General features: G+C 31.7%; 1 protein-coding gene across 3 annotated transcripts; it reads right to left on the reverse strand.

Moving 5' to 3' along the window:
• Positions 1-18,284: 18,284 nt before the first annotated feature.
• LOC114745670 (protein DETOXIFICATION 43) lies at positions 18,285-30,473 on the reverse strand. Of its 3 annotated transcripts, none has more exons than XM_028933834.1 (15): positions 30,266-30,473; positions 26,613-26,653; positions 23,718-23,921; positions 23,319-23,440; positions 22,856-23,158; positions 22,033-22,229; positions 21,570-21,705; positions 21,067-21,163; positions 20,747-20,847; positions 20,490-20,653; positions 20,288-20,359; positions 20,073-20,189; positions 19,818-19,913; positions 19,564-19,685; positions 18,285-18,604 (listed from the first exon to the last, which is right to left on the reverse strand). In XM_028933834.1, the coding sequence occupies exons 3-15, from the start codon at positions 23,819-23,821 to the stop codon at positions 18,562-18,564; spliced, it is 1,674 nt and encodes a 557-aa protein (XP_028789667.1). In that variant the 5' UTR covers positions 23,822-23,921; positions 26,613-26,653; positions 30,266-30,473; the 3' UTR covers positions 18,285-18,561. The 3 variants fall into 3 exon arrangements, with proteins under 3 accessions (XP_028789667.1, XP_028789668.1, XP_028789669.1); XM_028933835.1 differs by having other exon boundaries at positions 23,718-23,938; XM_028933836.1 differs by lacking the exon at positions 26,613-26,653.
• Positions 30,474-65,580: the final 35,107 nt, after the last annotated feature.

Consider the following 65,580-nt stretch of genomic DNA (forward strand, 5'->3'; position numbering starts at 1 on the left):
TTTGAAAAGATTAAAAAAAACAATTAATTTAGTTATTTTGTTAATAAAATAAACCTTGTTTTTTCCTATAACAACCTTTACTAATAATGTGTATGAGCTAAAACTATTATTTGATAAAATCTTTAATACGTGCAACTAATACAAGAACTACTTGAAAAAAAATAGATAAACATAAAAGATAAATAGATTGAGGTTTTATATTTAAGACTAGCTTTTATATTAAGGACCGGAGGTAGTATAATATTACACGAGAGTATTTTAGAAAAATCAAATCATATTTATTATAATTAACTAATTTGTGTAACTTTCTTAATCTACTCAAATTAATTAGGTGGTTGTTATTAATAATTAATAATTAGTTAAATAAACAAGGGAGAACAATGCATGCATTAATAATTAGTAATTAGTTAAAACTACCCTTAGCTCATAAAAAACGGATATACTCCTCTGATCCATAATGTAAGATCTATTAAACTAATTTAATTAAATTTAAAAAGTTAGATAAGTTACTTAATTTTAAGGATTTTTTTCTAAAATACCATAATCATGTTTTTTAATATCCTCCTTTCCTGTCGTACTTGATTATAGTTGACGAAATATCAATAAGGATAATTTAAAAAATAGATAAATATAAAAATATGTATTATATTTAGGACCAAAATTAACTCAATAATTAAATCATCTGATGAGTACCTTATATCACATATGTCTACAGTGATTTGGATCTTTAATTTATTAATTATTATGATATATATTGGATTCAGTTTATTCTATATGTTAAAATGACTATTGTTGAGGGTGTTAGACAAAATCTTATGTTTCATGTCTTCCCTTCGTTGAATCTGGAATTCAAATATAAATGTATCGAATGCAAAGTTGGAAACTCAACTTTTCATTAACTAAAAATTGATTTGCAAGCTAAACCTTTTAATTTGAAATATACAAATATTGGTTCGATTAGTTGCATACGTATAATCTTTTCATCACAATCAATCACATTCTATTATTTGTCCATCTCAATCAGTTGATCAATCAATCACATTAATTACTTAAACCATTATACACTTTTGATTGATATAAACAACTATACAGAATTATATAGCATGGACCTACACTAAGCACACTTCCGTGAAACAATAATATTTATATATGAACCTTCATAGATCTACTCACACACTTCTTCTTATGTATTATCTTGATTCGATTAAATTAATTTAACATCTAATGAAAACTATAAGCATTTACTAGCTTTGAATTTACTAATTATCCTTAAAAAAAGAATTTACTAGTTAAATTAATTACATTTTCAATTAAATTTTATTTTGCTAATTAAAAGCATATTTCGCTAATTATTAATTATTATTTATTACATAAACACTAATTAACACTAATTATCACCGGTAATTATTTTGTCTGTATTTCCCAGTAGCATATCCATGATGTGATGTCATGCAGACCTAAGAATACTTAGTATCCAACTATTCATATTGTCTACAGCCTTTTTTTTTTTTTGTGGGTGTGTGCATATTTTGGCTAAATATTGCCCATAACTTCGTTATTTTTTTAGATAAAAAAATTTACTTGAGTTCAGTTCTGAGAGACTCACCAAGATCAAAACATTTTTAGATTAAGAGAGTATTTACAAAAATACTTACAACTCATGATGAGAAATGATGATGTATTTGAAATGTTCTTGAATAAATTACATAATTTTCTTAAAACTTATTAAAATTGTTTATGATTCTTTATTCTTAAAATCATATATGAACTGTCAAATTTATGCATCTTGTTTAATAAAGATGAACTTCCCAATAACAACGATCGGGCGCAAAACTTGAAATAAAAAATAAATAAATTTTAACTCGTCGTTTTCTAGCGTAATTTTTTGGGTGTACAATTTCCTAGTCAAATGCTCCCTTCAGATCTTTTTTTCTCTTCCCAACGATGCTCCCTCGTATCTACTTGTAAGTTCTCCTTTTAGATTTCTCGTGTCTCTAATTATAAAATCTTAAAAGATTAATACTTTAGACCAAAAAAATATGTTATGTAATGACCTGTGCAAAAAATTCTTATAATAAAGATTTTAAGTCTGTTTTTCCCCGCCTCACATGCATAAGTTGATGCATGATGTTGAGGAAGATTCAATTTTGTGTTTGTGAAACAATATATGGATTATGCATCGTGACGTTATACAATATTTACCATAATTGAAAATTCTTTGGATTTTAAATATTGTATAAATATTGAACCATCAATAATAATGATGATGATGATAATAATATTCCTGTGATTCCATTGCTCAATGGTTGACGTTATTGCAGACCCAATATGTAACCATCAAGGAATGAGGAATTAGAAACAAATCGGAGAATCAAACTGCACACTAGCAAAAGAAAAAACATTTAATTAGTGATAGAAAAATATTCAGCTAATTTCGGACGAATTAGTAATGAAAAATTTATCGCCAATATTATCAATGGATTAGCAATGACAGAATTTAACGACCAAAAACTTTTATCACCAATTTTATCTAAAATGAAATAAATTTTTACTTTACTCACACTTAAATAAAAAAAAATTTAGATTTGTATCACATTCGTTTTTTGGCCAAGATATTTGTATCATATTCTCTCATAGTTAATGACTTCAAGTGTGAGAAACATTGTAAAACTTTACTTCTTTAATCATATTTATAAGGTAGAGAAATAATTAATGTTTTTTTTATCTTATTTATCAGTGACTTTATTAAATTTTTAGTATGAATGTACTACTAGTTTTTGAAAGGTGAATATATTAAATAAGGATAAAGTTAAAAATTTATTATATTTTTAAAGAGAGTTAGTATAATTTGATATCTTCTTTATATATGTGAAATATATTGAAAATGCTCTAAAAATAAGATCGGAAAAATATCTCATCAAGCGATTTATAATAAAGAGCATCTGTATCTTCTGAAATAGTGGGCCTGATGTTGGCAAAAAAGAAAAATAATGTGCCTAATAATAAGGGCGTGGAAGCTTGAAAATGACCATTAACAGTTTTTTGAACCTAAAAGCATGAGAAAGGAACGTTAAATTGAGGCGATGGTGCTCATATCTCGCAGGCTTTGCTTGATCCTTTACCAGTGATCCCTACGTGCTGAATATTAATTGGTGAATTTCCTAATTCTATTCAATTATTAAATTAAAGGAAAAAATTATTCTTATAATTAATTAATTAAAATCTCCTACATCAACATCATCAACGTGGACATTGACTAGAGGAAGCGGTTAATTATAAAACCTTCTCAATTAAGTTGTTATTATTCACAAAACATAAAAACGCGATTAACTTAATAAAGGTCATTTCCATGCATCTAAGCATGCATGCTAATCAATTTTGTCATAAACTTAAAATACTATACTATGAAAGGAGGAAATAATATATATTTCTAAACCTTTGTAGGTCATAATCAATCATAAAGGGACTAACTTAAGGTCATTTTCTTGCAAGCAATTAATTAAGCATGCTGAGCAATTTGGTTAAGCAACTTCATATTAAAATTGAAGGGAAAACAAAAAAAAAAAGAATAAAAAAAGAATTTATCAATTATCTTTCTAGTTTCTTTTTATGGTTTAATTTAAAGGTTTTAAAAAATATTTCAGCGCAAAGTTGAGATTGAAAATGTCTCATGTCCCGTCAGCCACCTAGACGGAGCATTTATTTATTCATTTTTCCAACAAAAACTTCTCAATTTCTTGGAGAAGGAGATGTTGATGATGATGATACAGAGAGTATCAAATAATAATAATAATAATAATACAGAAATTTGTAGTTTAGGGGTGTTGATTTCCAAGAATATACTTCCAGATTCAGAAGTTGACGCATCTCCAGTAGAAGATTCAGTTTTGTCCTTGTGAAACATCGTTTTCTGCAGTATTACTCATGTCTTTATGGATTAAACAGCAGTTTTGCTTTGAAGTTTTAAAATGGAGCCATGAGTATTCAAAAGTTTTTTTTATGTAATTTTGTTCTAAAAATAGTAAAATTATAGCAATTTGATCCTGTCCTAATAGACCCAAATAGTCAACTAATGCTAACTGAGTTAAAAAATATTTTTGCCCCAAAAGTTTTTAAAAACAGAGCTGTGGATATCCAAATTCTTTTTTTTCCTTATTGTGATTTTGTTCCTGAAATAGTAAAAATGTAGCAGTTTCACCCAGGCCAAAATTGTCACTTGAGTCTTATATAATATATCAATTTATAGGTTAGGTAAATTAGTTTGAGAGAAAATGATAAATCTGAGAAGTAAAGTAGATTAAAATATTATATTTAAGACCAAATTTAATTGTCAATTAACTCTTATATTAAAGATAAAGAGTATTAATCTATATTTTTATAAACTTTTTATTATAGATATAACGCTTTCAATTTTATTTTTATGTAAAAACTAGACATATGTTTATTTTACATGTTGCATGGAGCTTTTAAAATGATCACTCAAGTAAATAATTTATAAAAAAAGTACTGCTTATAAATTTTTTTTATATTTTATGTTGATATATTATCTTATCATAAGATGCCACATCATTATCACACTAAAAAAAGCAAAAAAAACCTCGCACCCCTTTTAGCATCATTGATGTTCAAGAAAATATGAATAATAAAAAAGTAACCATAAAACCAGATAAACAATTACCGAATATGCAGATAAAAAAATAAATATGAAAAAAATAATGCTTTCCCCTTTCATCATGATTAGCATCCATGAACACTCAACCACAAAAAAAAAAAAATAAACCAAACCAAATCAAAAATATCTTTAACCCTTTGGAAACTAAAGGGTGCAAAAAATCGTACGATAATATATTAACATAAAATATAAGAAAATTTATATGTATTATTTTTTTATAAATTATTGTTTAGTTGAGTGATCATTCCAAAAGTTCAATACAACATGTAAAATAAATATATGTCTAGTTTTTATATAATAAATAAATTAAAAAATGTTATATCAATGATAATAAATAAATAAAAATACAGATTAATACTTCTTATCTTTAATATAATAGTTAGTTAGGAATTCGATCTGGTTATAAATATAAGATTTTAATTCACTTTACTTTTCATATTTATCATTTTCTCTAAAACTAATTTACTTAATCTATAAATTGATATATTACATAAGAGTCAAGTGACAATTTATGATAGGGTGAAATTACTACATCTTACTATTTCTGGGACAAAATTGCATTAAAAAAAATTTCACATATCCACAACTTCTTTTAAAAACTTTTGGGGCAAATTTTTTTTGAACCCAGTCAACGTTAGTTGATAATTTGAGTCTGCTAGGACAAATTAAAATTGCTACCTTTTTACTGTTTATGCGGCAAAATTGCATAAAATTTTTTTTTGGGATACTCACAATTCTTTTTTAAAACTTCTAAGGCAAAAATGCTGTTTAACCTTATCTTTAATATATATGTATATATGAGTCACATAACAAATTTGCAAAGATTAAAAAAATAATTAAATTAGTTATTTGTAACAAATGTATATTGATTTGTTTATAAAATATTCTTTTTAATTATCATTCGTAGCAAAAATTTGAAATTACATTTTAATATATATGGAAATTAAATCATCTTTGTATGATGTGTATTTAAGATAAATAATTTAAAAAAAAGTTATACATTTAGAGATAAATTATATTGAGATTTTATATTTAATATCTAATTAATTTTTATATTAGGATGAACGGAAGTATATATATTGAAAGATTCCTCGGATTTCATTGTTGAAATTAGGGTGAGGTTTATTGTAACACCTCACATAATTATATCAATATACGTCATAAAATATTTAATTTAAAAGTCCATACATATTTTTAATACTGCAATTAAGTCAAAATTTCAAAACATTTTTAACATAACTTAACAACACAAACTATTAGTCTTATAGTCATGGCAAATAAAAATATAACATAGCATGTGCTTGAGGAGCACAAAAGCCTTCACGGCTCACTCCATTGGTGCCTTCCCTTGATTCCTACTAGATCCTTCGCCTGAAAATTGTTAATATAGGGGGTGAGATCAAACGTCTCAGTAACTACTGAAATTCTAACCTATACAAGCAAATCATATATTATAAACCAAAAATCCGTTTATATGTGTGTATATAAATATATTAAAAATCACGGATTTGAGACATCCAATTCAATTTCATTTTTTCCCCAACAATATACCAATATCATTTTTCTAATATATCCAAAAATAATGCAATATGCTGCCTCCCTTATATCACCGTCCACCCTTATACCGCTGACTGGAACCATAGGCTAACACATAGTCCGATAGGAACTAATCCATTTTACTGAATTATTCCAAGCTCACCGATACTAGAGATATATCCGGCCAAAGATATAGAGCTCAAGCTCGAACTATGGCTCCCCTCCTTTGTGAATAGGGAGGTGTCACATGTCCCACAGCTCCAATGAATTCCCGGCCAAAGGAAAACATGGAAGAAGGGGCCCTGACAAGTGCCATCCACTGTGCACCGAGTGATGGCATACCACGTGGTAATTTTATATCCATACAATCTCCTTCTATCCTTAGCCCAACAATGCATGTTAGATGCCAATAATGTTACATCATAAATGCTTCCTCAAATATATTAAAAATAAGATAGCAATAAAACTTATGTATCATTTAATAGCAATTCATGATAATTTCATAGCTATTAATATATTTAAATATTGATCATAATTACTAGCAACAAATCTTAATAAAATCATGTAACATACCAAAACATTTATTTTACAAAAATCATAATATTATATTTCAGGAATATAATAATTAGTAAATCCACAATATAATCATACACAATTCACATGTACAAGAAAGAATTTTCAGAGTTACCTGGTACTCTTTAGCTTACAAAAATTCACACAAAGATTACTCCAAAATCCTCAAGTTTACAAAATTGCACATAAATATTTATTAACATAAACTTAAAACTACTCCAAAGCTACTCTAAAATTCTAAGACTACCCTCTAAACCAAAATTACATAAATATATTAACTCTCCCAAATCTAGGCATTTATAATAGATATTATTTTGAAAAATAATTTACATATAAGGCTATTTAAATTTAACAAAAGTATATATATATATATATATATATGTTTAATTATAAACAAACTGTAGCTTTATTTAATTTCACAAAATTCTCAATTTATAATTTTTTCAAGCCTTCAAAAATTATTTCAAAAATATATATTTAACTTATTCAATATTTAAACCGATTAAAACCTTAATAATATATTAAATAACTCAAATAAATTATTTAACTCAAATTTAATCGGTAAAAACATATTACAAGTCTAAATAACAAACTTTTCAACTAAAATCTTAGTTTAAAATTCTCAAAATAATCATTCAACAAAAATAAACTGATTAAAATTCCTTAATAATGTATCTTTAAATTTCTACGGTCATATATTGTCAAAACTCCATATTTACTCTATACCTAAACAGTCAAATTTTCTCTAAACATGATAATGAAACTAATAATATAAAGATATAAATATATAGGAAATATTCATAAAGAAAATATGATAACAAGAAGTAGTTTTGTGTACCTAAATGATCTCCAAAACCGTCAGGTACTCTGCAATTTAGCTTTCTCTCTTTTCCTCTCCGCTTCTCACTCTCTTCTCTTTTCTTTTGCTCTCTCTCTTTTTCTCCCGCACTCTCTTGCTCTTACTTGAAGGAGATAACTGGGGGATGATGATATATATAATACCTTCACGTTTCAAATTTTTCCACCGCCCCTTACCCAATTTTCTACGTCCATCTGCTACTTCCCCTTTTTTTTTCTTCGGCCATTAACACCTCCCCCCCTTGTTCTTTGTTTCATTAAATGATGCCCAGGCTTTCAGGCTTTCCACCGAATTCGGTGGAAAGCTGGGTATCTTTTTTTTTTAATAAAATAATAATATTATATTATTTTAATTAATTGATATCTTTTTTTTATTTTAAAAACAGTATGTTACATTCATGATATCAAAAATAATTAGGGTGCGGTTATATATCACCAGATGTAGTATTGGAGAATATGAAGAGTCCTATACCATAGCTTAGTTTTAACATTGGGAAAATATAATATTAAATTAGTAAAAGTCGTGGCAGCAGGCTTCATGGTTGAATTTTCTTAGTTATTTTGTGTAGAACAAAATAAACATGTGAAAAGAATTTGACCCCGCTAAATAAAAAAAATTGATCATGAGGTTTTCCAACTACCTGCACATATTTACTCTATATATTATAAATTAAAATTGAACAGCTATTTTTAAAGACTCTTACCATCATTCCAAACAAACATATACTAAGATGATTTTCTGGCAATATTTTTATAATTTTTTGTTTTCCTTTTTTATACTTGGCACCAGTAGGCTATATTTTTTCCGCTGTGTCGGGGGAAAAAAAAAAGGGTATCAATAGGCTGCTGGCTATCACGATTAATTTGGACTGAGATTCTGATTAGTGGTTAGGTGGACCTATTTTCTAAAGTGTTCTCTCCAAAATTCGAGTCCCTAACATTAATTACCTGTGAATAGTCTAGGTTTAGTTTAGTATTATCTCCGGTCCTAATTATAAGACATCATTAGTAGGCTATAAATAAAGTCTTATAATTAGAATTGGATGTAATATATTAAGCCGGCCAATTCCTTTTGATCAGTATCGTTTGTATATTTTTGCTTTGCATGTTACTAGGAAAGATAAAAGAGGTAAAAATATATATGCTTCAAAAAAAGTTTCAGTGGCAACGCTTATTTTACAAAACCATAATACATGACTGCAATTTGGAAACATAACGTCATGGATTAAACAAAAATAAAAATTATAATTTTTTAAATCACAAAATTTGAAATAATTCGATTGTTTATTACTAAAATTAGAAATAATCTACTTTAGATGATTGAAATTATTATTAAAAATAAATATAGAATATTTTATTATTTATAGAATAAATATAAATTTTTTAATAATTAAAAAATTCCTTGAATAATTAATAATTAGCATATTTTAATATATTTTTTTAATATTTGGAGTATTATTGTCTCCAATCAAATACAAATGCCAATTCATTTTCATTACATATCAAATATACTTTTTCTCCCACTAACCTCATTCTCATTCGGATTTCAATTCCCACGCCCATAAAATTACTTCAGGAATCAAAATTGAAAAAGGGGAAACACATTAAGAATAATCAAACTTTGATTAATCATAATTATAATTATAATTATCATGAGAAAGGGACATGAGGGGTACATGCCACAGGGGAGATGGGGTCCACCTCCTAGGTGATGCCATCTTGCCTGGATCCCTCAATATTGGCGAGGTCCGTGATTCCGTACATGCATGTACAATCAAGTGGAGGTTCTTTAATGGGAAAATGACGTTAAGGTCCCATAGAGAAGAAAATACATCAAATAGATCTCCTGAAATCTCATAATTTTTCTGAAATCCTAAAGGGACCTCAGTGCAATTTTCAGAATCTACAAATTACTGTCTTGCCCTGCCCCTGCCATCAAAAACAAAACGGGAGAAGTTCATTTGGGCGAGGAGTTCCTGCGCAATATGCTTGAGAGAGAAGACATAGGGAAAGAGGGAAGGAGCCATTGATGATAAAATATCTTCTCCATTACCATTAGTGAACTCCAAAGAGCTTCCATGTGAATCTCCACAAATGTTCAGGTGTGAAACTTTCTTTCCTCTCCTCTCCTACCTTTCTTGACAGATTGTGCATTTGTTTGGGAATGAAAAATCAGAAAATCATTTTTGTCTTTTTGGGTTGCTTGTGGGTGGTTTTGGAAATGAGATTCATAAGTTAATCAATAGAAAAGCTGTGTTTTGGTTGGTGGGTGTTAGTGATTTAAGTTGGGTGTGTATGATGATCATGAGTGCTCTGTTTTTGGGTTGCTTATGGGTGGTTTTGCTCTGTTTTGATGTTAGTTCAGTGGCAAAGGAAGAAGAAGATGAAGGTTAGTGTGGGTGAAAACCCTTAGGACAAAATGGGATATTGTGTTGTCAATCAGGTCGCGATAGTTGTCAATGTGTATCGTGACATTTGTCAATGTAGCTCCTTAAGTTGGCAATGACAGTTGCGTGCTTCTTGATGCAGGTTTAAGTTACTGATGGCGAGTACTTCTAGAAAACATCTATTTTGCTTTGTTCACATAGGGGGAAGTTTATAAATGATGGAGAAGATGATATGAGATATGTGGGAGGTAGTGTAAGAACAACCAATGTAAAGGAGGGCACAGGTTATAAAGAATTGAAGGAACTTATATCATCAATTGCTGGAGAAGAAAGTAACTCATTTCTTTTGAAATTCTCAGTTTTATATAGCTCAACAACACTCAGCGTAGAAATTAACAACCTGAGTTATCCAAAATAACAATTAATATAATAGGAGTTAATGACAAGTGATATTAACAATTTCATAACAAATAAATGTGTGAATATGAACAATTGATATTCAAAATTTTTACAACTGAACCTGTTATTTATTTATAATGTTAAGTAATATTTGCATTAAAATATAATTATTAAGAAGAAGGTGTTTCTCAAATTTATATTCAATTGATAAGGGACAGTGCCTTCATTAATAAGTAACAGTGCTTCATTGGCAAGTCATAGTGCCGCCATTGACAAGTCATAATGCCACTATTGACAAGTCAGTGTGCCACCATTGACAAGTCATAGTGCCACCATTGACAACTAATAATTCGTCGTGGCGTCTGACCATATCCGTCGCAGTTCCCCCATCTGTCCCAAGTAGCTGTCATTCTGTGTAAGCCGCCGCGGCTTTTGATCATATTCGCCGCGGTACCCAACCATTTTAAGAAGTTATTCGGCGAACAACAAGTCACAGTACTACTATTGACAAGTCAGTGTGCCACTATTGATAAGTCATAGTGCCGTTATTGACAAGTCATAGTACTACCATTCACAGTGCGACCATTGATAAGTCATAGTGTTACCATTGACACTTCATTAATAATAATTATATATGACAATATAACCAAAATATAATATGATAAAGTGATTGAAAATATCATATGCTACTAAAACAGGTTAAGTAACTTGAATTCATATTATTGACAACTTATATCAGCTAATTAATTGACAAGTCACAGTGCTTTATTGATAAGTCATAACAGGTCTAATGACAATACAGGGTGCAGATAATGACAACTAAAATGATAGCAGAATCTAATATACCAATTCATAGCCAATTTTCATTTATACCTTCATATACATAAAACTACACCTATTTCACAATCCATAAAAAAAAAACATAGGGCTTGCATATAATTACAAAACTAACTATTGGTGTGTATCCATTTACAAAAAAATTCCCTTCACACAACTGAGAATTTCAAAAGATATGAGTTGCTTTCTTTTCCAGCAATGGATGATATAATTTCCTTTAATTCTTCATAACTTGTGCCCTCTTTTACATTGATTGTTCTTACACTACTTCCCACATATCTTATATCATCTTCTCCATCATTTATAAACTTCCCCCTATGTGAACAAAGCAAAATAGATGTTTTCCAGACGTACTCGCCATCAGTAACTTAAACCTGTATCAAGAAGCACGCAACTGTCATTGACAACTTAAGGAGCTACATTGACAAGTGTCGCGGCACACATTGACAACTATCGCGGCCTGACTGACAACACAATATCCCATTTCGTCCTAAGGGTTTTCACCAACACTAACCTTCATCTTCTTCTTCCTTTTCCACTGAACTAACATAAAAACATAGCAAAACCACCCATAAGCAACCCAAAAACAGAGCACCCATGATCATCCTACACACCCAACTTAAATCACTAACACACACCAACCAAAAACACAGCTTTTCTATTGATTAACTTGTGAATCCCATTTCCAAAACCACCCACAAGCAACCCAAAAAGACAAAAATGATTTTCTGATTTTTCATTCCCAAACAAATGTACAATCTATCAAGAAAGGAAGAAGAGGAGAGGAAAGAAAGTTCCACACCTGAATATTTGTGGAGATTCACATGGAAGCTCTTTGGAGTTCACTAATGGTAATGGAGAAGATATTTCATCATGAATGGCTTCTTCCCTCTTTCCCTATGTCTTCTCTTCCAAGCATATTGTGTAGGAACTCCTCACCCAAACGAATTTCTCCCGTTTTGTTTCTGATGGCAGGGGTAGGGCAAGACAGTAATTTGTGGATTCTGAAAATTGCATTGAGGTCCTTTTGGGACTTCAAAAAAATTATGAGATTTCAGGGGATCTATTTGATGTATTTTCTTCTCTATGGGACCTTAATGTCATTTTCTCTTCTTTAATTATTACCATTACGTGGATCAGGTAACTAATTTAAATAAATTAAAAAAATTATTAAATTAGTTATTTATAACAATTATGTGTTGTATTTCTTAAAATATTCTTATTAATCATATACTACCTCCAGTCTTTAATATAAGAGTTGTTTAACTTTTATTTTGGTCCTAAATATAAGACCCAAATCTACTTTGTCTTTCATATTTATCTATTTTTTTCAAGATTGTCCTTGTAATAATGTTAGTTTTAGCCAATATACTTGATTAGCAAAGATATTTTAGAAAAATAATACTTATTTATTACAAATTACTAACTTAACTAATTTACGTAATTTACTCAAATTAGTCAACTAGCTCTTCTATTAAGAACATGAGGTAGTATTAGCTAAAATTACCATTTGATTGAACTTTTAAGATGTGCAACTACTACAAAGATTACTTTTTAAAAAATAAATAAATATGATGAACAAAATAAATTGGGATCTTATATTTAGGACCAAATTGAAAATCAAACTAGCTTTTATATTAAAATATTAAAGATCGGTGGTAGTTTTTTTTTTTTTTAAAATCTCCTACATCAATATGATGACTATAGAGGCAATAATAAATTAGGGAGATGAACTGTATTAGATTAATTAGAAATTTTAAATTAAATACATTATAATATCATTATCCTGGAGACTCTCTTATTTAAGGTCATTTCCATGCATACATGTGCAAGCATGCTAATTAATCAATTTGGTTAGAAACTTAAAAGTATTAATAAAAAAATTTGTGAATAAAAGGGAGGAACTTAAAAACATTTTATAATTAAACCTCAGCCCTCTATGCAAATCATAATCAATAAAAAAACTAGCTTAAGGTCATTCCCATGCATGCATGCATATATGCTGATTGCATAATTAATTAATTAAAGCCAATTTGGCCATTAATCTTCCACGTGTCCCCCGAGTGGTACTATATACACACACACACAAAAACAATCTAAAACATCTCTCTCTCTCTCTCTCTATACTGGTGCTGTTGATTTGAAGAGCTATTATTTCTGGTGAAATAATTCCTTCATCTCTTTCAATAGATGAAGAAAACATCGATCCTGTGTATTTAAGGTTGGTATCTTTCTTCCGAAATTCCCCACTTTCACCATCTTAATTTATATTGCTTATAAAATTGAATGCTATTTCTTTTATATAAACTCCCTCCGATCTCATATATATATATATATATATATATATATATATAAGATTCAGAGTAACACCCGAATTTTATAACTTACCATAAATAGAAAAAATTATTAAAATTATTTAATAACCAAATAAAATTAGGAAAAATTATAGAATATTGATTTTCAGCGTTTAGAGATATTCTGGAAAATTTATTTCCCAAAAAATGACTTAAATAATTTTAATAGATAATTTTAAGAGAAAAATGGTTTATTTTCTCAGAAAATTATAAAAAAATACTTAGAGATTTTTATCTAATCTTAAAATTTTAGGATAACTATTTGAGTTGGTAAAAAAGATAATGGAGGCATAAAATCCTTAAAATGATTTGAGGATTAATTTTTGGAATAAATGACTATTTTCTTGGATAATTGAAGAAAAATAGTCAGAATAGGATTTTGATCCAAAGATTTTTATGGGAATTAATTTAAGGGTCGAATAAGCTATTGGATAAGGGAATTTCAAATTACTCTTTATGGATTAAATTGTGGAAGTATTTATTGCTTCAGAAAAATAGGAGACGGATGAGATTGGAAATGAGGAGTCATTTTCACTCCTCACACACAGCTCGCACGCGCGCTTAGGCCTTTAACCATCAGATTACACGCCCACCTCCCTCATTTCATTTCTGCTTCACGCAGAGAATAGAGAGAGAGCGCGAGTGAGAGGGACCAGAGGTGCGTCTCCGGCGAGAGACCATAGGAGATCAAGAACCTGACGTGCGATCACTGTTCTGAGCTTGGGTAAACCTCCTAATTACCCTTCCATACTTATTTCTTTCGATCTGTGTTTAGATTTAGCTGCAATGGTTGAGTAAGAAAGTTGGGTAGTGAGAGAAACTCCTGATTTAAGCTGGAAACTTGATGACGATGAGAGAATGATGTTGGTTGATGATGATAGTGTAAGATTTTTAGGTTGCATGTCCCTTTCTTGGTCTCTGTGTTGCTGTCCGAATCTGGGTTTGATGTAGGGGTTCTTTGTGCTGTCAAGACTTGGAGCTAATGACAGGTAGTAGAGTATCTTGCATGATGCTAGATACCTCTATCTTGGGTTGGCCGAACAGAATGAAATTTCTGGAAGTTTGAGTTTCAAATTCTTTGCTCTGTTTCGTTGCTGGCCGAACAGGGGATAAGTCGCTGCTTTAGGATGATGACGGGTTGTGTTAAGGGAGTAAGTTTTTTGGATCGCATGTTCTTTATTTTTCTTAGTGCCGTATACTGATGCTAGCCAAGTGTAACTGAAGTTGAGAACTGTAATTTTGGCTTTCTGTTGCATTGGTGTTGGGTTAGTTAGTTTTAGAAACAGGATATACGTAAATAAATATATAAGCTTGAATGGTGCTTATTTTGCCTTCTGTTATTAGACAGGCTGGTTCTAAAAATGTATTTTGAATATAGAAAATTTCCATATTTGTCATATATGAGCATTTGGAGTGTTCGGGTTTTATATATGCATAGATATTTATGTACATATTTGTTTGGGTCATGGGACTCGAATTCATGGAGATAAGAGGGAAGGATTGAACTAATATATTATATTGATGTTTTAAAGTTGGGAATAATTTCCAGATTATGAAACATAGAGGAGTTGATTTAAATTTATTGTTGAAATGTGCTTGAGGTTACCAACCAATGGATAGGAATTTTTAATGATTAGAGGATATGTTGGCATAGACTAAAGTTTGTATAAGGAGATTATGAGGCTATGGGAGAATATATGCATATGTAGGAGGTTGAGTGTTAACGGAATTGAAAGTCTGGAAGTTTTAATATGGAAGTAAATCTGAAAGCTATTTTAGAGCCTAAAAGAAGGATAGTTTGAATTGATGTGGAGGATTAAAAGTATGTTTGAGGATTCGAAGATGATAGATAGATTAATAGTGATGGAGCTGGAAAAAGATGAACTTGGATTTAAATATACTTTGGGTCTTGCTGGATTTTGAGTGCTGAACTTGTATATATACAGTTAGTTAGAAAATTATTGATTAATGTTTTCAGTTGTTGGGAACTAGAGGAGAAGGTTTGAGCATTAAGGGTAAGATTGATTGAGTTGTAGAATTTATTTAGAAAGGTTGTTTGAGGAATTATTTTGGAGGAAAGATTAAGTCATTTAATGATATAGGCAGCTTATTGATTAAAATACTTGAAATGGAAACAAATGGAATAGGTGTTGCGGAACTGTTTGAGGAAAATAAAAGTGAATTGTTTAAGTCGGATTTGGAAAATTTTTAGATTTAACTTAAAGGATGTGAGAGAATGGTGAAAACCAAAAGTGAGGTAGGATATGTTAGAATAATATGTGATTATCAGCCGGCAGAATTATAGAATTAAATAGTTCCTTGTAAGAGCTACTAGGAGTTAAAGAAAAAAAAATTATAAAGGGAGAATGTTTGAGATTAATTGAAATTCAAGTATGGAGTTTTAAAATATTAGTTAGGAATATACATGTGTGTGTGTGTATGTATATATATTATTTTTATTCCATGACGACCAACCACTTAATAAAAGTGGAGCCGGAAATGGAATAAGGGTCACGATGTTACCCTTAAATGCAATAATTAAAGATAATATATTTGACCAAGATCACCAGTTGCTAGGTAACTGTATGGGTTGATATAAAGAGAGAAACCCTCCACAGTGAATATATTGAATAAAAAAATTGTCCAGATGACCAACTATTATGTAATGGTAGAATTTAAAGAAATTTGGAATATAAAGAAGGTTAGTTAATTTATAAATTATATTGGATGAAGCATTAATCTACCCTTACTAACATAATAGGTTTTGATATCTACAAAAGCCCACTGAGGAAGCTAAAAGAAAGGAAGAAAGTAGGGTTTAATTTTGAAGTAGAAGGCTTAGGTAGTAGTTCTTTCCTACCTTATACTTATGTATGATTGCTACATGTCTGTTTATACTATATTGCTATTTTAAAGTATGAGAACATATAATCCTTTATTTCTTTCATGGATTATTTAGCCGTGATCATGTGTAGTTGATAGATATGGGTCAGTATCTGCCAATTATTTGCCTATTATTTATTTAGCTTGCCTATCTATCCTTGTGCATAAATGCTTAATTGCATTAGTTGCAAGGTTATATTCCACTTTGGTTTGTTTTGCATGCTTTATTTGTTGGAAATTACTACTATGGGAATTCATTTGAATCTCACCCTCCCTTCCTATAATATATAGCCAGGGCAAGCAATTCCAAGGAAAAAGAAGTGGAGTTATAATCAGGTGGGCTAGTTGAAGAGCAGGAATGCCTACTGTATTTTGTATATGATTAATAGTGTATACTTATAATACTTCTGTTTATATCTATGCCTATGCTATAGGGCAAGTTATAATTACTTGTCTGTTGTAAATACTATTTTGTATCCTCCATAAGGAGGTAAAGTCTTGCCTGGTGCAGATAAGTGCTATCGATCTAGCTTACTGTGATATTTTAGTATTATATTATAGGATTTCTACGCATGAAATCAATTTAGATGAGAGTAAGCATGTTTAAAGTTAGGGTTTGGTGGATCATTTGTCAGAATTTTCTAAAAAAGTTTTTATAATCTCAAACAGCAAATTCAAACGTTAATCACAGGCTCCATCTTGCATTGGAATTCTGCTATCAAGTGATTTATGTTATGTTTTAAAAAAATTTCCTAATTTTTTCCAAAATAGAAACCTGGCATTTAGTGATCCACGGACATGATATTCACCCTATTAATAAATAAAAGTTAGGTGTTGCATACAGTTTTTGTGATAGGCATGATTCTATCTATAAGATACACTTAAAAGATGTTTGAAATTTTAACCAATATTTTTTCATTTCTATTTATACAATGGGGTTATTTATATTATATTATCTGACATAAAGAATCGGATCAGAGGAACTATTTGCTTCGTGTGTGGTGTGACAATCTGTTCGCTAAATTAAAAGCTCAACTATTCCAATTTTCTAATAGGGTTAATAATTTGGAATTCTACTGCGTAAATTATAATAATTTGAAGAAATTGGGATAGTTGAGCTTTTAATTTATTGGGGATAAGGTGATCAGAAATAGTAGCCTTATTAGCTTCCGCCAGCTAGTGTTTGAATTTGAAGGCCAAATGTAGGGCATATGCTCCTTTTGACTAAATTAAATCAAAAGGTCGGCTGTAACCATCATTAATTATTAAAAGACTCTTTTTCAGTAGTAATTTGTTATTTTATTTTTGCTACGTTTTTGTGGTTTTATGCTCATTGTATAGCTATAACACTACTCTTATTCAAATTGTAAAATAACTTCTTTAATTTGTTCATATGCTTGTTTAGATCTTCCTTTGGATTTTGAAATAGTGAAACTCTATCTAGTTCAAATTTCAAAATACTTGTTATTTTGGAATGTACTCAAACTATTTTTTTTTAGCTTTTTTAATTATAATTATTGATTGATGAAAGTGTGGTTAAAAAAAAGTGTAATGAAATAAATTTTTCAACGAGCTTCTTTGTTTTTTGGGATGGATCAGTCAATAAATTTTACATTATTTTTTTATTACTTTAATTTATCCGTAATATACGTTTGTGAATATAAGTTGTATATAAATTTGAGAAAGAATTCAAATTAAAAATGATGAAATCCATAACCCTTATTTTTCCAAGAATCTCCTAAATACTAGGGCTTCAATTTTGGTGTCCTGAATCTATTTGTTTTGGTCAGTGATATTTATACAACATTCAAGTTAATTAAGAGATTTGCCAAGTGTTTTATCTGAAAAGAAACACATAATCTATTTGATCACGATAAGATCAATAATTTTGAAAACTACTATCCCGAGTCTCGACCAATTTAATTACCGGTTTTCATCATCATCATCTTGTTAAACCGGGGAAGAGGGCAAGATATTATGTGTGTGGTGCATGGCATGTAATCAACTTGCGTCACAGTTTTTGTATCCATGATACGGCCTACATTATTAATCTAGACAATCATCATTGTTTAAGGAAACGCCAAGGTCCTGTTCCCGTTCCCATCCTGCAAGTTCAAGTTAAAAGTACTTTAATTAAACATCACAAATATCTTAATTTAATTAGTACATTTACAAAGGCCAAGCAAATAAGTAGGGTTGCATAATAGATAAACCAAATCAGGCCAAAGCCTAACTCAAATTTTGGTTTGATTTTTGGCCAGACTAGATTTGACATTTTGCGGTTTGGTCCAATTTAATAGCAACTCGAGATTGGGTTGGACTAAACTTGATCCGCCAGATTGATGAACTAGTCTATGTAGTCTAAAACCCTAATTTTTCTTTTGTCTTTTTTTCCTTTTATGGGAGGTAAGATTTTAACATAACAAATACAATTAGGACAATTTATAAAACATGCATATAATCATGTAAAACTTATCCTAAAATATTAAAACTTAATCATAAATATATATATATATATATATAAATCTCTAACCACATTTAAAACAATTATGGATAACATCTAAGTTATAAATTATTGACAAATAAAAAAATCACCCAGCTGGACTAGACCATTATAGCTGGATGGTTTGATCACTTGGTCTAGAACCCAGTCTGGCTTGACCAACCGATTTGATTTGGTTTGGTCCAATTTCATTATATAGCTTATTTGAACTATACTGAATCAGACCGGAACATCCTGTATTGGGTTGGACCACTAGGTTTTTGCACACCTCTACACTTTTATAAGTGCAAGCCAGTTGAGGGGCTTGATTTGATCCCACATTTATTAATTGAGTATAACCTTTCTAAAATATTACCATTAATTATGGGGGGCCCCTGTTAGCAGGGTCAGCTTCCAATTTGAATAATTAAAGAAGGGTATCTTAAAAAATCAACATACTCTTTTTTTAATTAATTTTTTAATGTTTATAAATTAGTTATAAACTCCTATGTTTAGCATACTGAGATGGGTAGTAAGTAATTGATGTGCAAGTATTGGGGAGGGGAAAACAATAATACAAACCTCCAAACACCAGCCAGCATGCGAAGAGCCATATATATGCTCAAAGCAATCCATATCCCAACGAACCCTTTCATCTTATACATCGCGTATTCTATTCCCACGCTCACAATTGAAACCAACACCTGTTCATCCAACAATTAAACAACATCATCGTACTTTCATTAATATTATAATATACATATTTTGCTTATAACTTTGATTATTTTGGTATGATTAAGATAGTAAATAATTAAATAAGGGTACGTGGAACTTGCCAAAGAAGTCGCTGCATATGTAAAATCCGATGCTCCATAGTTGACTCCATCAAACACAAACGCCAATGCATTGATAGGTTGTGTTGCTGCCACAAACTGTTCCATTCAGTTCAGCACAACATTTATTCTCCACACACACAGAGACACAAAGTTTAATAACGTTAAATAAAGTTGAGATGGTGTGTGTGTGTGTGTGTGTGTGTGTGTGTGTGTGTGTGTGTGTGTGTGTGTGTGTGTGTGATATAAGAAACATACAGGGAGGCCTAATCTGATGAGTTGGAGAACCGAAGGGGTTTTGGAGAAGACGACAGCTCCAAAGTACAAACCAATGCCTACTACGAGAGACAGCCCTACTCCCATTACAAAAGTCATCTGCATAATTATATATTAATCCCACTATATTTAATCAATTAATCAATTATTAACTCTTAATTATACAACTCTTCAAAAAGCATTATTACTATACTTACTTGAAGTACTCTTGTGGCTGCTGCTTTGGTCTTCACATAGTCTTTCTCAGCAAACGAACATGCTAGAACTGCCTGTCATCACTCACCCATAAGTAGATATTCATAAGACGTTACCAACATGTTTTATCGAAATCAAGAAAAATCTTAAATTTTACAATAACTAAGGACTATGTCAAAGGAAGTGAAAGGCTTGTTTGGTTACCTGAATAGCAACGGCCAAGCCATCAGCAAGAAGGGAAGTGGTGATCCAAACTTGTTGGCATGTTTGGAAAGCAGCCATGGGAATTGTACCCAACCTTGTTGCTAGTGATGCCGCAAACGTCACACAGAATGTTACTGCTATTACTTTTAACATCAACAACCCTCCTGATGATGATCATCCACACATATTTCAATTCATTTTTTTATGTCTCAAATATGAAAAACAATAATATTATTTAATTGATGTAACATTCTTACCATTTTTAAGAAAGCGGAAAATCTGCAAATCCTTAATACTTGGAGGCAAGAGCTCTACTCTTCTCAGTAATATCAACAACAGAGCCAGTGCCATCAAGTACCTGAAGGAAGGAATTAATTAAGGATCACCGATTTGTAATAAACATATGAAAAATAATTTCTTTGTTGGAGTAAGACAATATTCCTCCAGTTCTAAATATAAAATCCATTTTATAGTGTAAATTAAACTACAAAAGGGGCTTTATATTTAGGATTGGAGGAGTAATATATTATTAGGGGAGAGAGCGGGAGAGGGGGAGAGAGGACTAAGTGAGGCTTACTGTGAGATGACATGTGCAATGGCTGCTCCTTTGAGGCCTAACTTGCAGTAAAATATGAGGAGTGGATCCAATGCCACATTTACGGCATACCCGGACACTAAATAAAAATCAAAACGTACAAATGAATCAAATTAGTTAGAGGCAAAAAGTTGAACGTTTTCTAATTCATATTTAAGCTTTTGATTAAAATTACCATACGGATTTGCCCCCCTTGTTCACATTTAATTTACATGACTCAAATCCTTCTTTTTAAAAATTATGATCAGTTTGAGGTGTTTGTTTAATTTATCATAAATTTTCATTGTTAATTAGTTATTCCAAGTGAAAAAAATAAATACTTTAAACAAAACATGTTAAATTAATTATGAAATATGTACATAAGGAGGGGTTAATAAATATTAGAGGCAAAATATATTGATGTATTACATTTAAGACTAAAACAAACTCCCTTAACTAAAACAAACAAGATAATTGGTTTTCAAAAAAAAAAAAATGGTACCTACCAATAACATATAAGGGAGTTGTGGTGTCCTTGAAGCCTCGGAAGATCCCTTGCATGGACAAAGCTAAAAGGACAGCAGGAGAACCCAGTGCTCTCAGTTTCAAATACTTTTGCGCAAGAATCAACATAGGAGAACCCTAAAAAGTACAAATCATTATATTACCTTATCACACACATATATATATTGAAAAATTAGCTTACACAAATCTTTTTGGGAGAATGACAAAAAAAAAAATGAAATTACCAAATCCCAAATCAGGTTTAGTGACAAGACTTTACTTAGTGTTGACAATACTAAATTTACAAATGACAATAAATTTTTGTTGACATTCCTTATTAGGTATTTACAAATTTTCAGCTTCTTTTTTTGTCATTCTCCCAATCTTTTTTTTTTATCTCACTAAAATCAATATATCATTTATATATGTAGCTAACGATGAAAATATAAAAAACAAGACACTTACTGGTTTGGCACCCATAAGACGTAAAAGAGGTTTTGCAGCAAATATAAGGAGTGATGCTTGGATGAGGCCTAGAATTGTCCCAAATATTAATGCTGTTGATGCTGAAGCTATCTGTTTCCTCTTCTTGCTCTCATTCTTACAACCACTAAATAGACTCTTCCTCATACTGATATTCTTGGTTGCGTTTGTCTTGGTATCTGAGAATGAAATATAAACTTATTAAAGAGACTAAATAAAATTATTCATAAGATTTCACTCGATAATTGAGTATTTTGACATATTTATTAGCTATCCATACGTGGATATGAGCATTGTTCCTTTTTTTTTTTTTCATGTATAACGATTATTCCACTAATCCTATTTATGAGAGAGAGAGAGAGGCGATTTTTCGGTTCTATTTATAATAAGAGTAAAATTGGAAATTTTTAGATTTTAAAGTAGAGTAAATAAAGTTTAAAGTTTTTTTTTTTTTTATCTAGGTGAAACATGTTGTGAAAAAAACTTATAAATTTAATCATCAGAGAAGTATTTGGTATTCAGTATCAGCAACGGATCAAGGTACAAACTCTCACTGCGGACATTCATATGCATGCATAAACTAATGAATGTACACAGAAAGATGAATTCAGCTAGAAAACGATCGCCAAGCTTTGACTGAAACTTTAAAACTCTTTCATTGACTTTTTCTTGGGTGTGTAATAAACTAAAAGAGTTCTTAGATTGGTTCTTCATTCATATATTTATGAAAGATAGATAAATCAAACTGAATTGATCTATCTCAGACCACACACGTACACAAAGAAAGACAAAGGAAAGTACGTACCATGTGTATCAGCATGGTCACACACATCAGAGGGTTTGGTCGAAGAATCTCTGGCTTCAACATTTTCAATGTCGGGAAGCATAATGTTGTTGGCCTCATCATCTACGACACTTTCTTTTGTTGGCTTCTTAAAACGACTGTCGTTGGATTGGTCTTGTGCTATTTTAGTTCCACTGATTTTCTTGAGAGTATCTTCCTCTGCTACAAACGAAGTAGTGATACTGACCAGGGGGAAGATGGTGATCCTTGAAGCTTGGTTGAACAGTGTTATGGACACTCCAGCAGCGGCAAGTTCCACAGGTCCTATTTAATAATATTAACCATCAATCACCAAGAAATATCAAGTTAGACGATTCGTAGGGGAAATTATGTTTAAGGAGCCAGATCGATGTTTAGAAATTTATTAGACTAAAGGATATAATTAAGAAATTGTATTTGATTTTGATGAAGCTTAGGCACGTACCTAAGTGACCTATGAAAGCAGTGTCGATAAGAGAAGCAATGGGGTCGGCAGCCACGGCCAAAGCAGCTGGAAATGCAATTCCCAGTAACTCCCGACCAATTGAATCCATCTTGAACACTTTTCTGCACCCACAACGTTAATCCATTATCCTCAAACACATCAAAACAAGCCCCCACCAACATAAATAATTGGTTACTGCTACTTCTGTTACACACACACACACACAGAGACACAATGTAACGTAGGTGACGAAAAAGATGAATCTATCAATCAATCTAAAGGCAGACAGATGTGGACATGGCGATAAGTTGTTTGTACAAGAACAGTTCTTGACCAAACAGTGGAATGAGGATGATACAATCTCTATATATATAGTAGGAAGGTGTAACTATTATGTACCTTGCATCGTTGAAGAAAACAAGGAGAGGAATCTTCCATTTGTTCTTATTATTATCTGCTGGTTCATGCACAAAACTTCCATGATTGTCTGCCATAAGATTCATCGAGAACAGCTAAATCGCAGAGAACCTCCAGAATCAAATCCAAGTGGAAACTTGTTTCAGATCTCTCAGGTAAAGGAGACAAGAGACAAAGCTAAGCGATCTGCAGAGAGTTCCGAGCTTTTATAAGGGTTAGAAATGGAGGTTCACGCATCATCATGCAGCTGCAAAATAAATATTGAAAGATGAATGCATTTGATGGAACACATAATATAATAAATTTATTGCAGATATTGAAGAGCTAAATATTAGTTGATTATTATCACGAGCTAGAGACAGGGAATAATAACAAAAGATATTGTCCATGTCATGCTTTTAATTAATTAACTAGCTAGTTAAAACCTTCCTCAGCTCTGAGAAGCCCTGATGGCAGCACGTACAGAATAATAAGTTGCTTCATAGTGAAGTAAAAATTAAAAATTAAAGGTATTATTATATGCATATACTTTAGATTTAGATTTTATTTTAATTCGGAGGAAAACATATATTAGTATGAAAAATTAGTTGGTTTTAAAAAAGAGCCATGTACATATGAAACCAGAGAAGTAGAAGGTCTATGAGGATCTCCCCAAGCATGCAATGCCTTTTTGGGGGCTCTAAGCATCTCGCTATAACTAATGAGAGATTATATTTTTGGCCTTAACTAATGAGAGATTGTTAAACTATTAACTCTATATGAAAATAAAAAGGGATTTTCGACTTTGCCCATATTCAAATCTGTGTTAGAAAAAATAATGAAATTTATTACGCTTTCTAACAATCTCTCACATATTTTTAATAGGAGTAACGTTAGAAAAATATAGTAAAGATAGAAATGGCAACTAAGGAGTTCATAAGAAAGCCAATATCAAATTCTTTCAGTGCGGGAACAATTTGGGGACTTAATAAAGAACAGGACAATTTAGGGTATATTTTTCATAAGTTCCTAATTTACTAGCTATCTACTAATTATATCAGGAAAATCCGGCTCGTTTTATGAAGCTAGGAGACAAAACTTTATGTTTGGTGTTTTCCTAAGTTGAATCTCGACTTGAAATATTGATGTATCCAATGCAAACTCAAGTTTTGATAAAATTATCATCTAATAAAAAAGGATTTAAACATTACACTTGTCGAATTGGTATCAACCATTGCCCTGTTTGTCATTACTATTAAAATTACTTATAAACACGTTTTACGTAAATCGAAACAAAACGCTTTTTATATATTTACCTCGTATTTCATAAATCATGATTGAAAAACTACTTACAAACTATTCCAAACATACCCTATATATACTTGCTTTGACGGAGACATAAATTAAAGAATCAAAGGATCCATGCATGAACAGAAGATTACCCAACGGGACATGGGGATGCTCAAAACATAAGAAAAATTAAAAATATTTTTTAAATATAATGATCATGTCCCCAAAACAAACCAAACACACACACATGTTGTCTTTTAAAGGAAATCCAAAAGAGTGCAAAAAAACCCAAAAATACTTTTTTTAAATAATGCATGCGTCTGTGTGTGTGTGTGTGTCTGTGACACACACAAATAAATTTTCCCCAGTTGCATCCTGATACTGAAATATTGGAAGGGTTCGATTGATGAACTGTGATGTCCAACAACTACATATGGAGCCACGCAGAGATAAACCTATATTAATGGTGTTCGATGCACAACTCCATAATTTATTTATATTATTTGAATATGTTTGGCCACACAAAACGTTAAAATCGATATGAACCCCTGATTTGAATTTCACGGCTAGGAGTTTTAACTGGTGCAGGTCTTGATTATAACTTCCAATATATATATATGTATGTATATCTACACACACACAATAAGGCAGAGACATAAGCACATACATAATTATGTAGTAATATATAATTTACCTAATTTGATCTCCACATGCATATATATATATATATAGTGATTTGAATCCAATATAAAAACGTACTGAGAGCAAGCATATAATTAATGAAAGGCTAAGGAAAAGAGGAAATAGAAAACCGATAATATTATTCTCAGATTTGCAGCTTCATCGATCTCCTGAAAGATTCGAATTTGTCTTTATGGGAGACGGCTTCTATGCAGTGTTACATTATAGCAGAAGCAATTAGACCCATCAAGATTCTACGGATTTATTGCTTTCTATTTTGGCTATCGAAGTTCTAAAAGGCTAGTCATTTTGGGCAATCCATCTAAATCAGGAAAGTTATAGCACGACTTCATCCAAAACCTCTGTGTCAATGTAGAGAGCAAAAATAATACTCCTTCAATCTTTAATATCAGACCTATTTAACTAATTTGATTAGATTAATAAAATTAGGTAATTAGTTTATTATAAGAAATATAATATGTTTTTTTTAAAACATCATAATTATCTTTCTTAATATTCTCTTTTTCATTTTTACGTGATTATGGTCGAGGAAATATTAATAAGGATAATTTATTAAAAATTAATAAATATGAAAAATATATCTTATATTTATGACTAAGATTAACTCAATAATTAGGTCCTACATTAAGAACCGAAGGAGTATAGCCAAATAAATTAAAAAATTGATAAAAGTTGTCTTTGGTCTTTTAATTTTACACAATTTTATTTTGGTTCTTTAATTTTTATGAATACTTTTTTTCCTAATAATCTTTGAACCAACAGTGGTTTTACAAGAGCAAGAGAAAGGTCTGAATCCCAATCACAGTCTAATGTATAGATATGAAGGAAGGACTTAATAATAATAATGACAACAACAACAATAAAGAAGTAACAAAATTGAGAGCAAACAAATAATTAGAGGCTTACCAAAATAAAAAGGAAGAAATCTTCCAATTTTAGAACTTCTCCTGAAAGATTCAATTTTTGTCTTCATGAAACAACGGTTTGAGCAGTGTAATGTAACATTATAATAACAGAAAGCAATATTGGACCAATAATATGATTCTGCATTTGTTTTCTTCCTATTTGGGCTATCAGAGTTCTAACTAAGTGGTTAATTTTTTTAAAATTTTTTATTTAAATAACTCAACTATGTCACTGGATTTTTCAAATTTATTTGTTTTATTTTATTTTGGCTATCTAATGAATTAGGGTTATTGTTGAAATGCTTTTATTTATTTCTATTTTGGCTCCCTAATTCCTAAAAGGTTATGTTGCGTGAGAGAGATCTCAAAGGGCAAAATGAACAGAAAGTGAATGAATATATAAATACATATAAATAATATTTTTGGTTGGTGACAACCAATCAACCATCTGTTGCAATAATACTACCAAATAATTATACAGATTTGAATATTTTTATGCTTCACATGGAAACATGTAACTACCGGGTCTACAACGTTATTGTCATCATTGAGCTAATATATATATATATATATATATATATATATCACATACATTGGGATATTCTTTAATTTCCTCGCCTAAGGTTTGTTCTTGAAAAACACATGTCCATCTTCATCTTTTATTTTCTTAATTAGAAAATATAGTTATGTAATATAGCCATGTGTGTTTTAGTATAATAATGTTCTTAGGGTAAAGTTTAAATTTGCTGTGGTTATTACCGAACTTTGTTGTAATGAGGGTCGAGTGTAGAACGGAAGATTTAAGCATCAACGAATCTGGATTCAATTGTACATAATATTTATACATATAAATTAAACTAAAATTATGCAAATAATTTCTACATATCATCATCATCATCATCTCCACATACACACTTCTCTATGATGTGCGATTAAACTCCACCTACTGTGAGGGTCGGGCCCAACCGTGGGGGAACAGCTTTAACCACAGTTTAATTTAACAGAAATATATGTACTCCATCTAATTCACAGCATAAATCACTTTAATTAATTTATCAATATGAAAAAACCGTAGTTAACTCATTAAGTATGTCCTAAATTGAAATGTTTTCCAACTTTATCCATAATGAATGAGGTTGTTAAAAACAGAGAAAAATATAATGGGTAAATTTAACTGATTAAGTATGTCCTAAATTGAAATGTTTTCCAACTTTGTCTATAATAAGTGAGGTTGTAGAAAATAAAAATAAAAATATAATCGGTACATTTAAATATTAATTATGGAAACAAAAATAAGGATTAATTACTCTCCAAATAATTTATATTTTTGTATCAAGTTATTTTTCTAAAAGTGACTTATATCAGGAAGGAGCAGATGTATAGTCAATGTCATTAATTTCAAAACTCTATATCAAGAAGATTGGAACTATAAACAATAATTATGCCTTTTCTTTTCTTTTGTGGCTTTTTTTTTTTTTAAAAACGATTGTATGGGTCTCACTCAAGTGATAAAAGATTACGTGGCCCCCCAAACCCCCCCCCCCCAAAAAAAAGAGAGAGGTGAGATTAGAATAGAGGTCAAGGATTATTTAATCCCCCCTTCATGTATAGGGAAAAAGTTAACTAAAAACGCATTCCCCTCATATATTTCAGCGCGAAAAGAAAATTAAATCATCCCTTCTTTACTATTTTAATTGATTTATTTAATTTATTATTTAAAAATTACGATTCAAAATTATATCTTGTTAGATTTAAATTTTTCTATAAATGTTTCAATAATTTTCAAATTTATATTAGTATTATACCTATATTTAAATTAAAATTTTTTAAGATATCAAACAGAATTTGGTTTCTTTACAAAAGTAAAAAATTTCTTCCACTTCATTTTCTCAAATAAAACATGTATTATAAATAATTTGACTATTTTACATAAAATTTAAATTATAATGGACAATGTGAAGATGAGTTGCATTACTTACATAGAAACTGTGAAAATCATGGTGAAAAATATAATTTTATTTATTATATGAGTCACCACTCACCACAAAAAGTTGTGATTATATATAAATGTAATTGTTCTACATGGAAATAGTTTAATTAGATCAAACAAAAAGTGATCATTAGTGACAAATATCTTGGGATTGCTACGAGAATTTTAAACTTCTTCCCTTGCTTGTTGATAAACTAAAACAATACTTGGTGCTAAAACTTTTAATGGTGACCTCGAAAGTTACTTTTTATTAGATATATTATTTTAATAATTATATTGATTAACGACACAAAAATAATATATAAAGGATATGATTACGCTTCACTAATTATTGAGTTATTATTAAAATTCATATGATCATTAATTAGTTGAAGGTGGAAAACAAGAAAGTAGGAAGAAACAATTCATTTGGAATCTCTTCTAGTACCATAATATTGCCAGTGTTGCCCAGATCACAAGCTACAATCATCAATATCAATTATTGTTTTGGTTTTTTTGGACGCATATATTAATAACAATATTTAATACTCTCTCACGTCTTATTTATAAACTTTAAATTTATGAAGGAGTTTGATTCATTTTATAAGTTCTAATTTAGGTTTATCTAAACATTTAATGTATTTTTTTTCAACTTTGCTCTTAATTATTTATTCTGTCTCTTTGTCATAATCTCTCTTATCACATTTTTTCACATATCTCTTTCATTCTTTTTTTTATTTATTATAAGGCATTTTAAAATAAAAATATATTTCTAACTTATTAATTGTTTTTAATTAATTATTCATTATTCGTGAATTAGTTATTTAAAACTTCTAATAAGAACTGGATGAGGTATAAAATAAAAAGGAAAAACATTTTGCAGGTATTTATAGTTTTTCTTAATTTTTAATTTGGTACTTGTGTATTTTTCTCTCCTAAATAAACACTATAATTTTGCTCTTTTAGTATAATTAGCTTTTGAACATAGGCTAACAATACTAATAGAGCAAAGTTACCAATAACGGTATTAACAGAGTAAAATTAGAGTGTTTTAATTAACAAGAAAAAATGTAGAGGTACCAAATTAAAAAATTAAAGAAACTATACGTACTTGCAAAATGGTTTTTCCAAATAATAAGACTACAATAACACCATTCCTGTTATAATATCAATTGCTATTATTAGCTTAATGTCATTTCACATTAAGCATGGTGATTAACTTGATTATAAATTTTATATTAAACTACTGAGTGAAAAAAACTAAGAAAAATATTTAATATCACTAAAATATATTGGCAGTTGAACTGTTGACAAGTTATGAACAATATAATTTTTTTAATTTCATGTCAATTTTTATATTCTTTCGGTAATTTTTCATATACATCGTTGAGTTTTAATGTGTATCACTTTGTTTTGATTAAATTAAATTTTTTATTGAAAATTCTCCAATATTTCTATAAAATTTAGACGTTAAAAAGATGAGCACAATTTGGTCACACATTTTATGTACTAGCAGCAAAAAAGAAATAGCTATAAGTCGTGGAAGAAGCTATATTTATTGAATGAAAATCTCACAATGAAATTAAGAACATAAATTAAATTAGACAGCTGATAAATAAGAATAATTAATCAAAGCTAATCTGGGTCTGGCCATCACGCACACATATGGAAATTAGGTTGCGTACCTGGTTTCCACAGTATGATAGAGATCTCATCAGGGTCCGAAGAACTTGAACCCTCTTCCTCAGTTCCTTCAACAGACACACACACTCACAATTCCTCTATGCACAAACTCACTCACAACCATAGAAATAATCCTTCAATCTTCTACTTTTGCCCCCTGACCCAACTCCCCCTTCTCTCTTCCTGCGTTCACAGAGAGAGAGGGGGGGGGGGGAGTATATAATTGCAAAGAAAATGAAGATGGCGGACAGGACAAGTAATTAAATTAATCAATAAATATATATACTATATGTATTATAGATACAAAAAACATGTAGTTATTCTCTTATATATCTTTGCTGGTTTATGTAAAACTTCAATAAATGGCATTCATCTAAAGCTTTTTCTCTCTTTTAGAGGTTGTCATTTAGTGAAAACTACTTTCTCTAAAGATTCATATGTCCACCACCAAAGAGTAGTGATAAGCCAGCTAACTAGCTGTAAACATACATGAATTATAATATATTTATATATATTTATATATATAGTTCTACTGTTATAATAGCTTTTCTTGGCGAGTTCAAAAGTTGTGGTGTTGTGGACTACGTAAGAATTCCATTATATATATCTAGAAGGCCCCACGTCGCATAGTTAGGAGTATTCTTGCCTCAAGTTATTTGAGGTGAATAAGTAATGGAAAGAAATTAAAGAGGGGGAAGAAAAAGTATATATGTATATATTATGAGATCCACACAATAAAAGTAAATCTCATTTCTTTTTAAATTATGTGTCTTTCTCTTTGTTTGATTTACGTAAAGTTCATTTCAAAAGATCATCCATGATGATATTATAATGAAACTTTCTTGTGGTGCAATCTGACCTAATTTTTGTGGTTTCAACGTGTAAGCTCACTTCTTTAGCTATATATATATATATATATATATATATATATATATCTATATCTATATTTGCCACTCGTTTAATATCTATCTAACAATTCCACGTCGACGTCAATATTTGTGTCTTGCAAAAACCTACGTGTTCATTAATATTTCTATATATATGTTACAATTATTAACACGGTCATTTTTATAAGTTATAGTACTTTATAAGTATTTAAATATTATTGGTTAAATTCATTGCTTTAGCTATCCTATGTATTGGCTTGTTCCCTCTTTTCTTCTGATCTCTCTCCATAATAAATAATAACATTTTTATACGTTTTTTTTTAAAATTATGTCCCGGCTTGATTATTGCCATAGGGGTGACCGGAGATCAATATATTATAAATTAATTAACCCAAATGCTGAATCACTATTCAAAGCGTGCGCATACATTCACGCACCACCTCCCATCCTAAATAGAAAAATTAGTTAGAGATTTAATTTAATTATAAATATAAAACATCAATTCATTTCTTTTTCTTTCATTTTTTGCCAAAATAGTCATATGATGATTATATATGTTAAATAGTTTTTATTTTACTCCTTCAGTCTGTTTTTGTAAGAAACAATTTCATTCATAGTGATGTCTCTAATATATAAGAAACAAATTCTCTTTGTATGAAATTTTAAATTAATGTTTCACTTTTACCTCCATTAAATATATGCCCCCTATTCTCTCTACAATAAATTTTCATTTATTATTTCTCATATGCTCTCTTTACAAACGGGGTATAATTAGAAAAATATGTATATATATATATATATATATATCTTATACATCTATCATTTTCAACTAAATTTAATTAACATTTTCAACTGTGTGATTTTTTTTTTATAGTTGTTTCTTAGAATAAGAGATAAAAGAAGTAACGCACATTATTAACAAAGATATTTTTAGAAAAAATAACACATTTATTATAAATAATTAGCTTAACTAATTTATTTAATATTTGTAAATTAGTTATTTAATTCTTATGTTAAGGAGAGGATATAACATATAATAAAAAATAAAAATAGATAATATATCTTGAGGATATGGTTGATTATTCTTGGAAAAAGATTAGCTTCATTTTGTACATATCAGCACATATCATTAATATTATTATTAGTTTATAAACAAGAGACTACCTATTTGTCGAACCATTAACACTCCTCACAATCATTAGTGTGCTTTTGATAAAATTATTTGATCCAGATATATATATAATTGATCATTACAAATTAATTTATAAAAACAAAATATTAAATCAAACGAAAAATAAAATTTACACACGAAAAAAAGATAGGAGTGGAAGAAGCAGAATCGAAGATGTTTCTTTGATTATATAAAAAGAAGAGGAGACGCGTTCAACTGTACTTCAAATTGCCGTTACCATTGTTTTGTTTTGTTTTGTTTGCCAACATGTTGCCATTATCATCTGACATGTCTTTTCTTATGAAAAGCCAGAAAATAATAATAATAATATCTGATCGCGAAATTATATATAAAATGAATTTATAAAGTACATTACATAATATCCACCAAATTAAAAGCCTACCGTCAACTTTCGCGTGGCAGGCACGAGCTTGCTTGCTTTTGCCTTTATTAAAATATTCCATAATTGATGTGGATTTTTCATTAACGCACGCAAAGTCTGTTTTTTTTTTTTTTAAAGAAAAGCAGTTTATATATATGTGTGTGTGTGTGTTATGAGTTTAGAAAGGACAAGTAATGTGATACATTGAAATTTTTTTTAACGGCAAGTAATGTGATGTTACATTTGTAGTGTGTGTTTGGAAGGGCCATTGGATCTAAAATAAGTAACTTTTGGAGGGTTATGCACGTTTGGGCCAAGATGGTTGTGTTTGCAATGCTTTTGACTCATATCACTCAAGGGCCAAAAGTTGGTTTGAACCTGGCTTTTTCAGAAGCTCCTTTTTCCTGCTTATGGCTTTAGCTAATCGAGCTTATAGGCAATTATTGGTGGCTCAGAAAAATATTCTCTCTCCTCTTGCTCATAAAAATTTTTTGTCTCACCCTTCACTTCTCTCCTCTGTTTTAGGCTTCACGCATCTCCTTTCTCTAAGCTCGTTTCCTTTGTCTTGGGTGTGTAGGGGGAAACAATTTGAATTAATTTCACTTTTTTATATTAAATTAATTTAAATTCATTGTATCATGTAAATTTATTTTTTTTATCATATTTCACTTTATATTTAAAATATTTTTTATAATTTTTCTAAAGTTTTAAAATTTAATTCATTCATTAAATTTCACTTCTTCATATTAAATTAATTTAAATTCATTATATTATGTAAATTTATTTTTTTAAATCATGTTTCATTATTTATTAAAACTCATACCTATTTTGGTAATTTTACAAACAAACTTACTTTTACTCAATCATAATCTAAACAACCTTTTACCAATCTTACTTTTACAAACTAACTTTTTTAAACTCCAATTCAAACACAATTCACCTTATTCAATTTAACTTTTACCCAATCTTACTTTTGTAAAAGTCAAATTGAAAATAAACTACTTTTTCCACTGCTAATCCAAATGGATCCTAAGTAATGAAAAAATAAGTTCAGATATAAAATAGCCTGACTTATATATTTATTTATAATCTAGTGATACATATGAATATTTTAGAGAGAGAACATATAACATATGATATGATTAAATAATTTATTTAGCTTTTATAATCTCTTCAAATTAGTCTATTGGGTCTTATATTAAATACCTGAGACAGTATATTACATGTACATAATTTGATAAATTTAAGACATATAATAAATAAAAAATGATTAAATTATTACCCACAAAAAAAATCATATTATTGGATCAAGATAGAACCTACTTAAATACCCTTATCATTATTTTCATCTTCATTCTTTCACTCTCCATGTTAGAAACGGAGAGAGCTAATATTTCTAGCGTTGTACCGTATTGAGCTTTTCCCCCGTAAGTTAGTTGGGTCAAAAATCCACCCAAACAACCTTTAATCTGCAAATGAACCTTGAATTACCTGCGTTTCACAGAGTCCCAAGCACTTTACCTTGATGAATCGGCAATCCAAACACACTGTAAATCGTTATCATTATCACAATTAAAATTATCCCAAAACATTGTTGTGAATTAGAAATAAACATTGCTCAAATTTCATTAGGATGTTCTAACTGAGAGCAACCAGCTGAGTGATAACCTTGATAGTCTTTGTAGTAGTTCTGAGTAAGCAGTGAAAAACCATACCTGTTAAGTAGTTATAGATGAATTATGTGTATTATAACTGATTATACAAGGAAAATCTCTTAAAATCCAGGATATCTCTTTGTGTTTTGGATTTGGACAGCAAGCATAGAGCCTGGTTAACAGCTGGTGATCAGATTCTAGACCTAGTGCCTTCAAAGCACATCTTGTGCCACTAGACCCAATAGTCTTCGGAAAACCCCAGGATATCTTTACTGTATTCATTTCTCTACTCTTACTTATTTACTTTCAATACTAATTGTCTTGCTATATATAGTTGCTCAAACACACTTTTACGAGATGTAACGGAGTAAGGTGGAGCATGGGTAATAAGGGTTACTGATCATGAACTAATCATATAAGAAAAGAAAAGTTAGAAAATACTCCTCTTGTCCTTAATATATGATCTAATTGTTGAGTTAATCTTAACCCTAAATATAAGACCTATTTTTCATATTTATTAATTTTTTTCTAAATTATCTCTATTAATACGCTCTCAACTATAATCAAATAGCTAGTGGGATGAAGGATATTAAAAAAATGATTATGGTATTTTACAAAAACATATCATATTTTGTATAATTAATTAACTTACTTAAATTTTTTAATCTAATTAAATTAGTTAAATAGGTCTTACACTAAGAACATAAAGAGTATTTGGAAATATAGGAAAAGAAAGAAGAATGTAGACAAATTATCTGAGACGAAGAGGTTGGGGCGAGGAGAAAAGCGACAGAGAGAAGGCCAAGCTTTCCATGCAGCGACCACGACCACCAATACAGTTGCGAACTAAAGAAAATAAATAAATAAATATAATAATTGAGAGTGCCACGGGCACAAACAACAACTACGTATAAAAAACAAAGATTGCGCTTCATTATATATAAAATGACAAAGATTCCATCACATCTTATACATATAATGGTTTTCTTACATGCATATTTATTAGCAAAAACTTTCTAAAATTACTCTTTTCCAAAAACAAAATGGAATATCTCAAACTACAAAATTCCAAATCAATACTTATGACCAAAATAGAAATTTGAAGTGTTGCTACATTTACAATATGATCCTTTATTTTTTTTTAAAAAAAAACTCAAGTTACATAATCCTAGCATCTATTTTGTCCTTGGAATTGGAGAATCACTTCTTTTTATTACTTTCTAATTTTGAAAATAGTTTTTCATCAGTCTTGATATATTTGTGTAACTCAAAAATTAAGTGAAAGTGTAATAATCAATACTTGATCAGGCGTTGTAACCAAATCTTCGTAAGAACGATACTTTACTCATCATTTTATTACTTGTTACGAGTCGTCCATTTGTGGTGTGAACACCTAGCTTGCAAAGGGTTTGATAACCATTGAGCCCACAGACTATTTATTATAAAAACATACAAAATAAGGTAAATATAAGAGCAAAAAGCCCGGTTAAAAATCGTTTATCACACTTCCAACGGCAATAACAACACTTACGACGAGTTTCACCACTCCATCAACGATATTTAGAACAATTTTTTTTAATCATTTCAACACTTGAAAAAAATACAAGTAAAAGCGGCCCGTTATGAATCATTCACTACACCACTAATGGCATTCATAACATTTTCATAGGGTTTCACCAATTCACCAATATCATTTACAACACCTTTTTTAACAACGTGACCTTCTTATTTCGATTTATTTTCAAATGTTGAAATTGTGAAAAAATAAATTGTTGTAAAATAGTATTGAAAAGGTGATGAAACTTCGTAAAAGTCATATTAAGGTTGTTAGTAGCATAGTAACTGATTTAAAACATGATTGTCTCGTCTTCTTTTTTCAAATGTTAAAATTATTATAAAAAAAAAGTTGTTGTATATAGGGTTGTTACAGCATGCCCAAGACACGGGTTCCTCATTATATGGATGACTAAATTAAAAGTGGAAGATAATAATGGAAGCGCAGTGCTGGAAAGAAGAAGACAGGTTCAGACACTCAAATCGGTGACTTTAATCAAAGGGTTTTGGTACCAAGGAAAAAAAAGGGGACCGGACCGGCCGGTTCAACCAGAAAACCGGTGAACCGGTCACCAGTCCGGTCTGGTTCACCTAAAAAACCGATCCATAGTTGAACCGGTGGAAAAATGGTTCAACCAGTCAAAACCGGTACTGAACTGGTAACCACCGGTTACCCGGTTCAATTTTTTTTGACTGAGCCAGTCATTCTATTAAAAAAAAAACTCAACCAAAATCTCCTTCGGCCCTCACTCTCATCCAGCTGACCAGCTTCATCTTCGATCTTCTCATCTTCCCAAATCTGAAAATCCCCTCCCCCCAAATCACAGAATCACCTTGCTCCTTCTCCCAGATTCCAACCTTTCCCTCCATTGGAATCCATACCTTCGCTGACGACGGACCTCCTAGTTCGGCCATTCACTGACAGATGTCCTGCTTTGCCTTCGCCGTTCACTGGCATCGTGCTTCCCTGTTGCAGCTCACTAGCGTTATGCTTCAAGGATGTTTTGCTTCGCCTTCGCTGTTCATAGAAGCTTCACCTTCGGTCTGTGTGTTAAGCTGGATTATGATAAAGTTATAAAAGATAAAAACTAGTGAATGTTCAGCTTGTGGGTGAACATCTACTGCCTTGTTTCCATAGTAAAACTCGTGCAACTGTTGAATTGCATATTCAGTGATTAATTACAATTTCCATCTACTTCAAAGTGTTGGTGAAGTGTTGTATCAAGTTTGAATTGAATTGTACCCAAAAAAAAAGTCTGAATTGAATTAATTCAAAAAAATTTTATATTTGATATTATGATAAAATTATAAAAGATAAAGAAATTAATTTTTAAGATATGTATTTTATTAATGTTCATTTGGTATAATTAAACATTTAAACTACTTTGGTAGCTTCTTATATTTTTTTTCAATGATTATTATTTGTGAATTTTGTTCTATTTTAATATTGTCAATTAAATTTTATTATTTTAATATGACCGATGTGACCCCAATCCAATCTCGGTCCGACCAATAACTCTTGACTCACTGCCTGGACCAGTTTAGTTTCCGGTTCGGTTTTTTATTCCTTGTTTAGTACTGAAGTAGGCACCTAGTGGAAAGAAGCTTTCCACGCGCCCAGCGACCACGTACCACCCATAGAATAGAAATAGAAAACAAAAAGAAAAGCAAAATGAACAAAGACTGTGACTGAAAGTGGCACGCGTACAAACGATTATATACTGAAAAAAAACATTCCCATCACATGCTATAGCCTTATATGTATTTATATATATAAAGGTAAAATAACATCCCCATCCTAATGTTATCTCTGACGTGGATCAAATACTTTAATTTATTTAAGATATATTTAGCATCCCAATTTTTTTATGTTTTCAGTATCTTAATTTTATTTATGACAATACTTACAAAGTTTCTTATGTTATATATGTTAATATTTAATAGTATTTAATTATGAATTCACATGAAATAAACAAAAACACATGACCAACGTATGATTGGAGACTTGATGTAACACGCATAAGAAACTTAACCTAATTTTTTTTTCTTTTTATTTATAGTGTATTTAGAGCCATAAACCATAAATAAGATTAATATGTTGGATGTAACTGAAAAAAATAATATTTGGATGATGGATGTATCTAAAAAATAACATATGGGTCACAGATGCTACTTTACCCCATGTATAACATTTTAATCCCTTAATATGTAAAATAATCCAAATTTTTATTAAAATATAGAACTTAACATTTTAAACTGATATAAATTTGAAGAAGTTTGAAATTATAAAAACCAAAATTAAAATAAAGATAAATTATAAGATCTAATTAACTAATTTGAATAAATTAAGGATATTAGTTAAATTAGTTAATATAGCATATTCTTTCTAAAACATCTTAAACATCTTCTTTAATTTTCCCCTCACTCTCCTGCTTAATTATTGTTGGGGAAATATCAATAGAGTTATTTTGAAAAAAAAATTGATAAATATGTGAAATAGGTTTTACATATATAATTAGTATTAACTCTCCAATTATGACTTATATTAAGAAAGCATGGGAGTATTATTTAATTCAGTTCAGACTTACTGACAAAACAAGGACTTTGAAAAAATGGATTATGGATATATATATATATATATATATATAAACAAATTCCTACGCTCAGCATAGGGATATAAGGCATTTTAACTGCATCCGGTGATTATTGATTATAAAATCGTGCTTCAGTTTCTGATACGACCATGAGCCAGGAGAAGCCGCGTGGATCTAAAGCCGAGCGGCAGCACGTCAAATCCAAAGATGTTTTCCCCTTCTTCAGTGATCTGAACCCAGTTGCGGAGTTGCCACCGCCAGAAAAGAATTACCATAGGAAGCTCCTATGACCATTGACGCTTCTTCTGGCCAGCGAAAACTGGCGTGACTGGCTCAGAGATGAGAGAGAGCAAGTTTTTAAGGAGGAAAAGGAAGGGCAGCTTTTTCAGTGCCACGTCACAACTCATTAACGGTGTTAGGAGAAGTTTTAACCGGAAGGACCTACCCATGTATCATAGTAATATAGAACTTAACTATAGAGTTAATTTTGATCCTAAATATGAGATTTACTCTCTAATCCTATTTATAAGGCACTTCTAGTATATTTTAAAATAACCTTCTTTTAACCCCTTAGAATACGCATTTGGAAGTATTACAGTTTAAGTGATTCATGAAACAAGCCCATAGATTAAAAATTTTAACATAATTACTCAGGTTACTATTCACTGTTTAAGTTCCAGATTTTTAGTCCAACTTTGAGAATTCGTATCTTTTAGTGTATACATCCAATTGAGGTAATTTACCTATCATTCTAAAGCTTGGGATGTGTATAATATGTCTGCCAAGTTTCATGGCTTAACTCATTCATTCAATAAGTTAAGCTGGAGCTGGAAACTGACTGCTCCAAGACCTACGTTTTATCCATTAAGCAATTCTTACTTTAATTCTCCCTTCGTTCGAACACGCAACAATTAGCCTTATGGATTCCTATTCAGTCATATACTTTGAGTTGCATGCCATTATCTTATACATCAAACATTACATCACATTTCATGCTTGACATATCCATAATTAATTACATAAGTAGTGATGTTAATCATTGTATTGAATCGCATTTAAATTCTCCACTTTCTTTGCTTCCATCTTCTTGCCCTTCTTCATGCATGCCTTCTTTTTATCATTTGACCAACTATGGTTGGTTAAGGAACGGTGAGATTCAGGAGAATCTCAGTAGCAAACAATAACCACCCAAACATACATGGCAAGTTTGGCATTCATAACATGCTTGCAACTTAACATTTCTATAACATAGTGACATGTTTGGAAATCATCATGCATTAACCATAAAACATATAGGCCTATAAAACATTTCAAACATATTCACAATCACAATGCATGAGTTCATAAAACTATATAAACACAAAACATGTCATACATGCAAGCAAATACCAAGCACATAAGAGTAGGGTAAAGTTTGCTACCTTGTGTCCTTAAGCTTTCTTTTTACACCCTTTTTGTTTCCAACCATTAAAGTTGCTTGCTCAACCACATCCAAACCTTCTCTTAAATGCCTCAAGGTTCTAATCACAACCACAAGGGTCACATTACTCATTAGGACTAAAAATTACATAATATGGAAGACTTATGTCCTTAAACTTAATCCCTTTTTCCTTAATTTATAATGTAATGTTCTAGCTTTGTAAAAATTGTTCTCTTAAGCAAATCCTACACAATTTTGCCCAAGGAATCCAAATATGAGTTTAGATTCATCAAAATCCAATTCCTTCCCTTGGTTCTATGCCAAAATCGAAATCTGCCACTTAATTTCCAGTTTTGATTTTAATGCTTCCAACTTCATTCTTTCATCTTATCCCTACATAATTTTTCATTTTAAACACATTAGAAGCATCAAAATCACATCCTAGGCACAAGAACTAGGTTTGGTCGAAACAATTCCTCAAGTTACACAATCATAAAATTCAACTAATTTCAGCATAAAGCCATTTGATTCGTGTTCCTTTCAAGCCTTTGAACATTAATCTAACATAAATTTCATCTTCCCCTATCCTTAACAATTTCATGCAGCATGCCCCCTAGGGTTTCAAGCTCCCAAAAATCATTAAAATCCATAACTAAACTCAACAACAACAAGGATAGTGAAAACTATATCAAAAAGCATAAACATACCTTGTTTTAGAGCTTGATCTTGTATGGAACCATTTGGCCTTTCTTTCTCCCTCTTCTTTCTCTCTAGAAACCATTTTGCTAGAGCTTCCCCAAGGTTTTCATGAGATTGGATGAAAATGAGGGGTGAGGAAGGGGTATTTATAGAAAACAAGACTGAATCTGGGCCGTTAATCTTAAAAATATGTGGCTTGATCTGGACCGTCCATTTTCTCTTTTAATCTTGTGGTGACAAGTGTCCTATGACATCATGCTTACCTCATCATGATGACATCATCCTTACATCATCAATCCACATGCTTTTAATCTGACCGTACACGTATCTTGCATCTGACCGTACACATAATACCTTCTTTTCCCATCTAACCGTACACTTGTCTCCTCCATATTTCTTCATCATTTTGGCATTAAAATAGGAAAAAAAATTAATATAAAATTCGTGTGAAATATAGCCCTTAGGCATTCCTCCACCTATTTTGCTATTCTGCACCGTATAGGGTACTTTTTGGGGTCTTGACTTTCTCGGGACGACTGGGACATGTTATGGCACCATTTTCTCACCTCTAATAAATCCACATGACATTATATAACATGCCCATAGAAGGAGTGATGCTCTTCTCTTATTCTTCCATTAAAATAATTAAAATAATTAATAATATTTATTTCGGAGTGAACTTGATCAAATTCTTTCTACCGATCTACGACTCTGGGAATCTGTCTCCAGGTACCAATACTATTTATTCATCACAGGGAATTCCTATAATTTTTTTTAAGTCAAAAGTCAACCTCTAGACATTTAACTTTGACTTTCCCGCATAGTACATAAATAGGCTTTAAATTCTATTAAAGCTAACCTCTTCCACTACAAAAAATATGTCAATTGTAGCGGTTAGAGTAATACATTTCTAGCGGTTTTAACCGCAACAAAATAACATTTGTAGCGGTTAACAAAACCGCTAGAAAAACAGGCGCAAAAAAAAATTTCTAGCGGTTATGGCAACCGCTACACATTATGGTCACACGCTAAAAATTTCTAGCGGTTTATAACCGCTAGAAAAAATGTAAAGGAAAAACATTTCTAGCGGTTATCAAACCGCTAGAAAATGTGCCCGGAATAAAATTTCTAGCGGTTTTATAACCGCTAGAAACATGCTAAACCAAATCAATTTTGCCGGGAAATAAATAATTTCAGTAGTGTGCGCAAATTTCTAGCGGTATAGAACCGCTAGAATGTTTGGAAAAATTCAATTTTCCCGCCAACTAAATTTTTGGAATGGCGGCAAAAAAATTTTCTAGCGGTTTGAACCGCTAGAAATTTTGGCGCAAATTTAAATTTGACGAAATATTTCTAGCGGTTCGTAACCGCTAGAAATGTTTACCATGCCACAAAAAAAAAATTTTGGTTTTTCATATAATAATTTTAAAAACCATTAAATAAATTATGTTGAAGAATTTTTGTTTAATTTGTATAATTAGTTATATGTTACATTTTATATATTTAAATTTTTTAATAAACAATATGTGATTAAATTATGAATGTGTCAAAGGAAGTGAATTTAATTTAATAAGATAATTTAATTGAATATTTAATAAGATAGTTGAATTGAAGATGATATATTTTGTAATATTGAACCTATAGTGTTAGGTTGAGGAGTATTTGAATCAGTGAGGAGGGCATGACAAGTGTGAAAAGAAAAATCTGAAAGAAAGGAGAAATAAATATGTTAGTAAATTTTAAATGAAAACAATAAAAGATACAATGAATTATAAAATAAAATTCACTTACCATACAGTAAGGAGAAAGAAACCACCATATGAGATAGTAAGAAAAAAGAGAGAATATGAAGAAGAATAGAAGAGGAAAGAAAAGAGATGGAGTAAATAATGTAGAGAAGATATGGTATTTATAGAGATTAGCGACACATTTGTAGCAGTTATTTTGTAGCGCTTTTTGCATTTTGTAGCTGTTATCATTTTCTAGCGTATATTAACCGCTAGTATTTTGTAGCGGTTAATAATCGCTTACAATTAAATTTTTTTTTTTTATTTTTAAAAAGCTGAACGAATTTTAATTATAGAATATATTTGTAGCGGTTAATAACTGCTACAAATTAAATTTTTTTTATTTTTAAATATGTGAACGAATTTTAATTTATAGACTATATTTGTAGCGGTTAATAACCGCTACAAATTTAATTTTTTTTTTTTTTAATATCTGAACGAATTTTAATTTATAGATATGTATTTGTAGCGGTTAATAACCGCTACAAATTATAATTTTGTAAAATAAATTTGTAGGGTGTTATCTAACCGCTACAAATTAAATTTTTTTTATTTTTAAAAAAACTGTACGAATTTTAATTTATATATGTATTTATGGACGGAAATTTTTTTTAATAATTTATTTTGGATGCTGCTATTCTCCATCATCATCCGGCCTGAAAGGACACATTTAAAAAAATTTGTTAATTTATAATGTATTTGGAAAAAATTAGTAATTAGTAGTAATTATTTAAATAATTTAAGAAAAGACGTGTACCTGATAATTGGCAAATTATCATCTCCTTGAGGAAAGAAGTCTTCAAATTCGAGGGTTGGAAGGGTTCACTGTCGTAAATAATGTCACCATCACCCATATCATAAAGATCCCGTGGCTTGAGGTGAATGACCATATTCCAGTCTTTATGTTTCTCGTCCTCGACATAGTAAATTTGGTGTGCCTCAGAAGCAAGGATATATGGCTCATCATCTTCAGATGCCCCCGTATGAATAAGTCTAGAGAAATTAACTGAGGTGATGCCCAATGGTCAGTAGCGAGTCCCCGTGAAGTTGTCGTATTTGCCCAGGAGCACTTGAACAGTGTCACGGTGAAAAGCTGGTAACTCAACTCAATAATGTCAATTAGCTTTCCATAGTAAGTGACGCCTCCAAAGCGCATATCGCCATCACTACTGCTAGCATAACATCTCGTTCCGAATGTCCCGCAAACTCCAGAGTTTTGTGTGTGAGCAATCCCTGATCACGTCCAACCGTACAGAACTTGAAGCCGTTGACATTGTACGCGGTAAACCTTCGTGCATGGTCTAACGGACCGAGAGAAAGAGCTTTGAATTCATCTGTGTATGGGCTGTTGTCATTACGTATTCGACGTGTAAACCAACTGGGAAACTCTTTGTGGACTCTTTTATCAATGTCAGCAGAACGCGCACGGCCCCGTAGCTGACGCCTGAGATAACTCCTAAACTCACTATAGTAAAGTGTAATTTGTTAGAAGAGTCAGTGAGAAACAAATATAAAGTGTAAAAGCTAGTGAGCTTATATGATATATATACTTACTGCATGAAGGGTTCAACTTGGCTGCAATTTATCAAAACGTGTCTGTGTGCCTGGAGTTTCTCTGTAGGAGTGAGTCTGAAGAATTCATATCCTCCAACTGGTTTCCCAACAGGAGGAAATAAAGTTGACGTGGAAGGACCAGGAGGAGAATCATCTACGCGACGGGGCGGTTAAAAGATGTCTCCATGTCATCAAAGTACCTCGAACAGAAAGTTAGGACCTCATCTCCGGAATAACCTTCTGCTATTGACCCCTCAGGCCATGCCTTATTCCTAACATATGATTTTAATTTTCCAAGTACCTGTAAGTTAAAATTGCATTAATAATTACGAGTAAATGAAAGAACAATGTGAAATTTAAAGAGGCGGGAATAAAAGATAATCTAGTACCTCTCTATAGGGTACATCCATCGATAGTGAACTGGGCCAGCAACCTTTGCTTCTCGAACAAGGTGGACAGTCAAGTGAACCATAACAGTAAAAAATGATGGAGGAAATATCATCTCCAAGTGACAAAGTGTAAGAATAATTTTATTTTGCAGCTGATCAAGCTCTTCCGCTACCAAGACCTTCGCACACAACTTCTTGAAAAATGAACATAATTCTACCAAAACCACCGATACATCAGAAGGAAGTGTGTTTTTCAAGGCCAATGGAAGTAACTGTTGCATAAGAACATGAGAGTCATGACTTTTCAACCCAGTAACCTTTCGAGCCTGCAGATCGATACACCTTGAGATGTTGCTAGAATATCCATCTGGTACTTTTATGTTCTTCAACGTCGAGAGGAAGATATCCTTGTTATGCTTTGTCAAGGTGAATTTAGCTGGCTGAAACTTGTCGTTTTCATCAGGCCAAGCCTCTTCACGAATTCCCCAGGCCCGTAAATCTTTTCTAGCTGCGAGATGGTCTTTGGACTTTCCAGCTTCATTGAGCAACGTATATAGCACATTATCGCACACATTTTTTTCAATGTGCATAACATCCAAACTGTGTCGTAGCAAATTAGATTCCCAATAAGGAAGAGTGAAAAATATGCTTCTCTTCCGCCATTGCATAGGTTGCGTATCAGATGTCCCACGAGATCGTCGTCCCAATCGTTCGGGATCCACACTCTTACCAAACTCGACATGAACATCTTCTAACTGCCGCAAAATATCCATACCAGACAAAGTAACAGGAGGATCTCTCTTCTCCTGTTTCCCATCGAAGCGAATCCGTTGCAATCTAAGTCTGTGCTTGGAATCAAGGAACCGTCGATGTCCTATGAAGCACCACTTGCGACTGTGTGGAAGGCGACATGGCACAGAATCAAAATTGCACTCAGGACAGGCCAACCCAGTATGCACATTCCAGCCAGACAAAGTTCCCAAACCGGGAAAATCACTTATTGTCCACATCAAGGCTGCACGGAGATTGAATAGTTGCTTGTCATGTGAGTCATATGCCTCAACACCATTCGTCCATAGGTCGATCAATTCGTGTATCAACGGTTGCAGGTATACGTCAATATCATTTCCTGGTGCTTTCTTGCCAGGAATGATCATGGAAAGCAAAAAGGAGCTCTGCTTCATGCACATCCAAGGTGGTAGATTGTATGGAATTAACACCACCGGCCAGATACTGTAACTTGTGCTCATGTTTCCGAAGGGATTGAAACCATCGGTTGCCAATGCAAGACGTACATTTCTAGGATCATTGGCAAAGTCTGGAAATTTCGCATCAAATGCTTTCCACGCCTCCGAGTCTCGTGGGTGCCTTAACCTACCATCTAGATTTTCCTCAGTCGCGTGCCACCTCATATGCTGAGCCATTTTTGATGACATATACATTCTTTGCAACCGTGGTTTCAAAGGAAAGTATCTAAGAAAATAATATATTAAAAATTTAAAATACCGAATATTTAAATACTAAATATTGACTCAATTTAAAAAAATTGATGACATAATCAATTGTTTTAAGAATTTCAAATATCGAATATTTAGAGACGGAACAAGTAACACGCTGTAATAATTTGTACCTGAGAATTTTGGCCGGTTTCTTCTTTTGCTTCTTGCCCTTCCGTACCGACTTATAGCGTGACGTCTTGCATCTCGTACAAATCTCTTTGTTGGCATCATCTCCCCAGTATAGCATACAGTCGTTTGGGCATGCATCTATCTTCTTATAGTTCAAGCCAAGCTTGTTAATAATCTTTTTTGCTTCGTAAAAAGATGGAGGGAATTCAGCTTGGGGAAAGCATCTCCCAGTAATTCCAGCAACATGGACATCGCCTTGTCAGTCATACCGCACAAGCATTTGATGTGATACAGCCTCACCAAGAATGACAACTTCGAATACTTTGTGCACCCAGAATAAAGAGGCTTGTCAGCTTCGGTCATGAGGTCAAAAAATTCCCGAGCAGTTTCGTTTCTTAGAAACTCCGGTTGAGGTCCCTCTACTTCATCTTCGTTGGGATTCGAGCTTTCGTGAACACCAAAAGCATCACGCACAGCATCATTCACGGCATCGGCTTCATCCACTCGAACTCCCATCCGTGAAACTACTGGAACTGACTCAACACCCATATCTAGCCGTTCCCCATGTAGTTGCCAAAATACGTACTCTCGCGGAAAAGGCTTAAAGATTAAATGTTCCCTAACAATATCTTTGGGATGCCACTTTTTGAAATTACATTTAGGACAGGGACACTGAATCTTACCATTTACGGCAGCATTGGCGAAAGCAAAATCCAAGAAATAGTTTAGACCAGCCAAGTATTGCGGAGTCGACCGGTGCAAGTTGATCCACGACCTATCCATCACTAATAATGCTCAAATTTCGTAAAATATGACACAGGAAGCTCAAAGAGAAGTTAAAATGAATTCAGTTGGAGTGCTTCAGCTTATAAAGGGGGCTGGTGGAACGGTCATTTTTTTGTAGCGGTTACAAAACCGCTACAAATTTGTAGCGGTTTTAACGGAAAGTTTCATTTTCCAGCGGTTATTAACCGCTAGAAATTCAAAATATCGGTTACAAACCGATAGAAATTTCTAGCGGTTTAACGGAAATTTTTTCTCCAAACGGTTTTTGAAATTTCTAGCGGTTTTAATGAACCGCTAGAAAAGGAGCTGAGAAAACTGCTAGAAAATTACTAATTTTCTAGCGGTTTATAAAACCGCTAGAAAATTTCACGATGTAATAAAATTCAATTGATATTATTTTTAAATATTAAATAGAAATACTGCACAATAAATTAATAACATTACAAGAATAAATATTTATTAAATTAATAAATGATTATAGAATTATTTTGATTAATTAACATGTTTAACGTGTTTAATAAATTGTAATGTTGATGTTGTAATAAATAAATAAATATTTCAATATTAATTAATACTTGACATAAATAAATTATAGAAATAAATAAATAAAGTAAACAAATAAATATAAAATTTAAATAACTATCTAAATAGTATATAAACCGTAAAAATCAAAATTCTAATAAAATCCCATACAATGAAAGCAAGATAAATCATGGGTGAGGGGCAGAAGCAGCATCATCGTGATCATCCTCTGCTGGATCCTCCGGCGGGGGTAGGCAGGCCGCTCAACCTGCTGGGACTGGACTGGCGGATGGGGGGTAGGGGCGGGACTGGTGGCAGGTGTAGGTCGGGGATCTCAGGAACCGAGATTGTTTGGAGCTATCTGACCACCCATGACGTACGAGCCGTAGCAGCTGCCAAGAGCTGGTCAAGCTGCGTCTGGAGCTGACGATCACGCTCCTGCAGCTGACGATCACGCTCCTGCTGCAGCTGACGATCACGCTCCACGATCCTGGCCTCCATCCTGGCCTCGAACTCCTTGTCTGAGCTCCTCTCGCATTTCCTTGAGGATGAGGAACCCGGCCGCCGCTTCGCACTCGCATGAGAGCTCCGCGGCAGTATATGAAGGGCCAGCGCCACTTGAGAGGGGCAACCCTAGTCGGTGTACAGGTCCAAGTCCAAGCCCGCTAAACTCGACCAGGATGCTGCGGCCGGCCACGACCCGCTAAAAGTGAGGGGTGGGATCCAAGGCAGACCCCTGAGACTCACGCAACTCGGAATCGACCTGAGTCATCCGTGCCTACCAAATTAATATAAAGAAGTTAAATATAATATAATGATATATACACTGTGATATTTATATTAATATTTAATTTATTACTTACCGCTATCTCCTCAACCTCATCCGACGCATGCCCGTCTCGAGGTCTATACACCATCGGGCCACATCTCGCCATATAAGGGCCGTGTATCCCCGCTCCTGCCGTATCTTTTCCCTCTGTAAATGAAATCAAAGAAATAATTAGTTATAAACAAAATTAAATACATATACATATTTAATAAATTTATTTCAAGTACTCACAATCTCGTCATAAGTGATCGCAAAGCTCCTGGATCCAGCCCTATGACGTATCGTCTGATGCCTGACGCTCCCAGCATTTCTCCTAGAAAGAGCCCTGAAGCAAAATGTAAAAAAATTAAATTAAATGAGTCAAGTCGGATAAAAAATAAAGAAATTATAATTAATACAATATTATCATACCATCTGGTCAGGCCGTCATCCTAAAATAGACGTAACTGGACCAGTCTTGGTCCGGGACTCCACCAGGTACATCTGCTAGTATCTCCTGGAGGGGCCTCGTCCCGTCACCTTTCTTCTTCCCTCCACAGGTCGGCCCTCCTGTTCTTCCATGCCATCCCAAGCCTCTTGATCGTGTCAGCCCTCAACTCCTCCCCCAGAATAAATTTACTCTATGATTAAAATAATAAATTTACTAAATAACAAATTATAAACAAATATTAAGCAATTTCAATAATCAAAAAAAAATCTTGTTTTAACTATTTTATTTTAAAATATTATAAATAAAATATAAATTAATCAAAAACAAATAATAATTAAACAATTAGTATTTAAATGAAAAATATTTTTACTCAACTAAATTTAAAATTATTATAAGTAATAAATTAATGAAATCAATAACAAAATTTTTTTGCATTTAACTACTTTTAAATAATTTAAATAAAAATATATATATTCATTTAACTACCTACTTTAAAAATATTATAAATAACAACAAAAATTAAATAAATAAAAAATTATAATCAACAATTAAATTATTTGAAAAAACAAATATATAATCATTTATTTAAATTAAAAAAATTATAAATAATAATTTTATATTACCGTCATCATTTCCTAGCTTTGGCTGCTTCTTGTCTGAGGTGATCTTCTTCCAGTCCTGCACGTAGATGGGGAACATCGTCCACTGCTAACCAAGGAGGCACACGTACTTGTTGTACAACTGGCCACCTTTCTTTGTTGGTTGGCCCAACTCATTGAGCGGCACAACCACTCGTCCGCTCGTCATCATAGACAGCTCTCTGGCTGTCAGCCCCGATAGGACCTGTTCCCCTCAGTGTCTGTAAAATTTAATTAAGAATAATTATATATCAATCAATTAATACAATTCTATATAAATTAAATACTGATCAAAATTTTAAAAAGTTAAATAAATACTTACCGAGACAATTCCACTCATAACCACAGCCTGACGTCTCGGAGCAGGACGCTGCGCAGCCTGGGGATACTCATTCCCCTGATCCTGCTCCTCCTCCTCCTCCTCGTCAGCAGCATCAGCATCAGCATGGGGTTGCTCATCCCCCAGTAAAAATGGGCTCCTTAGTCCGTTCAACATCATCCTGCTCCATAAAACTGAGGATATCCTCTCTGCTGAGATCCGTAGTCAGTGAATGCTGGGGAATGCTCATCAGCATCATGATGAACCTCACTGGGTCCAGCTCTCTCAGGATCAACTGGGTCTTTCCCGTGTGCCGACGAGTCATCCTAATAACAACAATAGTAATTATTTATAAATAAAATAAAAAGCAAAATTATTTATAAGCTATAACATAATAAATTAAAATAAAATAAAACATAAAATAAAAATTATTTATCAATAATTACTATTTTTACCCCTGAAAATAAGGATCTGCAACTGAGTCAGAACTCAAATATGTTTGTGGAGAAAATTCAGCAGAGCTTCGCTTTCAAAACGATTGAAGAAGTGAAAGTGGGGGTGGGGGTATATATAGACCGAGCATTTCTAGCGGTTCGGGCCAAAACCGCTAGAAATTTCTAGCGGTTTTGGACCGAAAACCGCTAGAATGCCCAACGGTCACATGTGCCTCTGGGAATTGCACAAGAATTTCTAAGCGGTTTTGGACGCAGAACCGCTAGAAATTTCTAGCGGTTTTGGGACCGAACCGCTAGAATTTCTCAACTCCTCCTCGGGCAATTAAAATATTTAGGGCGGTTCATACATGCATCAACCGCTAGAAATTTTCAGTGTCTAGCGGTTTATTGGCCTGAACCGCTAGAAAATAAACGCTACAAATTTGGCGCCAAGTCCCGCCCAAAACCCGGGAAATTTTCTAGCTCTAAATTTCTAGCGGTTAGGTGGTAACCGCTAGAAATGTACGGGCAATGGGTCAACCGTCGGTAATTTACAGCGGTTTTTCTAGAAACCGCTAGTAATGTTAGCATTTCTAGCGGTTTTGTTGAACCGCTAGAAATGTTCCGCTGCTAATTCTACATTTTCTTGTAGTGTTCGCTTTCTGAGGATGGAATTATTTTTAAAAACTATGATAATTCCTCAAGTATTTTCTCCCATTTTCTTCCAATTATATGAGGCCTCTCTATACTTTAAATAATTCATTTGCAGTAATATTAAAAATCAGTCAAAACCCTGGGAATTCCAAAATTTCCTTCGAAGGACATTTTCGTCATTTTTGGCCTCATAGAGGCCTCTGAACCTTATTCCTTTTCTTTTCTAGAATTTTTCTGAAGTGTTCAGGTCTTAACATACCATTTTCCATTTCTGAGATTTTTTCTGGGATTTTCGAGCATGATTTTTATTTTTACCCCTACCAGCCCGAAACTTTACAAAATTATAATTTTGTCCCTGGTTTGGTTTAACCTCAAAATTCACCTCATTGAGGCCTCCAACATAACTATTGACCTACATTCATCTCTATTTCTTATTCTTGGGTCTCGAGATTTCACTAGAGTCTCTAACTTTCTCTTTTTTCAGTCCCAGAAAACTTTTCTTTTGCGATTTAGTCCTTGGAAATCCCTCTGTCCTTCCAGGGAATATCTGGGACATCTGTCTAAAAAGGGTTTAGTAGCCTGCCCATTCAGGCTAATTCTAGTACTTCTAGGCCCAAAATTTAGGATATGACATATTTCACCCAGACCAAGAAAAACCTTAAAATGCATTAACTCTCCATTAAAATACAACAATTTTTTAACTTTACCCATATTTAATATATACACATTTAAAAAGAGATAACTACCTATACCATAATAAATGAAAGACAAAATAGTACATTTACACTGAAAATTTAATGAAGTGACTTATAAATAAGACCAAAAAAACCATTCTCTCTCTGCCCTATAAATAGGACCAGAGGAGTATTTCTCATATTTATCAATTTTTTCTAAATTACCCCTATAAATATTCCTTCAACCATAATTAAGTAGAAGAGGGAGAGAGGATATTAAGGAAGATGATCATGGTGTTTTAGGAAAAACATGTCATATTTCTTCTAATTAACTCACTTATCCAACATTCTTAATCTAATTAAATTAGTTAAATATGTCTTATATTAAGAACCGGAGGAATAATAAACTACCACTCTGGTCCTTATTACTCCTTCATGTTCTTATTATAAGTATCAAATAATTAATTCATGAAAATCATGTAATTACTTAAAATTAGTGTAAAATAATAAATATATTCAAAATATACTTTTGTTGAGAAAAATAGTGAAAGAAAATATGTGAAAAAATATGATACAAGAAAAATAGCTAAGGGCAGCATTAAAAAAAATGCATTATACTCCTCCGGTCCTTATTATAAGACCCCATTTGACTTTTTATTTGGTCCTAATTATAAGACCCCAATCCATTTTGTCTCTTATATTTATGCATTTTTTCCAAGATAATCCTTCTAATAATGATAGTTTTAGCCAATATACTTAATTAGCGAGAATATTTTAAGAATGACAACACTTATTTATTATAAATAACCAACTTAACTTACTTCCTTAATCTCTTCAAATAAGTCAATTGGGTCTTATAATTAGGACCGGAGGAGTATTAATTAAATTTAAGACAAACTCATGTAAAGCTTATAAATGGACTACACCCCTTTTCAAATTTAAAACTCATAAATAGGACCGGAGGGAGTATTTGTCACTTTTAGTAGTTTTTCACATACTAAGAAGAGTATTAAATAGATTAAATCTTTCACTTTTGCCCCCATTATAGAGAGTATTAAATAACAAATACTAGCATATTTTTTCTCACTCATTCCCTTTTTCTTGACCTTTACTCTAACTAATAGGGGCAGAATTAAAAATAAAGCATTAAAAAGGATACAAATGATGAATAAAAAAAAATCAAAATTCTTTCTTGTAGGTGACAAAATAATAAGGACCAGAGTGGTATAAGGATTCAATAATAAAAAAGGAAACAAAATTAGAGGGACTCGATTCAAAATCTGACAAAACTATAGCTACTAAATTAGTGTTCCCATGTTATTACAACAGACTTCAAGATAAGGTTTAATCGTGACCCCAGCTCAATTATTTTAGCTCAATATTATATAATAAATCATTTACTGAAAAAACTTTCGACGAAAGGACCAGAATTGAAAGCACCACGCACGCGGACCAATAATGATTATATGTATAAAAAAAGATTCCATCCATCTCGTGCGATAAATATGATGGTTATCGCGCATACATGAAAACAGGACATAAGAAAGACGAGTGCTAGCCAATAATCTATTTAGAGGAGTCACACACAAACAAAAAAGGAAATCATAAATGCAATAAACCCATTAAACAATTCCTTAGCTTATCAACAGAAGCTAAGTTGCGGCACTGAGCAACATTTTCCAAAAGTAAGTTCTCTTGAAAAAAGGTTCACAAATCACAATGTTGCGGCGCATAAACAAGATCCTTTAGATTTCAGCTTATCTTCACGGCCTTAACAGATCCATTCATCAATCTTCACAGCTTTTATAGAACCATCACTTATCACTCGATTCTTAAAATAAAACAAACACGCAAAGGCGTATAGGAGGCACCATCGTAAATCATCCTTGATTTCCAGCATGGTTCTTCTTATCACCACAGCAAGATTTGACTTTCCACAAAACTTGAATCACGGGGGAGAATTTTGGCTCTCACGGGGAAAAGAGTTAATTTTCTGTGGACCCAGGTCAATTTGAAAACACAGTAATCGTGCTTTCACTAGGCTCTATTTTGTCACCAACAGATCAAGCTCAAATGAAATTATTAATAAATAGTTGCATATGTTTGGCCAGAAAAAGATGTAGTACCTTAAGTTTTCTGGTCGTGTGATGGTCCACAATAGGTACAACTTATTGGGCTTACAATTTTAGTACTTAGAAACTACACTACCACTCGGTACAGCGATTGGCCCTAATTCATTTTGTAGATCAAAGGGCATAGACTACGTACGGAGCTTTTATTAATAATAAAACACACAATCCTTATTTCAAAGGCAAATCATTTGCCATTTCTTTACACCAAACACATACATTAAAAGTGTACAACACTTGCAAACGTCCAACATAGGATCCTTCGCTTTATTTATAATGCCTTATTACGTAAGTTACAGCTCCTCAAGAAGGAGGTGCATCTGTCTCATGCAAGTAAGTTTTGCTGAGCTCTTCATAACTCATATCTGAAAATTGGTTCAAACCCAACTTGCAGTCATTGGGTGACTCTCTTTTTGCATTTTTCTCCTTGATATACTTCAAATTACTTTTGAAAACCTGAAACCTTTGTGACTCCTCTTCTTGGGTTTGATACTCTCGTTTCATCTCCTTCTTCCACATTTGAAATAGATGGGAGGCTTCTACCTCAGAAGTGAACTTGTCCAGATCTAGATTCAAAATGGAATACTCATTAGGCTCATCATCAGCCCCACCAGCCCTTGAGGACCCTGCCAACCAAAAGGACACATGGACCTGAAAGTGAGAGAAATTGAAGCATACCAAACCAAGAGAAATAAGAGAGACCCCCCAACCCATCTTTTTTTTTAAAAAAAAAAGGTTAATATAAATTTTGGTTTTGGTTTTGATTCTTTAAATTTCAAACCATAGGTTTTAGTCCTTTCTTTTCATTTGAAATATTAGTTCCTATAATTCAATAAAAACCTGAACAATTTTGTCTTCTGAGGGATCAAAATTTATGGTTTAAAAACTTGAAGGACTAAAACCAAAATGAGGACAAATTTAAGGGACAAAGATTATACTAAGCCTTTGAAAAAAAAAGAACAGTCTTTTTATATATCTAAAAAAATTCAAGCGCAGAGCAAGGCTTAAAGTTCAACAATACATATTTTGTTCATCGAAGCTTCTTACAACTGAAGCTCAAAAAAATATAAGGCCAGAAACAGGCATAAACGACAGCCATAGAACAGGATAAAAGAAGTATTTAAAGATAAAAAAAGATGAAAAATTTCCAATTTAAATCCTCAATTAGATTTGCCCCCAAGATATATCAACGAGAGATACTTTAGTCCCATTCAGTACTCACTATTTGAGAAAATAATTGTATAAATTGAAAGGAAAACAAGCTGATGCAAAGAACATGAACAAAAACCTGCGGCAGTATTTTTAAAACTCATGGCGATTGAATCAGTAACCACAGTTAGAAACCCAAACCCAGTAACTCAATCAAATTTCTACTATCAGAAAAACCAAAGCCAGTCACCTGTGACCCGATCGGATAGTACTGAGGATGGATTTCGCCGGAAGCTGAGAAAAATCGTACGGAAGAGTTGAGAATTATCGGAAGGAGGAATTTGGGAGGAGAACAATGGAAGCAGAGGGAGTTTGGGGCGGCGACTGTGAGGTTTTGAGCTCTGTCGCTCCGAGTCTCTGACACGACGGAGGGAGGGATCGAGGGAGGCTCTGTGCTGTGACTGCGTCCACCGGAGGAGACGACAGCCGCCGATCGAGTCCACGAGATTGATATCAAGCGTCTGGGTTGGGCTCTTGCTTAGCATTGTTCCATATAAAATTATAAATACATATAGAGAGAGGGGGAGGGGGGAGGGAGCCACAATTCCGTTATCATGGTTAACATTATTGGGAAGAAAATTGAGTTTGCTTGCCTCTCATGCGATGAAAATTAAAAAAATAAAATAAAATATTCTGATATTTCTTGCTTTTTATCTAATTATGCCTCCTCCTATTTTCAAATCATGTACTTGATTGCAGGTCGTTAACTTGGTTACCCAATTAATTAATCAAAAAATTTGGTAACCAATTACTCTCTAACAATATTTCTTAATTAAAATTTAGGGATAATTAATCAACAGCTCCTTATAATTTCAACTAATTTTGAATCAGATCTTTATAGTTTTTTTTCTTTTTATCAGGTCTTTATACTTTTACATGTTTTTAATTAGGTCCTTGTATTTATTTTTCTTTTTATCAAGTGTTTATAAGTTCACTTTATTTTTAATTAAGTCCCTGAATTTTTTATTCTTTATTTTATAAATTCTAATAATACTATTATATAAACATAAAATACTATGTATTATTTAATATTAGTTTATAAACAATAATATTCTAAAGATATTGAATTATTATAATGATTTTAATTTTTTCAGCAAAAAATTAATTGTTCTAAAAAATTTTCCTGAATTAATTAATTCTATTACTTTTTTATTACATAATTATTAATTTAATTTAATTATTAATATTTTATATTTCATTATTAATCTATTTAATTAAGCTTATATTTAATTAATAAATAAAAATTAAAACTACAGGACCTGATTAAAAATTTAGTGAAATTATAAGGACTTAATTAAAAAAAAATAAATACAAAGACCTAATTAAAAAAAGATAAAAGTATAAGGACTTGATAAAAAGAAAAAAAAACTATAGGCACCTGATTCAAAATTCATTAAAACTATAAGGATTTGCGAATTAATTAACCCTAAAATTTATATCGTAGTAAGTTTAATCTACTAATATACCCTCCATCATTCTAAATCCTTAATTTTGGCTAAAATGCTTTTGAAAATTTTAAGATTTTTATTTTTTATTTGATTTTATTTTTCTTTTTGAAAATAGTTATTTATTTATTGTTTTTTTTTGCCATCATAGCTATTATTATTTTTAGGAAAATTATTTTGTAAGTAATTATATTTTTAAAATTTTTAATTTGGTATCTAAATGTTTTATTTCTCTTGATTAAATTTTTTTAATCTAATTTTGTTACTTTGTCAACGTAGTTGCCGATAGCGTTAGAATAGGAGCTAATGGTACTAATAGCTCAACGTTATAGAATTTGCTTAAAAGATAAAAAAGTACAGATGTCAAAATAAAAATTCAAAAAAAGTATAAGTATGTATAAAAAGATTTTCTTTATTTTTATTACATTGAGACAGACATTCAAGTAATTTAATTTAAATTTTATTTTTAAATATAAAAAAATCTCAATTAAAATAGAATAAGAAAAAGATTTCAAAAAAATGTTTTTAAAATTTTAAAATCTTAAATCACGAATGATTACAAAAATGTATTGCGATCTGCTTTTTAAATGTTATCAATTATTATTAAAATATACCATCTTATATTTAATATAAGACCTAGTCGATTAATTTATAGATTAAGAAAATTAGTTAAATTAGTTATTTATAATAAATAAGTGTTGTTTTTCTTAAAATATCTTCGTTAATCATGTGTATTAGCTAAAACTTTATTTTTATAAAGTTTTTATCATATACAACTACTATAAGAATTACTTTAAAAAAATTAGATAAATGAAATAAAATGAATTGGAGTATTATATTTAGAATCAAATTTTGAATGTCAAATCAGCTCTTATATTAAAAAGAATAAGTAGTAATAAACAAAAATGATTTAAAATTTCAAAATTAAAAGATATCTTTTTCCGATTCTCCCATAAAACAAGCACACATTATTTGCGAGTTGTGATCGAGAGAGGATGCGATGACTTATGCACTGGCAAGATATGCTCTATCCACACGAAATAGGAGGGAGATGGGCCAATTGTCATTTTCTTATTGAATTGCAAGTTTACTGTTTTGACAGATTTAAGTGCCAGAAATATTTTGTTATAGATTATAAAATACTTAATTTTTGGATGCCAAAAAAATACTTAATTTTTTATTTTCCATTAATAGAGAATTGATTGTTAAGTATAACATTTCTTATAATCTAATTGTTTTCTGTCTCTCACTCCAATTTTAAAAATGTTATACTTAAAGCTAATCATATGCGGTCGCCTGCTCGTTGGTTTAGGACCTGAATTGAGAGTATATATGGAGAAGGAGAAAAGTATTAGAGTATATCACTCTAGTTGTAATATACCAGTCTAAAATCTAATAGGTTCTTACAGTTCTTAATATTAGATTTATTTTATATTGTAATTTATACTGTAAATGAATTTTATATCAAAAGACTGAATAAAGTGAGGAAAATGTAAAAAGTAGGAAGGATTGTTGTTTATTATATTTAATTAGTGAGGAAAAGTGCACCTTTAATTTCCATTCCACGTTTGTTGATAAATGATAATTGATGTGGACAGTCTCGTACTAACTACATTGCTTGTATTACAACGCGTGGCCACATAATTTACAAATTAAGGCACTAACCAACGGATGAGAATTGAACAATTTTCCTATGGGAGTCTTGTGTTCCATCTTTTTCAATAGATGAAGATTGGGAAAAAAATAGTAATAACTACTCGTATTTGGTTATTCATTTTAATCTTGACACAAAACCATGAGAATTTGGGGACTAAAGGACGAGGAAACGTGAAACGCGGTTGGTTCTGGCTGCTTCTGCACAGGAGTTAGTGTCCCCACTTCCCCCATAATGCTCTATCACCAACCTTCCTCTTCACTCATTATCTCCATCATTGGATTATTATTTAATGTGATGGGATTTAATATTTTTGTATTAAATAAAAGATCTATAAATAAAATTAAATATTTAACATTGAATTCGAACAATTCAGATTTACATAGGATAAAAAGTAAAACAAAAAATAAATATTATAATAAAAATTTACCCTTGTGAACTATTCCGATTGAACTTTAAAATTTCGAATTTATTTATTTATTGCAATTCTAAACTATTCAAATCAAATTTTAAATATCTGAATTTGTTTATGTATAATTTATATTAATATTATAATAATATTTTTATAGCATATTAAATCTAATTGTTGAAGATAATAAGTAAAAAGAAAATGGAGAGGAAAGTTAGTAGAAATATTCTTCTATTGTGTTCTCCTGCTTTCACACGCCAAGAATGATGGAGATTGCAATGTAACAAATGTTTAAAATTTACATGTAGCCGATGTGAAAATTTGGCCAAAAATGGGAGAATTATAATGAGATTTTAAGGAAGGAAAATAATTACTACAAAATCCTAATAGAACCTAAGCAACCTATAATGACAAGTTTCAAAGTAAAAAATGACAACTTCTAAGACTTATTTTTTAATAATTTTTCTTTCTTGAAACTTCTTTGCAATTTTTTCAAAACACTACTGCCAAATGAGCAATTTTTCCTCAAACAAGCTAGAGAATACAAATAGAGTTGAAAAAGTAGGAAAATTCTAAAAAATTGACATTTGAATTTTAAAATTCCCAAAAGTGTACTTGAATTTGCAAAATTACAAATAAGCCAACAAGGCTAAAATGAATCTTTAAAATGTTGGTAAATTTAAAATGTTACCCTTCATTTAAAAAACAAACTCAAGTCACTCTCATCGGCAATCCCACTGGCCAGCTAAGCGGTTCCTGGTGGCCACTAACAACCAATGCCAGAACTTCATTGATGGGCAACTTTTTTTTTGGGTTCTATTTCAACATTCGTAATGTGATTGACAATTCTTTTAACGAGTCTCACAACCCAATTAATGTCATTTACCACGTGTTTTTAAACTTTTTAAACCATAATTTTTTCAACATTTATGACATCGCTGCCAACTCTTACAATGATATTTACAAACTCTATAAATGCCATTAACCATGCTAGGACAATTAATGACATCTTTCCACTTTTGCTTCTATTAATTAGGAGAGAGAGGAGAGAGATGAAAGATAATAAAAGTGTATTTTGAAAAAATAATTTTATTACTTTTCAGCCAATTTTTTTAAGGGTAAAATAAGAAAAATTTTATCATTTTAGGACATATTTAACGACTTAACTACAATATCTCAGTTTGTGAGAAAACTTAACCAACTTCTTATTGTATGGAAAAAGAGAGAGTAGCTTTCTATTTAGCATCAACCATCAAACATATATCACAAGCATACACGCCATCATAAGTAGTAGATTAGAAATAAGATATCATTCCCTCGAACATTAACGCAAAAAGGGGTTAAATTTTGCCCTTGAGTTGTCATTTAGGTTGAGCAAAATCATTTGAAGGTTTTTAAACAAACTAGAGAAAATTATGGACAGTAAAACTGCTTGATTGCAATGAAAATTAAAATGAAACTTCGACTTCAAGACTTTTGGAAACTAAAATCCCCTCGGTACTTTAAAACTTGATTGATTTCCTCTTAATCAGAATTTTAATGGAAATATGTGTTCATAAAAAATTCTGAAACAGTTAATAGAGTTCTGTCAGGTCAAAAATTTAAAATCTAGATAATTCGGTCTAAAAATTTATCTGGGCTTTAAATACTCAGCTTAAGGTTAGGCATTCTCTGTGGCGTGTTTTCCATAATGCTCTGGCTTCTATGAAGGCTATATTCAAACGCAAATGTACTTCTTCTCCAGTTTGCCTTCTATATATGTATGGGGGTTTGTGTGCTGAATATTTATGTGTTTCATTTGATCCCTGCCAAAAGAATGCAAAACACTGCGTCTGATTCTTAACATAAAAGTTAGTTGACTAATTTAAGTAAATTAAAAAAATTAATTAATTAATTATTTGTAATAAACAAGATACTATTGCAAGTGCTAATAATAATGACCATGGAATGAATGAAATGAACAACTTTGATGCTCTCTTTTGATTTAATATTGCAAGCAGCTAAAAATGATAAAGAAGGCACATGACAATCCACCGCACTGCTTGTGAGCATAATAATGTTTTTGACTTTGATCATGTCTTCAGACAGTGTCATCTTGCCAAGCAAAGTTGGCTTTAATTTTGATCCTCCTTTACTCAGTAATGCAAGTTTCCTTCTTCGCGAAACGTTTGCTTCTTTAGGAAACTGGACCCTAAACTAGGAAGCTGAAATTGACGAATCGTTTTTCTAATAAATAAAGGTAGTAGGGACTAAATTATAAAATGGTTAAAACTCTATATAGGGATTGAATTGCAGCAAGTCAAATTTTAAAGATTGAACTACGACCAAATCAAAATTATAAGGATTGAGTTACACGGAGTCTGTAACATCATGAGCTTTAAAGCTGTAGAAAATAGGCTATTAAGGAATTATGAGGTTCAAATGAATTATTTTAAGGATTAGAGCCTCAAAATTACTTTATTGGTTAAGAAGCCTATTTTCTAGTAAAATTTTAAGGAGATTAGAGAGAAAAATAATTATTAAAATTATTTAAGACCTAAAAAAATTTGGGGATATATTATGAAATATTGTTTCGAGTATTTAGAAAATTAGTGAAGAGATTTGATTCCCCAAATATGACTTCAATAATTTTAAGCTAATTTCTAGAGATGAGGGCCTATTTTATAGAAAATTGAAGAAAAAATAGTTAGAATTCAATTTTTGAGCCAAGATTTTTAGAATAAGTATTTTGTAAGGTGAAGAAGCTAATTAAGGCAGAATGTCCATATAAAGTATTAAGGATTAATATATAAAATTAAGGGCTTTTTTTATTGAAAAATTTGAGAAAAATAGTTAGGAACTGATGTATGACCTGAAATATTTAGAGAAATTATTTTATAGGTCGGAGAAGGAAAATTCACACAGGACATTGTGCAAAAGTTTTTGGATTTATTCTATGATTTCAGTAATTTAGTGAAAGGATGAAATTGAAAATGAGAAAGGTCAGAGGGGTAAAATGGTCTTTTGGACCTCCACCCATTTACTTCATCAGAAGCTCCGTTCTCTCCATTTCCATTGGGACCAGAGAAATTAGAGAGAGAGAGAGAGAGAGAGAGAGAGGAGAGGGAGCGAGGAAGAAGAAAAAATTAATCAGAACTACTTCTTTTTTGCATGCCATCGGCGATCTTGATCAAGGTAAGCCTCCTAAGCATCATTCCATCCTTATTTTCTTCTGTGGCTGCGTTTTTGGGTGAGATTTTAGGGGATGGAAAATCTGTTTTAGAGAGAGAAGTTAAGGAACAGGGAAATAGTCGAACTGAGCTTGCTTTGCTCTGATTATCGTCGCTGGGTTCAGTGGTAAAAGGTTAGAAGAAGCATGTTTTCTTGGTTGCATTTCCCTCTCTGTGTCTCTGTCTTGTGTGTCGGAAACAGGGGTTATTAACCCATGAAGATAGCGTCCGGTTCTGCATGTTGAAGGTTAATGGTCGATGTTGCTATTTCTAGTTTGAATGGCTTCGGGTTCCTTGTTGAGTGCGTGTGTTGTTTCAGATTTGATGAGAAAAGAAGTTCAATCTTTGAAGATGCTTCAAACTCGCTGTTATTGCACTTGGGAGCTCGATATTATAATCAAAATTTTGTAAATGCAAATATAGATAGATGACCGATGCTTGGGGTTGTAGTGTGAGGATGGTCTTGCATGTGGAATATTGCGGTAAGAATGATGGGTTCGAATCTGTAGCTTCTATCGCAGTAGTGCTCTGTCTGGTTTTCTTATGGAGATAATATAATTAAATGCTTAAGTATATAATGTGGCTCCGTTTAGATCAATGATTGGAAAAGCTGCTTATTGAAAAAGTAACTTATGGATAAGTGAAGTTATGTAAAAACTAAATTGGATAAGCTGAATTTTGTTTGAATTAAAGTTCAGAAAAACTGATTTGTAAAAGTAAAATTAGTAAAAAATTGTTTGAATTATGGTTGAGTAAAAATAAGTTTGGTTGTAAAATGACTAAAATGAGTATGAGTTATAAAAAATGATAAAAAATGATTTCACATAATACGAAATTTAATAAGTGAATTAAAATTTAAAATTTTAGAGAAATCATAAAAAATATTTTAAATATAAAATAAAAGGTGAAAAAAAATAAATAAATTGAGATAATATACCGAAGAAGAAGAAGTGAAATTTATAGAGTGAACGAAAATTGAGAATTTCAGAGAATTAGGAGTTAGACCCATAATTGTCTATTTCATGGCTTTTATCAAGTGTCTGAGCTCTCGAGAGCAATTCACTCGATCCTTCGTGATCTAACCCATCAGAATTTTTCTGTATTTTTAGGCCAATATCCTTCTTGTTGAAGCAAATATCCCCCACTGAATTCTTTCGGACAAAGATTTCCTTCCTATACCGTCACTTGAAACTCTTTTGAGTTCATCTCCTGCGTCATTATCACAAGCATAACTCCATTTGAGGCTTCTCATGTTATTGTCCAAGCTCAATTCAATGGAATGGAGATCACTATCATCCGATTCATCATCTCCTTGCTTTACTCTATCCCCAACATCTATATGGTCCTTTTTCGCTATAGATTCAGATCCCCAGCGGCATCTATTCAGATATGATCCGATATCTTTGATTTTTTTCAACAGGGGAGAAACATCACGGTTTTCACCTTTATTCTTGAGGAAGGCTTCAAGCTCATCTCTTAGCTTTTCGAACAAGGCATTTTTCTCCTCAAATTGATACCTTCCCTCTTTCCTCACGCAAAATTTCAGCAAACTGAAGCATTTCTCGCTTTTGTACCTCATCTCGAACTTTGGCTGACTCTCTTCTCAGTTCTTCTACCTTGGCTCTGTCTTCCGCAATAACTTTAGCTAGTTCATCACAAATTTGCTCCACAGTCTCCCTCGCCCTTCTCTCCGTTTCTAGCTCGTTCGAAATTTTCAAATGAGAAGCTTTTACATCGGCCATTTCTTGAGCAATCTTCTTGTTCAACCTCTCAGGTTGCCTTCTAAGCTTCGTCTTGTTCAGCCTCCAGCACGCGACGCACGCTACACACCCAACACGAGACCTCACGCCGGTGACGCGACGCAGCTCATGGCGACCAGCGACGGAGCTTCTGGGAGGAGGCGACGGAGAAGTGGGAATGGCAGAGGACTCGCTTGTCGTGGGTGACTGCTGTGGATGGGGGGCAAAAAAAAGTGAAGATCACAGGAATAATAATGGCAGAAGGGAGAGAAATAGGGAATAAAAATTTTTGACACCCTCAGAACGGTAATAAGCTTCTTATTTGAAAAATAAGCTCCATTCTCAAGCTTATTCTAAACGCATGGTGGATGAGCTTATTTTTTCATAAGCCCAATACAATATAAGCTTTCCCAAACAACAATGAAAGTTTGAATCGGGCTTCTCTCAATTTTAACCCAAGATTAGGCCAACAAACGCTGACTCAAACAGGTGCGTAGTTGTTAATGTCAATGTCCATCTATAGAGATTTCAAGGCCAAAGGCAAAACCATTAAAGACCTGTTCTTATAAGTAACTTTTTAGTTATAATTTAAAAAATACGAAGTAAATATGTGAGATGAGTTTTATCTTCACTTACATAAAATGTGCTTATAAGTACTAACTTGAAGCCCTAAAAAGGGTTTAATCAATATTAATTTTTTAAAAGTAATTTTACAATATATAAGATAAATATGCAAGAAAATTTTTATCTCACCTCATGAAAATATTTTTTAAGGAGCTTTTGAGGGTTACCAAACAAATTATGAACCATTATAATGTTGGGAGGTCATAATTTATTGCAGAACCATTTTATTGTAACTTCAAAATGTACATTTAAAATTCTGTAGACAACAATAAAGTAGCTTTGGTGTCAAATTATTTCAACTTTAATTTGAATGTATCGTAATTAATGAAATACTGTGATCTTCACAAGGGGTGATGCAATAAAGTGCAGATATCATTATTAGGAGTATTTTTATATTCACAAATATAAATGAGAAGTGCTGGGAAAATAAAATATAAATAAGAAGTGCTTTAGAATATAGAGAATAAAAAAGGGAATAGGGGAATAGGTAGGGGTATATGAGATAAGATTTTTTTTGGGAGAATGACACTAAGGTCCCATGCAACACAAAATACTACAAAAAAGTCCTAGGAAATCTGGTAATGATTCTAAAGTCCCAAAGGGACTTGAGTGCAATTTGATGAATTGTAAAAAGACGCCTCTGCCCCTGGTGAGATACACACAAACTAACTGAAAGCTGCTCTGTTTTTCAGTCTGAAAATCGGTACTCCATACACAGGAAGCAAGAGGGAAAAAACCCAAACTTCATTCTGTTTCTTCCTCCATTCCCATATGAAAATCTCATCCACTCCATTAATGTCAATCATTAGCAAAAATCACTTGTGTTTTTGGTTTGGTGTGTGTTTAGTCATTCAAGTTGGGGTTTTATTATAGGTGGATAGGGTGATCATGGGTGTTCTGTTTCTGGGTATATTGTGAGTGGATTGAAGGTGGGCTTGCTCTGTCTGGGCATGGTTTAGGGGGAATTGATGAGAAAGATGAAGGTTGGTGTGATTAGAAACCCTTACTGCGAAATAGGAAAATATGTTGTCAATATGGGCCGCGACAGTTGTCAATATAGCTCCTTGACTTGTCAATAGTAACAGCATTGTACAGATTTACATTAACTGATTTTTTAAATTTTTTACATAAAGGCCATGACCTTCTGTACCCTTGACTCATTGGTAGAGGTCACAAAAAGAGGAAGAAGAGGCAACAAAGAAGGGTGAGTAGTTACATGAGGCAAAAGAAAAAAAATGGAAAAAAAGAAGAAGCCACTTTGATCCTATACAAATCATGGCAAAAGAATTTTTTTCGTAAATAGAAGTGACATAGATTTTGTTTGTAGATGTCACAACATGCACAAACAATTAGTTTGATACTGGATACATGCAACTATATGTTTTTTTTAATGGGGTTATACAGTCGGTGTAATTACATATATATAAAGTTGTAAATGAAAGTTAGCTATGTATCACATTCTGATGCGTAGTTAGTTGTCATTATCCGCACTCTTCATTGTCAATATATGCTTCATCACTTGTCACTCATTGCACCATCAGTTGTCAATTAATGTGCTGACATAAATTTAAAAAAAAATATGATTTTCGTTACATAATATTATACAACGTCATACAATATCACTAATTCCTCAAAACTAATCCATTTTTTATAATGTGATATAGAATAGTTATTAAAAGTCAATCATCACTGATATGAAGTCGTAAAATCACTTGTCATGAACAACATATTCACTTGTTAATGGTTTTGCTTTGTTCTGATGTTAGTTTAGTGGCAAAGGAAGAAAAAGATAAAGGTTAATGTGGGTAGAAATTCTTAGCATGAAATAGGATATTGTGTTGTCAATCAGCCCGCGATAGTTGTCAATGTGTGTCATGATAGTTGTCAACATAG

This window comes from Neltuma alba, unplaced genomic scaffold (assembly GCF_004799145.2).
Source record: "Neltuma alba isolate B1F8T4 unplaced genomic scaffold, ASM479914v2 tig00004747_pilon, whole genome shotgun sequence".
Lineage (NCBI taxonomy): Eukaryota > Viridiplantae > Streptophyta > Magnoliopsida > Fabales > Fabaceae > Neltuma > Neltuma alba.

Bases quoted from the DNA above. Each gene is read 5' to 3' on its own strand.
- LOC114745670 (XM_028933836.1), bottom strand. From the start codon at position 23,821: ATGAATCTTATGGCAGACAATCATGGAAGTTTTGTGCATGAACCAGCA. The intron at 22,230-22,855 runs GTACGTACTTTC...TTTCATTCTCAG, and splicing joins TGACCATGCTGATACACATG to ATACCAAGACAAACGCAACC. The intron at 18,605-19,563 runs GTTTGTATTATT...TTGAACTTGCAG, and splicing joins ATGCTGGCTGGTGTTTGGAG to GATGGGAACGGGAACAGGAC.